The sequence below is a fragment of the Dryas octopetala genome, chromosome 5 (genome assembly GCF_963921425.1).
Source record: "Dryas octopetala chromosome 5, drDryOcto1.1, whole genome shotgun sequence".
NCBI lineage: Eukaryota > Viridiplantae > Streptophyta > Magnoliopsida > Rosales > Rosaceae > Dryas > Dryas octopetala.
The window spans coordinates 9,987,102-10,050,967 of record NC_141370.1 but is presented as its reverse complement, the minus strand read 5'-3'; the positions used below and the strand labels follow the sequence as shown (position 1 = coordinate 10,050,967).

Below are 63,866 nucleotides of genomic sequence, written 5' to 3'. Positions count from 1 at the left end.
CGCTCGTTAGAAAACCCTTACTAAAATTGCTGGTTTAGCACCTATAATGATCACCTGCAAATATGCCCACAATCTATTCGGCGAAATGTCTGAATGATTTGAGCTTCTGAGATAAAATTTCTGAATCCGTCATTGAATATGTTTTATGAATTGACACAAAAATCAAAGTTGAAAGACTATTTAGAAAATATTCTCAACTATAAATGAAACTTAACTATAATTAAAGACCTGATTAAAAAATTGATACAACCGAGGACATAAATAATTGAACAAAAGCTCAAATTATAAAAAAACCAAATTGATTGTTTAAAACAAATGGCAAATTGACCTAACTGAAGGGTGAAGAAGCAAAGCTAGAGAGCTTCTACCGAAAAAAGAAGCGAGAGAGCAACTCATAAAGTCATAATTTATGTATATAAAATTGAGGTGTAAGAATATGAATATCTTTAGATTTATCTTTATTGGGATGGTGGTCATTATCTAGGTGATTGATAATGAAGACATTAACCTAGGCTAGGGTACTGGTGCTGATGAGCCTGCTGCCCATACTGGTGTGACCTGTAGTAGAGTTACTGTACGTAATGCCGTAGTGCTTTTTACGGAGTGAACAGTGATTTCGATGATGTTGACTGTTCTACTGCCTCTACTTACCTGCCCAAAATGTCCCTTCCTTTTACCCTCCCTTCCACAATCATCGATCCACTAAATTTATTTCGATCTCCTTTATTTATTTTCTTAGTTGTTTACTTATTGTTAATTTCTTGGGTGCTTCGCAGCTCATAAATGGCTTTTAAGTACTGTATATGAAAAATCTTGAGGCATGGACCGCATTGGTAGATGAATGTGTGTTGTACACTTGTACGTACTAATACTGCTGTAACTGCTCTTCATGGACTAGTCTACTTCAGTGTCATCCCCAGGGCTCAAGCAGTTCCACACAAAAGGAAACCATAAATACTGAGTATAATAACTCTTGCAAACCAAAAATCTTCATTTATTACTATTAGGAGCTTTGCTGCTGTTTGTCATGAGTTATGACATCACCTACCTTTTTCTACTTTTTCCTATGGTGTATTTAAAGGAGGAGGAGGTGAATAGATTAAGGGACAATTTGATATTGTTCGGAAAAAAAATAGCTGTGAAGTAAAGTAATTAAGTGTTTGATAACTATATTTTCAAAAGTTATGTTGAATGCAAAAAACAGTATCAAACTATTTAGTAAATGTTAATATAAAAATATTGTCTGTATATAATTATTAGAATAGACATAATGTTGAAAGTGCATTTAACTTATTTGTTTGATAAAAATAAAATGTTTTTTTTACTTGTTTTTGAAATTTGTTACTACAAATTTTTATTAGTATTAATTTTTAAAAAACAACATTATTAAATAAGTATACCTATTATTTTTGTAGGTATATTATAATTTTAATTGTATAAATAAAATATCATAATTAATTATCACAATATAAAATATAACTAACAAGTGACATATTTTTTAATTTAAAATAAACAAATAAAGATTATAGAAAACAATGAGGGTATTATGAGTAAAATAAAATATTCATTGTTGCTGTAAGTCACTGCAGTTTTTAAAAGCACCTAAAAACTTGCTTTCTGGTTTTGCTGTGGAGAGTTGAGAATTGTGGGGAAAAACAGTTTTTTATTTTTTTACCAAAAACCAAAACTGCTATAGGTGATTGAGAATTGTCATCCACAACAACTTTTGGGTCCTCCACCGCAATTTCAAACGAGACCTAAGATTACCGGTCCATCACACCCCTATAGACTTGTTAGGCTTTGCAAATAACCAATCACTTAACTAATGTCATATTTAGTTATAGATTCATGCTTTTAGGCCCAACTTGGCATATGATATTATAGAAATGGTCCATGCTAAATCTACTGCCCTCAGCTGCTGAGTTAACCATCTCATTTCAAGAATTTTAATTTTATCCTTCGGTAGATAATCACCGAATAATCATTCTATAGATATTTGCTAAACTTTGATAAATAATACGGTAGTTACATGTTAAACATTTGTGAAAGTTTCGATAGATAACTACTGAATAAATGTTGGTGATTTCATTTTTATTTTGCAAGAGAGGATAAAATAAATAAAAAGTTAAACAAAATATATTAGAGTGGTGAACTCAGCATTTGAAGGTGGTGGATATAAAATGGGGTCTATAGAAATTGCAAGACTTGGAACTATACATAGAAGACACCACCAAACAATGAAATGAATTGAATAATAGTCACCTGCACTTATGCTGCAATTATAAAGGATTAGTCAATAATAAATTGATCCTCACCGTTGATCAAAATTTGTCTCTCATAGGAGTAACTTTCTTCTCTAACGTATCTTCATAAATTGAACTCCTCCACCTTCATAAATTGAAACGACAAATGAAAAATAATTGCAATCAAATTCAAATACTAACAAATTTGGAACAACTACTCATTGAATAATGTGGCATTACGTACACAAGTTAATATTTTATCTGTTAAAAAGAAATGATGTTTAAAGTAGATCTAAGTTTGAATAAACATTGCTACATTATTCGGTAAATATAATTTAGTAAACAAATTTAGTAGTGTAATAGTACTCATTGTGTGGTACTACGTACCCAACCTAAACCCTACCCACGATCCAGGGTCGGAGCTAGATTTTGGAGGCCCAACCGAAGTGAGCTATAAAAGTGTGAGATCCTTAACCCTCTATGTATATTCATTTCAATTTTTTTAATAGATCATTTTAAGTTGGGCTATTATATTTTCTTGATTGAATCTTAATTTTTAATTTTTTTACGTTAACTAAATCTAACGCAATATACAAATTTTGGGGGGCCTCCATGCTCAGATCAGGCCATGCATGATTGAAATTTGAAGGAGAATGAAAAATATAAACCAAAAGAAAAAGAAGAATGAAAATGGTGGAGAGGTGTGGGCCAAGGACAAGGGCCCAAGGTTTCATCATCATTATTATTGAGTATAAGAGAAGTACAAGTGTACAACAGCGGCAAATTTGAATTGTATTGGGCGGGTATTTTCAGCCCAATATATTAATCTATGTTTTCGTGTTGTCTTATTTTTTATTTTTTTGTTATATCATAAATTCAATAATTATGTTTAGTCTTTATTTCTTTTTCAGTTATTCAGTTTTTCTCTATATATTTTTCAATAAATTACTCTAAATTCTATTTTATAGCCCTTAATCAAAGTATTAAATTTTAAAATTTGGCTTTTTTATGGTTTCGAAATCGAAATACATATTTAACAATTTTTCGTGAAGAGTTCACCGAAATCTTTGAACTTTTCAAAATTTCGGCAAAATTTTCCTATTTTTTATTTTCTCTAACTTCAGAAATTAAAAAAAATAGCTCGAGGCTCCAAATAATTCACCGAAAATTTTTACAGACTTGTATTGATGAGTACTAATTTTGTATGACCTAAAAAATAGTTAAATTGCTTTCAAAAAAATTATGAAAAATCCTACTCTCATAATTTAATTATGAAAAAAATAATAATCATAAAATTCTTGAATTTTTATTTTCTAAAATTCATTTCCACACAACTAAGCTCTAGAACCACAACCAAAGGTTTAAGTTAGTTAAAATAAACTTAAGGAAATTTCTAATTCCTTTAAACAAACTTTAAAACAAGTTTGAAAAATTTAAGTAACAAAATTACCATAGGCCAAAAATTTGGGTTGTTACACTCTGTGAAGACAAAGCTTGGCTGGGTGAGAGGCACAAAAAAAAAAAGAATGAAAGATAAAAAATAAAAAAAACTGAAGAGAAAGGCACGAGGGAAAAAAGTAAGGAAAGAAAAAAAAAAAAAAAAAGGAGGGGAGTTTGGGGCCTTTGGGAAATTGGAAAGAAAAAAAAAGTTTGGGATTTTGTTTAGTTATTTTAAATCTTAAACTCTAATACATTTTTAATGGCAAAAAAAAAAAAAACTCTAATACATTTTTATATAAAAAAATAATTAAAAATATCCTAAATGGCCTAAAACTTAATATCCGAAATAATATAGAGTATATAAGGTTTAATGTATAGATTATAGAGTATAAAAAGTATTAGGGTATATAGAGTATTATAATTTATATTTTAGTGTATAATTAAATTATACAGTATACAAAATATATTAATTTTATTTAACAGTATTTGTTCAAGCGCGCATTATATTCACTTTATATCACATAAAACCTACTATATAACTTGGTTTATTCAATATTTTTTTATCAATTCAGTAGATAATATGTTAAATAAACATGTGGTAAAATTTCATTAAAAATTCTCGTATTTTGATAACAATTTCTGTCGTTTCCGTATAATTATTCTCGAAATTTTAAAAATTTGAAATTTCGTCGAAATCCGAAATTTAATTCTTTGCCCTTAATGATAAATAAATTCACCTAAAAAGTTGGAATGATAAATATGTCTACTTTATATAAATAAAGCCCACGTTATGTTATGTTCTATATTTTTGGCGCCGAGCGCTCAGTGAGTTTATTTTATTTTATTTTTTTGAATAAAAAAAATTGTCATTGTCACACAGTGACAATTTATAGTATTTTTGCAATTTAAATAACTATTGTCGCACAATTTTAGTGATTGCCACTGTCTAACAGTGTCAATTTCAAAAACCCACAGTGGTATTTTGCCGAGCGCTCGGTTTATTAAAGTAGACTGGCCATTCACTGTGTTTTTGCAGGTGGGCCGGCTGATCAGGGTAGGCCTCACCAAAAAGCCCAAGGCCCGAAGCCCACCTGAAGCCCGCCCGGCCCATTGGGTCCGAAGCCCGATCTAGCCCGAAATTTGAGCTACATGAGGCCTCACAGAACTAGCTTCAACTCTCAACCAACTACGCTGACTAGTTTATTTGTCTAATTTGTGAATCATAACATATTTAATATGTTTTTTGTTTGTTTACTCAAATAAATTAGGTTTTATATAATTAATATAATGTATTAATAATTTAATATATAAGAAATCTCAAGTTTTGTATTAAATATTTAAATGGATTATTTGGAGTTTGAATTGTTTTAAAAGTATTATTTGGGGTTTGGTTTGGGGTTTAGAGTTAAAAAAAAAACCTTATATTTTTATGGTTATTGCTAATGCATAACTTGACCTTATATTTGTCAAGTAAAATATTTATTTGTTTATGAAGCCAAAATTTTTAAATTTGGTGAAAGTTACACAAAATTATTTTCTGAAAAATAAAACCACATATTATTTTTTTGTTTTTTAAGAAAAAAAAAGAGGAAAGAATAAAAACATTGATTTAAGTAATTGTCAAAATATATGCTGGAGAGACTATGTTTAAAGACGCATATAATAATTCTAAATTATTAAAATGCCCACGCTTAAAAATTAGTACATTGTACCTATTAAATAGTGATACAACAATAAAATAAAAAGATCTGAATTTCTCTAAATCAATTTGTGCCCGCCACATAAGCAATTATTCCAATTAACTTTATTTCTCCTAAACTCTTATTTATCACTACTCTTTAATTTTTCTCAGCAGTTTTTTTTTCCACTCTAATAATAGTTAAATTACATGCATCACGTGTACATAATATTTTCAATGTACATGAAATGAAAACAAAATTCAAAACATAGTATTGTGATGCAGAATGGTTGATAGAGAAATTTATGCAACAACTTGATCGTTGCAAATCTAAGAAATTCAGAAAATGATTTCTACTAGTCGGAGGGTTTGGCTCTGAAGCGACACTATTGGATATTGTTTCGAAGGGAATCGCGAAACGAGTCAAACTCATTGCATTGCTATGACCTATGGGCTTTTTCGGCATTTTGAGGTCGTTTAGAGCCTCAAATCTACGTTTTAAACTTTCAGACATTTTATTTAATTTTGTTTATATTTTATTTGGGTTTATAATTACCTGTGAGCCTTAATTATAAGGTTGTTTGCGCCATAGGGTTTCTTAAGCGTACTTAAGCAATTTTACAATTGCTAAACGATTTATTATTCAAAATTTTATCAACTTAATTATTGAGGTTTGTTCTCAATTTCCTGGTACATTCCAGTGTTATTGTTCTTTTTTACGCTTGTAAACCTTGGTCGATTGTACTGCGTCATATTGTTAGCGAGTATAAAAGTTGTAAATATTGCAAAAAAAAATTTGTGGTAAAATATTAGCTAGTGTATGTTTTGGCAAATCTTATAAATTGGTATGAGTATGTGATTTATGGCTGCTAAAAAAGCTTTTAAATTAGTAAAATCACTTTTAGTAGCGTTTAATATAAGTAAATGAAAGTATTTATGCGTTATAAAAATGTTTTTAAGTAAAGTATTTGACATGTGCTTTTTCGTAAAGCATTTTCAAATGCTTTTTTCTTGAAGTACGTAAATTTTTTCAAGAATTATATGTGCTTATAAACAGAAGTGTTTTTAGTAAAAATGCTACTGAACATAAACTCTTATAAATAGTGTCAAATTGTCCCTAATTTTTATATTTGGTATGCTCACTTTTGCTAACATGTTACTTTATAATGAGTTTCAAAACATTATAATGGGAATCACCCCATGAATGAGCATAACAATGCCATTCTTTGAAAACTCATTCCGCCAAACAAAACACAAATACGAAGTGTTGAACAATCCACACGCACGCTCACGTGGCCTGCCTTATCTACAAATCAAAGACAGACATGACAACCCAACTGAGAGCGAGGCGTGAGGTAATATCGAGCGCAAAATATTTGTGACCCAAAAAGCCGAAAAGTGTCCCAAAGTAAAAACGACACCGTGTACAACCCAACCCAAAGCTCTCCGTACAGACACACATTTATATATCATTATATATTTATATCCTAAAGGAAGAGGGAAAAAAAGTAATGCAAAGGAAAAAATGGCTGGAATTAGACGATGATCTCTATTCTCTAGGTCCACAGAACCAGAGCCACGGAGAGAGGCGTTTTGGCTTCCTTTGGGGGTTTGAAATTCGGATTCGAATCGCTCGCAGCTAGGGTTTTGGGGGACGACGACAATGGGGGAGCAGAGGAACAACAACAACAACAACAGATGGAACTGGGAGGTCAGTGGCTTCGAGCCAAGAAAGCTGTCGTCTTCGTCCTCGACGAGCTTGGTGGACCACGACGATTTCAAGCCTGGTGCGCCGTTAGTTCGGAGGTACTCGATCTCGGCGTCCTCGGCTTTGGCTCACTCTGAGCTCTCCAACAACCACTCTGTTGTGGTGGCCTCTAAACTCCAGCGACTCGAGGACAAAGTTAAGGTAACGCCTTTTTGGATTTTGGTTTGGTAATTAGGGTCCGAAGCTCTGAGTCATGGAGTTTTGAGCTGGTTAGTGGTGGTCTCGGTGGTTAGCGGCAATGCATTTTGAAATTTTAATGAAATGGATGGTGATAATTTGAAAATATAAAGCTTTCGGCATAATGTGAGAGATTGTTTTAGTTACGAGAAGTGGTTCAATCTCTTCTTCAGCTTTTTTAAAGTTTCTTTTTTTCTGTTCTTATGTGAAGATTATATTGGGTTTAGGAGGTTTGTTACATTTCTTTGTGTTTTTTTGTTCTGGACAGCTTGCTAGAGAAGATTACTTGGAGTTGAGACAAGAAGCAAGTGAATTGCACGAGTATTCGAATGCCAAACTCCAGCGAGTTACACGTTATCTTGGCGTTCTTGCTGAGAAAACCCGAAAACTAGGTAAGGAGTTTGCTTATGCTGTTTGGTTGTGCGGTCTGCGTTAAGTGTTTGAGGGATTTGTTGGAGTCATTGGTAATGTTGAGTTTTTCTTATTTTAATATATAGGAGTGGGTAGTATGGGACTGTTTTCTAAATTCAAGGTAAGTAATATTTTTGACATGGGTACAGGGATTGATATTCCATGCTACCCAAAAATAAAATTTCTTTATGATATATATATATACACACACACACACACACACACACAAACACACACTTTGAGACAATTTAATTCAAGGAAATCATGCATGTAAGGTTTGATATCCCCCACTCCATCTTTACTTTGTAAGGTTTTTAATGTTGGTGGGTTCTCTTGACGGAGTTGTCTGTATAACAATTTCAGATCAATTTGCCCTTGAAACTGAGGCTAGAATTTCTCCGTTGATAATTGAGAAGAGAAGGTTGTTCAATGACTTATTGACAGCCAAAGGTACTCATCTTCTGTGAGTTTTCTCCTTTTGGAACCCTCTCTCTCTCTGTCTCTCTCATAAACACACACACACACACACACACACACTCACACACAATACAAACGCATGCAGCTTCATGCACACATAAGCACATTTATTTTATTTGTCAATGTTGTTCATGTGAGTCTCAATTGATCTTACAAAATTCAAACGTGGTAGACCTTTTTAACTAGCCTTTTGATTCCAGGAAACATAAAGGTATTTTGCCGTACAAGACCGTTATTTGAGGATGAAGGTTCCTCGATTGTTGAATATCCTGATGATTACACTATTCGTGTCAATACTGGTGATGATGCCTTGTCCAACCCCAAGAAGGATTTTGAACTTGACAGAGTTTATGGACCTCACGTTGGACAAGGTGAACAGAGCTTTTCTTATTACATTGTTTTCACCTTCATATTGTGGTTGCACTTCATATGTAGTCTGATATAGTATCTTTGGCCCTTTTTTTTTCTCAGCTGAACTTTTCCGTGATGTTCAACCTTTGGTGCAATCAGCGTTGGATGGATATAATGTTTCCATATTTGCTTATGGACAAACCAACTCAGGAAAGACATACACTATGGTTGCTCTCTCTCTCTCTCTCTCTCTCTCTCTCACTCTATAAATATATAAATACATATATATTTGTAGTGTTTATTAGTATGTGTTTCCAATGCATATAGATTTGTACTTGCATGATGGACTACCGTTTGTCCAGCTAATTTTCACGGCCTTGTAACTTGATATGTTCTATTGTAAATTTGTACAATGAAATGATTAATATTCTAAATTATGTGTAGAGACTTGGAAAAGTGGTGTAGGACAGAAGCGTCAGGCTGCTGTTGGGTCGCTATAGCAGTACAAGACCGCACTAGAAAAAGGGTTTCAGCAATATACAACAGAAAAAGAGAGATAAAGCAGTAGGATCATAATTGGAACATCAATAGATGAGTTCTAAGGCAAAGAGCCCAAAGATAAACTCTATAATCTGATTTTCTGGGAAAAACTGCATAAAACTGCATATAAAGCCTCTTAAGATAGTATTTATACTAGGGTTACAGCAGCCCTAGCATTCTTTCCATAGATTTCTTAAATAACTATTTAATTCTATACCACTAAAATACTTAAAAATCCACATGACCGTCACATGACTACATATAAAAAAAAAAAAAGACTAGGAACATAACTATCATCAATCAAATTGAATAAAACATGAAAACCAAATAAAAAAAATAAGTAAACAACTCAAAACCCCAAACTAACTAGAACCCAAGACAAGTGGCCAGCGGGCACACTTAGTATTTGAAAGCCTTGTATTCCAGCATAAAAAAAAAAATTTAGAAGTGATTCTTCACCATCAGATTTGGAACTTAAAGTGTGGTGGAGTTTTTGCTGTTTATCTCGTTCTGTTTTAATGACCTTGAGAATTCTTCTCAGTGATTACAAAAAAAAATAAATGAAATTCAATGAACTAGAGCATGAATTTAAATTTGGTACAATTAGTGGTGTGCCTTTTACACATGTTTTATGCCTTTTCTGCTTGTCTTGAGTACATTAAGAGATTTAGTGGCACTACCTTTTTCCATTTGTTGTAAGTAGTTGCAATTTCATTACATACACTTCATGCGTCAGTTTCATGATATTGTCCTTCTTTAAACTTTCTCAGGAAGGATCTAGCCATGATCGTGGTTTATATGCTCGTTCTTTCGAGGAGCTATTTGATTTAGCTAACTGTGATTCAACTTCTACTTCTAGATTTAAATTCTCTGTTACCGCTTTTGAGCTCTACAATGAACAGGTTAAAACTTTTATAGTAAATATATCCTGCTTTCTGGTTTTTGTTTGTCTGAGCGTGGAATGATCATGATGGTTTGATGGGAATCCTTTCCATGTATTTTCAGATAAGAGATTTACTCTCAGAATCAGGAGATGCTCTACCAAAGATTCGCATGGGATCGTCAGAATCCTTTGTAGAACTTGTGCAGGAAAAAGTTGATAACCCACTGGAATTCTCTAAAGTATTAAAAGCTGCATTTCAGAGCCGGGGAAATAGTCCATCAAAGTTCACTGTCTCTCATTTGTACGTTCCAAATTCTGTAGCCTCAAAATTTTGTACAATGATGGCTTTTATTTAGAATGTGGTCATGTTTTTGGGTAGCATAAATTTAAGTGCTATGGTAAGCTCTACCTTTCTCTTAAAGAAGTCCCATCACATTACTGAATGAGAATACAATGCTTAAATTGTAAATTTATTTTTTTATTTGTCAAATAATGAGCTCAGATGAATCATAGTACGATTCCTTTACTAACATGTTTGATCTCATCACTTCTGAGTGATCACTTAATTCCCGGAAATGTGGTCTTCTATCACTTATACACCATTTTTTGAAAAAGGAATCTATTCGAGCCCATTAAAAGTTTTGCTCCTTGTGGTAGAAAAGATAGGTATGGAATATATTTAATGGCTAAGTAATTGAAATAAAATGATTGACATCAGTGATCTTTTGAATATTGACATAGTGGTATATTGTCGGGCATTTGACCAGACTTGGTTGAAGCTACAATCAAGTAGCCTAACCCTGACTAGATGGTTTCTTTGTACGTACTGGGTGTGCAAAAATTAGTAATGCAGTTATAGGAGGTAGTCTATGAAATAGAATGTCATACATATACTCAAAACTTGAGAAAATGCTACTGTTGTACTTTGCAGTTTTTATGGGTGAAAACAATTGAAGAGAGGGGTAGATAACAAATTAACTATACCCGGAACACGTTGCAAGTTAGGACAAGGAAGTTTGGTATATCTGGTCATTCATTTTTGAATGTATTGTTGTCTAAGTGTTACAACTACTCGTGTTTCAATTTATCTAAAGTGGATTTCTTGTTTTGCTGTTCTCAGGATCATCACAATACATATATATTACAACAATTTGATTACTGGAGAAAACTCATACAGCAAGCTTTCTCTAGTTGACTTGGCTGGAAGTGAAGGATTAATTGCTGAAGATGATAGCAGTGAGCGTGTGACGGACTTGCTGCATGTCATGAAATCACTTTCAGCGTATGTTAAGATAGCCAATCTCATTTTTCTCATATTAACAAGTTTTGGCATCTAGCTTTTCAGGCTGCTTATAATTCAAAGAATGGTTAACATTCATTTGGAAAATTTAGGGGCTTTCATTCTGCATGATCTTGATACTATAATTTTTGGTATTTCAAGTCTCTTTTAGCAATGTGGTCACGATACCAAAAAGATAGATCATGTTGATGATAATAATAATAATAATAGTAGTAATGATAATAATAAAAATAATAATGAGTTTACTTCAATCGCAAGAATAAATCAGTTTCTTCTTGACACATGCTGAAAGTTTTTGCATCGTAGCTGTGTATGTCAATCTGTATTAATTTTGTATATATTGTAGCAGAAAGAACATCAGCATGTGTGGATCTTGTGTCTTCTAAATTCATTCCTGTCATCCTGTACTCAGATATTACTGCATTTGATGTTGTGCATGTAGGTTGGGAGATGTGTTGTCTTCATTGACTTCAAAAAAGGATGCTATTCCTTATGAAAATTCAATGCTTACAAAAGTACTTGCAGATTCACTAGGTATTCAGTTCTCCTTATTGTTGGTACTGATCTTGGTCATATAATTCTAAGATGAAGGGAAAATTAATAATTAAAAATTATGTATAATGCTTTATTATTGGTTTCTATTTGCATCTGTTGGTGTCTGGTGTGATGGGTAATTAAGTCAGATTGACGGTGGTGTCCATTACCCTATGGCCCTCTGTATGATTGACCAGCATTATCATTTGGGAATGTGCAGAGTTGTTTTACATTAATTTCTTTTCATCAGTCTGATTGACAAAAATCTTTGATTTCTCATTAAAACAAACCTTCTATAGGTGGAAGCTCAAAAACTCTGATGATTGTTAATGTCTGTCCAAATGCTTCGAATTTGTCGGATACATTATCATCTCTCAAATTCACTTCTAGAGCTCGAAATTCTGTTCTAAGCCTTGGGAATCGAGATACGATTAAGAAATGGAGAGATGTTGTAAGTCTCTCTCTCTCTCTCTCTCTCTGAAGTTTTTGCTGCCCTGAGCACGTTGAAGGCTTAATTTGTTGCACAGTTTTTTAGTGGAGTTATGAGAGGTGTGAGAGAACACGTGGCCGTTGATTTGATTACTAAATGGTATCTTTAATTATTAGAATGCTGCTTGGGGGGAATTCTTCAAACTGTAAAGAAAACCGGAAAGTGGGTGATATCGGAAAGAAAAAGGAAATAAAAATTAATATACTAACAGTACCAAAAAAAAAAGCTCAATATTAATTTAAGCCTGGATAAGATAAACTTTATGATTTCACAAAAGAGTCACTTCTGTACTCCATGACTATCTACTTTGCACGTTTGTGCTGGTAATGCAATGATATAAAAAAAATTATGAATTGTTCATTTCTTCTGAATTTTAATTTGTGATGGCTATGTAGGCAAATGATGCACGTAAGGAGTTGTATGAGAAGGAAAAAGAAAATCAAGATCTGAAACAAGAGGTTTTGGGACTCAAACATGCTCTCAAGGATGCAAATGATCAGTGTGTACTACTCTTCAATGAAGTCCAAAAGGCCTGGAAAGTTTCGTATACATTACAGTCAGATTTAAAGGTTTTGTAACTTCCTAAATTTGGTATAGTTTTCAGATTGACTTACTTGTTACTGGAAGTCTGAAAAATTTCTTCTCACATCAGTTGTTTGAATATTAGCCAATTTTAGTTTGTTTTCTTTTCTAGCTGAAACTGTTAATTATTAGGTTTGGATTTACACTCCAATAGTTTAATTTCTTCAGAGTTAACTATAGTTTAATGATTTTCAGTTTTTTTTTTTATAAATTTCCCCTTATGAACTATATGACTAGCTTTCTGGAGTGACCTTGAATTTATCTATCTATTTAATTATTTATTATATGTTTGAATGGTATTTAGGTAATTTCCATAAGTGGAGTTTATAACACTATTAGGTGCTTGTTAGTTTACATTCCAATTTTCTCTAGTTTGTCAAACAATGTTTGACATTTTGCACTTTATTAACGGGGATGCTTTTGTATTTTGTCTGTATTCAAAATTAGTTTTTGGTGCTGTCCTTTCTGATGTGTGATTCAACATTGATAATGTAGATTCTTCTAGTAAGCATGTTGCTAAACTGGTTTAATATTCTCGTTTGATGCAGTCAGAGAATATTATGCTTGCAGATAAGCAAAAGATAGAAAGGGAACAAAACGCGCAGCTTAGAAATCAAGTTGCTCAACTGTTACAGTTGGAGCAAGACCAAAAAGTTGAGATTGAACAACGTGATTTTACAATTCAGGCCTTGCAGGTTGGTATTGTGTCTGCTTAATGTTCTAATTTATATGTATTAGAATTCAATACTTTCCTTTGAAAGATTTTAGGAACTACTGTAGCATAACTGTTGAAGTAATAGGCTGTGTTATATTCATATTATTTGTGTAATCTATGCTACATGGACTTGGGAGGGGTGTCTGATGTGGGCATGTGTTAATTCATCTTCTTCATGAAGAAATTGGATGAGGAACTCATAGAGGTCAACTTATACCCTGTAAAACAGGAATGACAAGAAAGATGAGCTACTTGATTGGCATATTTGGCAATCTCATAAAAATTAAGAATCCAAGAATCCTTGTGACGTTGTAGCATTAAGTGTGACAGATTGGATATAGATGAATTCCATTTGGTGGAAGATTGAAACAAATTTTATTATTAAGGCTCATGGTTCACCACTGTAAATGTATCACCTTAAAAACATTCACAGGGCCACTTCTGCCAGTGGTGCTCAAGAGTTGCCTTCGAAGTACGGTTTAAAATTACAAACAGATTTTCATTACTTTCAAGTCATGATTTCTAGGTTTGGAATGTTTGGAATAGCGGTGTCACATAACATCAGTGACATAAGGGCTTTCTTTTTTTCATTGCTTGGTTCATCATGGTACCAGAAAAACGAAAATTGATATTTGAGTTTAGGTTTGATGTTTAAATATTGAGAAGGATGAGAAGAATTCTGACACTATTTCCCATAAGAATGGTTTATAGCGACCAATACACGGATAGAACACTTATCTTATCAATTGGTGCTCCTAAACATTTTTTGAAACACTGCAAAATTTGAACAATTCTGTGGAACTAATTCTCAGAGGAAGAGCTCTTAGCACCACTCTTTATATGAGCAATTGAGCTTGTCATCAGGTTCTGCTTCCTATACAGATCTCCAACATCTAGATTTAAACCTACCATTTGTTTGTAAGTTTTCTTGATAGGAACTTTGGAAGCATTTGGTTTTCATTATAATGTGATTCAGATGTTTGAAGCTTTGATGGTAATTAGAACCTTGAATGGCGAGTACCGGTTACCAAATGCATTGTTGACAGTCAAAATTTCAGTGTTTGACCATTTGACCTAGAAGTCTGAGCAGGAATAGAAAATGATCCAATCATTTCCCTGCTCTCCTCTTTTTGGATCATTTGAATTTTTGTTCAATTCTTGGATCATTTCCCTCCTCTCCTCTTCTCACATTTTATCTCTTGTTTTTGGTCTTGTAGAAACAATGGAATGGAAAATAAGGTTGTAGAAGTCAGTATGTGAGGCACTGTTGCTTATTTGGGTCAGAAATTGGTCTTTTGTTGCACTGTTATTGTTCGACATTGTTTTCCATAGTTAACTCAGCCCATGATATTATTTGAATATAGATGTTTCTTGATTGTTGTTTAATGTGGGTTCTACATTAAAGTAATAATGGCACTTTTTCATTGTCAAGTGGATTGAGCCTGTTTCCAGGTTTCATTTATATTGCGTTTTTCAACAGAGTTGAATTATGATGGACTATTATATGAAAGTTTTATGTTTTTGTTTTCTTGATCAAGAATTTTTACTTTTCAAGATCACCACCAATATAGTATTCTCTAAGTTTAACCTGTCTGATTCAGGCTAAAATTAAAAGCATTGAATCCCAATTCAGTGAGGCCCTCCATCCCAGTGAAGATTGGTCAACATCAGGCTCAGAACCAGGGTCTGGGATTCTATCAACTTCCAAGGCAGTTGGGGATGACATGGATCCTCCGCCTGTAACTAAGAAATTGGAAGAAGAGCTTAAGAAACGTGATGCATTAATAGAGGTGTGCTGGAATATATTTTTACTTTATATATTTTTTGTTGATCCTATCTGTAGTTGAATCAATATTCATTTTACATCCAAACAAAAGGTTCAAGAGCGTGTGTGTAGACTTGAACCCTTCAATCGAGTAAATCCTAGCATTTACAATGTGATAATGACAATATAATACATCTGTAAAACAAAATCTATAGACCCAATATGACCTTGCTAGCAAACTGCTAGTTGCATGAAAGGTGCCGCATGAATAGTATGGTCAACAGTGCCTAATACAGACTTTTTCATTTTGTTGAGTAAAAATATAAGTGAAGACAATTAGACTGCAAAAAATACTATAAAGTAAACTAATAAAATACCAAAGGCCCGATTCTGTACTGGCCTCCTTTGAACTTAACCTCTGTTACTCTTCTTGGATTTTGCTGTAAATAAAATTGACTCAGGAAAAAATAAAAACCAAGGGCACATTCCTTGGGATCAAAAAGTTGTGTTATGAATAGGCTCTTTTCCAAGGGTTAGTATCTTTACCAAGTTATGGTTTCTGTATGCCTGCATCAAAATATGATCTATTTTAAATCTACTTTCAGTTCTCCATTCATATGCTCCTTTATATATTTTTTGGTTATGAAAGGATGACTAATGCTCTCTCTCTCTCTCTCTCTCTCTCTCTCTCTCTCTCCCTCTCTCTCTCTCTCTCTCTCTCTCTCTCTCCAGAGGTTGCATGAAGAAAATGAAAAGTTGTTTGAGAGATTGACGGAGAAAGCATCTTTGGCTGGATCACCGCAGGTAAGTTCTGTTTCCCTCACATTAGATTTGTGTGCGTGTTGTCATGGTGTAGAAGTATCTTTTTGCAGGTCATTGATTTTCATTCTATTTTAAGTATCTGCTACATTGTTCTGTTTTTTCTTTTTCCATTTGTCTGTTGCATCTTATGTGCTTATTGTTACATTCATAGCTTTTCTTGATTCTTTAATTCCTGGAAGCCTGAGGAGCGCAGGTGTTAGATGTGGTTTTGGGTGTTTATTTTTATAAAAGCACTTGAAGATTCTGGGCTGAGAGTTTTTTCAGTTAGCATTCTGACTCTGTGGTAGCTGTTTCATTTGATCATATAATACTGATTGCGCTGTTTCGAGATGCCATTTGGATTGCCTGTAATAGTCTAGGAGACATTCCAAAATTCTATGAAAATTTTTTAGTTTGCAGAGGTCTGCTGTCCTGTTAAGGCCATAGTCTGATAATCAGCTGCTCCCTTATCTTTGATGTCATGTGATCATATAAATTATTTCACAATCTTTTTCTTATTTGTGAGATTTACTTCTGTTGTTTGTCTAGGGTATCGCTCCATATTTCTAATATATATATAATTTTTTTTTTTCAGATATCAAGTCCATTATCCAAAGGGTCGCTAAATGTTCAGTCTCGGGACCTTGTGAGGTAAGACGTTTGGCATTGTCTTATGGTTAATGTAATTTTTTGTCTTGACTTGTTTCTTTTCAACAATTCTTATTTGCTAAACAAAAAATTGCTTATTATACTTTCTTCTTCATCAATTTAAAATAGGAATGCTAGTAGAGGGAATTCGATGGATGTTGTTCCTTCACCACTGGTACTGGCCGCAGATAAGACTGAGGGTACAGTTGCTGTGGTGAAATCAGGTTCTGAGAAAGTTAAAACGACCCCTGCAGGAGAATATCTTACTTCTGCCTTGAATGACTTTGATCCTGAACAACATGACAGCCTTGCTGCCATTTCAGATGGAGCAAATAAGCTTTTGATGCTGGTATGCTGGATTATTGGGCTTATCTTTTCATTTTTGTTTGGAACCATACTGTCATATTATGATTTAAGTGCTGATCATTATGGATATGATGCCATCATACATTTCTTAGTTTAAACTGAGCATTGAATGTCCCCTTTCAACATTTCATCCTTCATTGTCTGGGGAAAAAGTATTACTAACAATGTTCTTTATTTTAAAACTTTTTTTTTTAGCTCATGGTGAGCTTTACATAAAGAAGCTTCTTAAATAATTGATTAAGAATTCATCTTGATTAAGAAGCTCATTGTGTTTCTATTTTGTTGTCTTAATTTGTGCTCTCTCTCTCTCTCTCTCTTTCTCTCTGTCTCTCTCTGTCTCTCAGGTCCTTATCTATAAATAATCTAAGATTTGATTTATTAACCTAGTCTTATAACATTAAAACACTTGGATAAGTCTAAATTATTTTGAACACTTCAGGATTTTTATCTTTCTAAAAAAAAAGTTTGAATAAATCACTGAATACTCTGGAAAGCTTAGATACAAGTAAGAAGCTGTTTAGCCGGTTATCAGCTTCTCAGGCGCTCCTTGAACATTCTTCCACTTGGCTTAAAAGATAAACAATCACCAGCAAGGGTTTGGTGGAATAATCAGGCCCATGGTTTGCTTCCATGTGGTCTGGGGTTCAAATCCCCTCAAAGTACCTACCTAGCTATTTGCTAGAGTTACCTGCCTCCTAAAGATTGTAGGGTTCGACAGGAGGCCCCAGTTTTGAACCCGCCGCGACAGGGGATTTCTGGGTATCAAAAAAAAAAAAAAAAATCTATTCTTGGACAACTTACTAGGTCGTTTGGCCTGTTTTTGACTCCTGGAAAATTAATGGCCCATTTGATAACGATTTTGTTTTCTGGTTGGTGATCTTATGCTGCAACTTTGGCTGCTAAGATGTGATGATTTGTCTTGAATGTCAAATGTGCTACTATAATTTATTTGTTGTTTGGCTTAGAACGTTTTATCTTTCTAATGTATATAGGTGAATGTAAATGGTTTCTCAATAACAGGAACTTGTACACATCCATATCCCCAGTTAATTTTTTCTTACTAAAAAAGATTGGAAATTCCGAGAGTAACTGTCTATTTATCAAATTACAGGTTCTGGCTGCTGTAATTAAAGCTGGGGCTTCTAGGGAGCATGAAATACTTGCTGAAATAAGAGATGCTGTTTTCTCTTTTATTCGTAAAATGGAACCGCAGAGGGTAATGGACACCATGCTTGTCTCCCGTGTTAGAATTTTGTATATTAGATCTTTGCTTGCAAGATCACCGGAGTTGCAGTCCATCAAGGTAATGAAGCGATAGAGACATGGCCTTTTTTTTTGTATGCTGCCCACCGGGGTTGATAAAATATGTTGTCAAATGCATATTATTTTTTGTGCTTGTCATCTTTTGTTTATAGGTTTCTCCCGTTGAGAATTTTCTAGAGAAGGCTAATACTGGACGTAGTAGAAGTTCCAGCCGGGGTAGCAGCCCTGGAAGATCTCCTGTGTGCTATGCTGATGAGCACATCCAAGGCTTCAAAGTGAATCTAAAGCCAGAGAAGAAGTCCAAGTTTTCATCAGTTGTATCGAAGATACGCGGACTTGATCAGGTAACTGCTATTATTATGCTCTTGCTCTCTCTCTCTCTCTCTCTCTCTCTCTCTCTCTGTGGATATAAACATGAAAAAATGATAGATAAGAGAATCCCAAACACACATGCAGAATTCAGACCACAGAATGAAAAAAGCTGGATATATTTCCCCCATTTTTTGTATTTTAATAGAGAAGATTGGCAGTCGGCGTATCCTCTTCACTTTACATGTGAAACTGTCTTCTTGTTGTCCTGTTATCTGGTCCTTCTTCACTACCCATATACACCTTACTCGAACATTTTGAACTTTTTTATGCTAGAATTTTCTTTTGTTGCAAATGGTTTATATGGTGTGGCACTAAGCAGTCAAATGTGCAGGATACTCCACGGCAGCAGGTAACTGCTGGAAAGCTTAGGGAAATGAATGAGGAAGCTAAAAGTTTTGCGATTGGAAACAAAGCTCTTGCTGCTCTCTTTGTTCATACACCAGCTGGTGAACTGCAGCGTCAACTTAGATCTTGGCTTGCAGAAAATTTTGACTTTCTCTCTGTTACTGGAGATGATGCATCAGGAGGGACAACTGGTCAGTTGGAGCTTCTTTCAACTGCAATCATGGATGGTTGGATGGCTGGGCTTGGTGCTGCTGTGCCTCCTAATACAGATGCTCTTGGACAACTTCTATTCAAGTATTCGAAGCGGGTCTATAGTTCTCAATTGCAGCACTTGAAGGTATGTCTGGATCTTGGGTTAGTATCTTACCCTAGAGAAGCTATTCTAGATGAGCACGCTATAGTTGGCTTAATATTTCTTTCGCCTCTTCAAAATGCCCGAGGTCTCAATCACTTTGATAATATGCTCCTGGGCAATGTCCACCTTTGTTTGCTCCCTACTGTTTTAATGGTGGTCCATATCTTGGTGGTTTCATTTTCTTTTTTTGTCCTAATCTCTGTTGTATGTGTCCATTAACATTCTTGTGTTTACTTGTTGAATTTGGTATAATGACGCATGATTTTTCTTCAATTAGGAGATGTCATATAATTTTTTGTGATTATATATTTCAGACTGTACCCCACTTGTTCTGTGCTGCGGTGCACTATCATTGAATTTTGGATGTTTTTTGAGTTTCTTTCCTATTCCAGGATATTGCTGGTACATTGGCATCAGAAGGGGCGGAAGATGCAGCACAAGTTGCAAAATTACGATCAGCTCTAGAGTCCGTTGATCACAAAAGGAGAAAGGTAATCAACTTTTTATCAATATTTGTGCATATCTTAAAATAAACTATATATATATATATATCATGCACTTGATGAATGCAAATTTGTGTGTTCAACGAAAATGAATAAGACAGAAAAGTTTGGAGGTATACAAGTTTAGCCAGAATATTTATTCCTTTCCTCTAATTTTCAAAAATTGGCAACTCACAGTGCCTATTTATGTTTGGGTCAAAAATTGAACATTCCTTTTTCCCTTTTCACCTCTTGTTTAATGACAGCTCAAATTTATATTTCTAACGGATCAACAGTAGAATATCTCTTGTGCTTGTAGGCCGACTGAGGTTTTCCATGCCCAGCTTGTTATCTAGGTCTAAGTTCTCTATTGATCAAATAAATAAACAAACAAAAAAAAGATTTATAAGAGTTTGCCTATGTTTGACGAATCATTTGATAAGCCTTCCACTGAAATTCTTTTCTTCTTCTTCTTATTGCCATTTCCTGTGGTGACAAACAAGTTGGCTGAAATTAACCTCATTTATATTCTATTTTAGTAGTCTTGAACAAGTTTTTACTTATTGACCAAAAAAAAAAGAACAAGTTTTTACTTGGATACTATGCTGGTTTCGTGGTTTCATCAGATTTTGCAACAAATAAGAAGTGATGCAGCCTTACTGACACTGGAAGATGGTGGTCCACCTATTCAGAATCCTTCTACTGCTACTGAGGATGCACGATTGGCATCTCTCATTTCCCTTGATGGCATATTGAAGCAAGTCAAGGTTTACCTCTTTGCATTTTTAGTGTGTTAATGATTGGGTTGTTGTAAATTAAGAAACAAGACCTTGTAAATATATCTTTTTTTTAAACAGGATACAGTGAGGCAAACCTCTGTAAACACCTTGAGCAAGAGTAAGAAGAAACTAATGCTAGCATCTCTAGATGAACTTGCTGAACGGATGCCTTCCCTTCTTGACATTGATCATCCATGTGCACAAAGGCAAATTGCAGATGCTCGTCGTTTGATTCAGGTGTGTGTGATATATATATATATATATAATACATACTATATATGTTCTTTCTTTTCCTTTTTTCCTGACAAATGATTATTGTGAAATGATGTGTAACTGTGTACTAGGACATGCTCCATGCTTGGTTAGAACTGAAGTTACATTTTGATGTAAACTTTCTTTGTAACCCTTATTTTTGTTTTGTTTTTTTTTTTCTCGGATGTGGTTTTCCCATATGGATGCTTATTATGATCTTTATGGACCTGGTCTATGTATTCAATAAGCAATAACTTTTAAGTAACTGTAATTACTGGAACGATTAATTGAAATGAACTAATTCGGTTGTATTTCAATGACCTAAAGTTGATATAGGCTGGGAAAACAAATAACCTATATCTAGTTGCTTGAAGAAAGAGAATGGCTTCATGCCAAATGCATGTAGAATGATTATTCCTCTGTGACTTGTATATCTGTTCTAAAAATATTGGAGTCGAAAAATAAGCTTTCAACTGATACATAAAATTGTACTTTTAAGATTGCCTTGGGTGCGATTAGCCTTTGTCTGACTGTGCAGTTTATTGCTATTCAATGCTTCATCTTTCTTCTTCTGTACGTTGCTTGCAGTCTGTCCCTGAAGAAGATGATCAACTTCAAGAGCAATCTCATGCACGCAAACCATCTACAGATATGGGAGTTGGTACTGAAACTGATGTGGCGCAATGGAATGTCCTGCAGTTCAATACAGGCTCAACAACCCCATTTATCATCAAGTGTGGGGCAAATTCGAATTCAGAACTAGTCATTAAAGCAGATGCCAGGATTCAAGAACCCAAAGGTGGTGAGATTGTGAGGGTCGTCCCAAGACCGTCTGTTCTGGAAAATATGAGCTTGGAGGAGATGAAACATATATTCTCCCAACTCCCTGAGGCTCTAAGCTTGCTTGCCTTGGCAAGGACTGCAGAAGGAACACGAGCTCGGTATTCTAGGCTGTATAGGACTTTAGCCATGAAAGTTCCCTCACTGAGGGATTTAGTTGGTGAACTTGAAAAGGGGGGAGTCCTAAAAGACGTGAGGTCATGAAATGCGTAAGTTTGTTAGGACTCAATTGTTGGGCTCGCTTTTCTGATGTATGCGATTATTTTCATTTTGGGTTGTGCCCAAACAAATTGGTATTGTAATTTGTAATCTGTTGTAACTGTGTTAGTGCACGTTGTCTACACGTTTTCATGCATGCTCTGGGCATCACTGACATTCACCGATCTTTCATTCTTTATTTTTTGTAATTTTCATTATGGTTGATATAATCAGCACTCATATTTATAGCAATCTCTGTGTATTTTCATCATGGTTCTTAAGCGAGTTCAAGTTCAAGTTCAATAATGAAGTCTGGTTCATTAACAGTAACACAATAAAAACGAAGTGGGAAAAATTCGCGAAACGATCCACTATCAACATCATCGTTTTAAAATTTCGTTGTTATTTGTGTCTCTGTACACTTGGGGTTTTTTTTTCAAATTCAAGGCAGTCAAAATTCTAGTTCTATGAGGAATATCCAAATTGTGTTAAAACAATTTGTGAGTACAAACAAAATGTAAAGTGTCAAGCAAAAGCTAGAGCACAACAATTTCACTTCTTTTTTATTTTTTCTGTATTTTTCGCTAAAAATCTGTGTTGGTAGTTTGGTACATATAGATCGACCATTGTAGTGAAGGACAGAAGGAGCAATGGACCTTCAGAAATGAGTCCATAATGTAAAACAAGGAGAGAGGATGAAACACCACCTCCACCACCTCCATTATCACTTTACAAAATATTAGATTTACGTCACCTTGACTATTTTGAGCACATGTACTGCATATGAAAATTTGAGCAAAAAATAAAAAGCACATGAAGATTAAAACACTGTTGAAAAACGTGAAGATTATAACATTGTAAATTTTGTATGAATAGTGGTATAAGAATTAGTACTGACCCTGCGACATTCGAACTGTGTGCAAGTAAGCATCAGTTTTGTGACTTTTTGACATATTGCTCATTTGAGGAAAAAAAAAAAGAAGAAGAGGAAGAAAATGTACTTGGATTATCTCAACTGCTTTTGTTTTGTTGCAAAGAATATTTACATTGCATTTTAGTAGTGGAACTGTTGCCTTTAAGATATTGGAGGAAACTATATAATGGTGCTATTCCACTCATCCAATTTATTATCTTCCCCACTTTAAGAAAAAAACTTAATTATAATTTTACTCTTTAATAAAATTACTAAAAATGATAATTAGAAATTAAGAAATAAAAGGTGGGAAATGTAGGATTGCTGTGGTCCCCACTTGAAAACCTGTACAGTTGTGAAGCACTGCACTACTAACAATTTATTATGAAATCCACATTAATAAAAATGAGTCTTAGACAATTATTCAATTATGTAGTAAATCCACAATAAAAATGAGTCTTAGACATTTATTCCTAAAACATTTGTTTCATCTTCATTTCTTCTTTCACATTCAAATGCATCGAAATCATTAGTGTCAGTAGTTTTGTCGAAGCCAACAACCATCATGGTTCATGAATTTTTTGAGCACACATGCTCGACGTTCATTGATTTCTTCTTCATCAATGCTTTTGGTATTTCTGTGTCACGTGCTAGTTCTTCAGTGTATATGATGGTGAATACTTCACATTCATATTTGCAAAAAATAATTTTTATTTAATTTATTTTCAATCTATGAAATGTTGTAAAACTGATGATTATCATAAAAGCAAATAGATGAACATAAAAGCAAATAGATGAACAAGATCAATCAAGAGAAATCACTAAAATAATTTACTACGAGGTGGGATACTTAGAAGTTATCTCTTGTTGTGCGCATTTCATGTCCATATTTGTGTTGTATTCACAAGTGCTTCTCAAAATGAATTCTAGTGTGCTTCTCTGTCCTTTTGTCAGTGGTAGCATATATTCATGTTTTTCATTCAAGGATCTTGGTTCACGTGGGTTGGACAAGGAGAGATTGTTCCTCTTTTCATTATCTTGTGAGCTACTCCTTTTACCTTTTTCATCCACCATTCTATTATCATTGTCTATATGTCGATGAGTATTTGTTAGCATGGTTTTTTTTCTGTATATGCAACAATAAATAAATAAAATACATTTTGATTTGTTGTTACTTACCAGTATATGGGCATTTTCATAGTGCTTGTCCATTATTTCTTCTGTTGGTCTCATTGAATTGTAAATTTGTAATGTGTCCACGATTCTGACTTTATGTCAAATACCAGCAATGTGTAGTGATTCTAATCGTGCATTGGTATGAATATCTTTTGAACGCTTCCAAAGTTTGTTCAGTAGTGGGTTATATATGAATATATGAATTTTTTCGCTCTGCCCTTGTCTTTTGAACCTCATAAGCCTTGCTCTGCGTAGAATTTGCATCAATCAAAAAGGTTCGAGAAATATTTGAGCAGTAGTTGTTGTACCGTGATCCAACAGTACATATAATTACACTGGTAGAGTCATAAAAAAGGTTCTCATCGTTGCTTGAAGCACTTGGTCTCAGATCAAATTCTCCTCCACTCTGAAAAATTGGAGGATAACTGTTGATGCACTACAAGAATATTGTCAATAGATATCACCCATTTTATATCAGATTTGAATATGACTGATATTATAAAACTTATAATATCAGATAATTTTTTAGCTGATTTCTAAACTCTATTAGATATCACATGGTTTTTTTCAACTGATATATAATATTTTCATTTTTCTAAGAACTTATAAAGACATCAGTATAAATTGTTAACCGATATCTTAAAACAATACTTATAATTTTTTATCCTAACACTGATATGTAATGTATTTTTTCTGACTTAAATTTTTTTGTCCTACTCCCAAGTCCCAACACTTAGACATATACAGATATACTAAAAATTAAAAACCTAGGTCTAGCCCCAATTTGGCCAAACTCCCAGACCCTTCACTCTCGATCTACCTCACCCAAAAAGGCAAAAACCTAAAACAGAAACACTCACGCTCTTGCGCTGCCCTCTCTCTGTCTCCCTCAGTCGCCTCTCTCGTCGTCGACTCTCAGCCTCCATCGATTACTAAAATCAACCCAGACCCTCACTCTCGATCTACCTCATCCAAAAATCACACTCTCTCAGACTCTCACTCTCTCTTCTCTCAGAAAGCCAGAAACCCAGAGGTCCACCGTCATCTCGCCCCTCTGTCTCGCCGTCATCTCGCCCTCCTCAGTCCAGAGGTCCACCTTCGCCGCCGCTTCGCTGCTTTGAACCCGTCGACTTGGTTGGGACTTCTTCACCGTCGCTTCGCAACTCAGCATCTGTCCGGCCGTCGCCGTTGCATCGCACCCTAGCCTCTCTCCACCCCAGCCTTTTTGGTGTTCTATATGTGTTTGGGTTGATTTTGCAGGTTAATTGATTTTATGCTATTTTTCTCTTTCAATAATTGGTTGATTTGGTGTTCTATATGTGTTTGGGTTGATTTATTTGCAGATTATAATCTGCAACGATTATGAAGATGGCCATCAGACAATGACTCCACCCATCTCCAATCCAAAGATATCCTAAGCAAGGTACTTTGCCCATTGATAATCTCTTACACTCGCTCATTTTCAGTGATTTGAATATGAATTGCAGCCTTTGTTGGGTTTCATTGTTTTGTCTTCTGTGTTAGCTGTGTAGCTCGGTAACTGTTTGATATAACTCCTGAATACTTGGGTTTCTTATTACTCTAAACTAAATGACTGAAAATGTTAGTTCTTTTGGCTCTCAGACTCCTCAAAATGTATGAAAAAAAGTGGATTTGAAAGCTTACCTTATGATTTGTGTACAGAGAGTTAATTCAGCGAGACCATATTGCACCAACTATAGTACTACTAGTATGTGGGTGTGCAGTATGGTCTGTATACTATAGTACTACTAGTATACAGGTTTCATACTCTCAAGTTGTGATTTCATTACAATGTTTTGGGGATTTGAATCAACTATGGCTTTATTCTGTCGAAACTTATTTAGAATTTCAATAGGAGATTGCATCTTTGCAAAATATTAATCAATTTCTTATATTCAAGGAAAATATGCTACTCCTCAGTCCAGAGGTCCACCGTCGCTGCCACCTCGCCGCTTTGAACCTGTCGACTTGGTTGCGACTTCTTTGTAGTCGCATCGCACCCCGGCATCTCTCTGGCCGTCGCAGTTGCTTCGCACCCCAGCCTCTCTCCACTCCAGGTCTCTGGCCGTCGCCGTTGTTTAAGCATTAATTTATTTTTCTCTTATCTGGGTATGTTCTTTATTTTTTTTTTTTTTTTGGGCTTTGAATTTTTTTTTATTGTTCTGAGATGGGTACCTGTTAAATTATTGATTTTGGGTGATTTGAATTATGAAAATGGGATGGAATTTGGTGTAGATGAATGCATGGAGGGACAGGAGTGCGGCTTGGCCCGTGGCCAACCCTGTTGTGACTTGTGCTTCAGTTACTGATGCTGGTTTCCCAAGTAATTTTGTTGCTGATCCCTTCCTCTACTGAAGAGATAGACATCCTGACCCTTTTTATCCTTTTTTTTTCTTTAATTACTTAGTAAGGAAGGGATCATGTATTTTTAATTCCTTCTGCAAACAAAAATATGTTTAACCACAGTTTGTTATTAATATTAAGTTCATACTTTTTCTTATTTGTAGGAAGTTTCTGGTGCTCCAAAGTTGCTGAAATTTTCATGGACTATTTGTAAATAGGAGTGTTCTTGGCTCTCTTAGCCACTCTCTTCATTTCAAGGATTAGAATTAACTGCCAGGAGTCTTGGAGTTGCCATATCTTGAACAAGGATAGCTTGGGAATTTTGTTGTTGATAAAGCAATGGTAAAGTGACCATTCTTTTTGTATCATGCTTTTTGCGTTGTGTCAGGGAATTGTCCTTTCTCAATGTTGTGGCTTTACCTTTTGATTTGTTAAGTCAATCTTGTGTTAGATGATTTCTCTCCATTGTCATTTGCTTATTTTTTTAAAAATTTAAATTAGATAACCGAATTGCCTATTGGGTACTAATATTTTGAAAAGGAAAAAAGAAAAGAGATGCAATGAATCTAGAATATCTATGAAAAGAATATAAACCTTGAGAGTGCTTTTAAAAGTTATAAAATAAGTTAATTATTACAATTTCTTTGGTTTGTATGATCATAAAGGAGACTGCTTCATGACGATTGCATAGGCTTTGAATGAAATGGTATGTGTTCTCCCCTTCAGGATAGTCATATCATATAGGAATTGAAAGATTGCAGGAACATTACTTCTAAATTGATTAGGTATTTTTCCAAATCATATGCCACGCCTTATGCATTATGGATGCTTTATTTGATTAGTTACCACAACAAACTGCTAGAGAAATTTTTTTTGTTGCCATCTCTCTCTCTCTCTCTCTCTCCCTCCCTCCCTCCCTCCCTCTCTTGCCTTTTAAATATTGACAAATTAAAAATAAATTTGATGGTTCCAAAGGAGGAAATTCTTGTTGTATGGGTGTTGTTATTATGTATTAACAAAGGTCGGCATATTGTAGCTATCAGCAAAGGTTTTCTAAGAAATTTATTTGTTCAAATTAATTTTCCTATATGCATTGAAGTATGCACTAATGTTGTATATGTCCTACTGTTCCAAAACTATTTGAGCAGGGAAACACTGTTGTTTGCTTGCTCTATGCTGCATGCTCGGATCTGCTCAATAATAAGGAAATTTGGCAAGAACATAGAGGAATTGAAAAAAGTAAGTTCAGCTGCATTATGTCACATTATTTCTGATCTACTTGGTTAGTCCTACTGTATATTGTACATATATTAGGCCTATATACCCACATGCATGTGCTTACATGAGTTCAATATGCTTATATTATTTATACATATGTATTCTTAATACTGTTGACCCAAAACTTCTATCCCACTATATGTGTACATATGTATTCTGAATACTGCAATTGAATTGTATGCTTTCTTGTGCTATTTTGTAACTGTTGTGCACTCTTTTTCAGAAACCATTCTCAACTTTGTGCCGGAAATACGTATTTCTTGTGCTGTGTTAGTACGTACAGGTTCAAGACTAGTGCTAGTTCCCACAAAGTGGACAAAGTGGGATCTTAGAAATAATGTTTTGGAGATTCAATTTGAAGCCGTTTACTCTCGGTAGTTTTGAGGACTGGAGTACATTTCATCCAGTTTTGAAATGTACTTAAGGCAGTTTTGGTGTTTGAAGTGTATTTATGCCGAGTAAGTGTATTTATCCACTTATAGTGTGGTCTCTTTGTAAGGATAAGCAATTTTCTTAAAAGTACACACAAATTTGATGTTTGATGTTTGTGATTAAATTTAAGAATATATGTTTCATTGATATTTTCAGTGGTCCAATATGAAGACCAAGCGAAGCAGATACGCACAAGATCAAATAGATGAGGTGTGGTGGAATGGGGAGATTTTCTGAACAATTATCTTTAGACCGACGAGTTAATTGGTAGGTGGCGTACGTTTTGCCTTTTTTGTGGATAGAAGAAAATTGTCGTGCATGCTCATTTTTTTCAAAGCATGGAAGAAGATTGAAGATTTGGTGCTTTTAATTAGATCATACATGCTGCCATGAATATTTTGTAAAGGATGGAAGAATTGAAGTTAGAACTAGCTAGCTAGATATAGTGCTGATTTACAGATTAATTAGGCTAGGTGCTGCCATGCTATTTTGTACATGTAGGCAGCGTTTGATACATTAATTACAACTTGTTTTGGTTTTGTAAAGGTCTTAACAAGCAGGTTTAGGCAATATTGCCTTAGTTATTAGGCTGGTGGTATGTTTAGACCTCTACAAAACAAAAAATATATGGTTATCTTGGTATATACTTGTAGGCAACTTTGAATATTGTTATTGGTGATTATTGAAATATATGGAATGAGAATGAAAGATTTTATGGCTGCACAAATTTCTGGCCAAATTTTATAGCAAGCTGTATTCCAATTATCTTTTGTGAAACCGACATACTAAACAATATCAGTTTTGGACTAAAAATTTATATTTTATAACGTTTTGATATTAGATTCTTTCTCTGACTTGATATATAAACAATGTTTAGATATCAGGGTATGTTTCATACCTGATATTGATATCAAGTATATATATCAGATTCTACCATAGACCTGATATTGATACCATAGTTTTATATCGTATTCTACCTCAAACCTGATATTGATATCGGGTTATATGTCAATATTAGTATCCAATACGATATCTATTGACCAATCCTGTTGGTACTTGGATTTTATAGAAATCAGAAATAATATCAAATTGGATATCCATTTTGTATTTAGGATATCAGGTTGAAAAAGAAAAATGATATAATAAACAATGTTTACATATCAGTTTAAAACTGATATCTAAAATACCATACATTAGATATCACGACGCGCTATATCAGACGGCTACCCAAATAGATATCAGTCCACGACTGATATCTATCGACATTTTTCTTGTAGTGATGCAAGTTTCCGTAAGAGAGATGCAACAACTTAGAGGTGGTGACTTGGCTGATCCGAAGCCTTGCTGGATGATGATGTGAGATTTTCCTGTAAGAGAAACAAGATCAAAGGAGATGGACCGGTGTGGTACCAGCCAAACACGCTCCGATGATAAAGTCAGTGATGGTATCTGATGGTAGGTGAGGAAGAACAAAGGATGAACTTGGGAGAATAGGAAGAACAAGGTAAATGCTCTGGGTTTATTCTCAGCAAGTTGGGTATGCTCTTAGGTGAGTGAGAATTTTTGTAAGTATTTGTCTGGTGAGGAGTTGATAGATAGATCCATGGTTTTGCACATATGAGTTGGTATATATAGGCAAAGGAGATTGTGATGAGTAAGTTACCTGCATGTGACTGGCTGGTTGAGGAAGATCCACGCGTTCGGTCGTGAACAGTGGCATGCACAGCTACCCACCTCCTTTGTATTCAATGCTGCATTGAATGCAAGCATGGAAGATCCAGGTGAACTGCCTCAGAAGTCATGAATGCAGGCTGGATTGTCTTCTTTGTCAGAAGACCTTTGTCAGGTGCATTTAAGAGTGGCGATTCGTCCCAGCGCGATTTTCCTGGGAATGGCGGCGGAGAACCGAGCCGATCCGAATACATGAAGCCCATGTGTGATCGGATCGGGCAAGGAGATCCCGACCGAGCCGACCCATTTAGACAGGGGTCCCTCCGAGTCATAACTGGCTGGCGTTAGGACTCGAAACGAGATTCCTTCCGAGCCGAGCCGAGCCGAACCGGGATGACCGTGGAAAGATGAACACTCAAACCCTTGAACGATCGGTTCGGCTCGAACCGGGCATGGAGGTCTCGGCACAGAGACCTGATTTGAGCTGGTAGGGGAAGTGCTGAGCAGTGATGATGTGGAGGTCAAAGTCTGACTACTGAGAAGTCAAACATTGAAGTCAGGTCTGACCAGCCACGTGTCCGGCCCTGATTGGCTGTTGGATCGGTGTGGGTTTATCCACAAACAATAACAAATATCAACATTCTCTGCCTTCAATATGGCCTTTTCCATACCATCCATCAATGAAGAATGGGAAACTTTCTTTTCCTCATCAATGACCTTTTCAGCTTAGGTACCACAAAACTCCTCATGACTGACAAAGTCAAGAATGCAGCTTTCTTAACATTTGTAAGCTCCAAGGAGTCTTTGACAGAAAACAAGTCTGAGAAACCATTTGTCACATCACTTAACTCAAAATTAGCATTATTCAACTTTTCCATCCAAGTCTCCAAAAGCTTTCCTTCAGGAGCCTCTCTTGCTATGTGTCCAACAACATGAGCAGCATGACCCATGGAACCCGATTGGGCATTCACAGCTTGAAATATGCTATCCATTAGCCCAGTTCCATCATGGCTCTTGAGCTTCACTTGCATCACAACTTCAACACCAACAGCCTCTTTTGCAGGCTTTTTCACATCATCAACTACACAAAATATGGATCTGCTTCTTTGTGAAAACCATGATGGTTTCTGGGAACTCATAACCAACTAACCAGATATTCAGTGCTGAGGATTTCAGGTACCGAAGATCCTCAGAAGTTGGAGTAGCTATAGCAAGCGCATCAGAGTCATCCCATAGATTGCTATTGTATTCGTTCCAATGCGAATATAACAAATCAATTGAATCAATTGAATCGGTTTTTAACGAATAAAAATAGACCAAATCAATTGAATCGGTTTTTAAGTGTTTGCTTTGAACGCTTGACACTAGAGTTTGAATACTCATCATGTAAGTGTTAATCAACTGCACACTATAAGTAATTAATCTATAACTACACTCACACATCTAAATTACCCATAAAGGCCATAATAATAAAAAAAACACCACTATAAATGTAATTCCTAATTTTTTTTGGGTATTTTTAAAAATTTATCAAGGTCCTCTGAATAGTATATTTACAAATAATTAATAATTTTTTATGATTTTGACACAATTTTGAAAGCCAAATTTGATACAATCACGAAATTATTTATTTTGAATGGAAATCCAAATGAAAATCACTGTAACACAAATACCAAAGTTTACATTTTCTAAATCCAAATAAACACAGTTAATTTGTTAATAACCATTTAATGCAGTGAATAACACATTTTTTTTTTGTTAAAAAAAAAGTCATAAATTCAAATATCATAAATGATAGTTAATAAATAAAAAAAATGAAAACACCCAACTCAAATTCGTTTTTTTTTTTTTAAAAGATAACTGGTATTAAGAATTTAGGCTGCCCTCAACACCAAAAATACACACCATAAGCTTTGATATCATTTTGAAGTTTGATGGGCCTAACTCACCCTTTAAAAACGTAGCAAAAATTGGTTTAAAATTTTAAATAGCTCACTCTTTGCAAAATGAAGAGAGTAGTGAGCTTTAGTCTAATAATGATATTTACAAAAAAAAAAAAAACAAAAAAAAAAAAAAAACAGAAAAAACCAATGTAACAACGATACGAGAGTGCATAGCTTCAACGTTCAGTCGGGTTGGATCCAAATTTGAGGATTCGGTGGATTCTCATTGCTGTTTCTGAAATTTCTTCTTGCATAATCTTCGGAGTTCCAACACAGAGAGAGAGTAGTAGGGTTTGTAAAGATGTCTTGGTTAACGTGCACGAAGCTGACGCTATTCGCCATAGCTGGAGTTGCGATTCAAATGGTTGGCCTCTCCATCTTCGTCTTCGGCTTCTTCCCTGTCAAACCAGCCCTTCCCGGCCACAGGTAGCTTCAAAATGGCTCCTTAAAAGCAAAGAAAGCACAAATTTTTAGTTTTATATGCTCTGAGTTTCTGAACTTGTCTGGGTATAACGTGATTTTGTGGTTCGCTTTACTGTCAATGCCAGTGGTCCGGAGAGTTTTCGAGCGCCGACCTGCAATTCGATTCAAAATGAGAGCGAGAGGGATTTGCCTCCGCATCAGCTCAGGTCACTGTATAAGGTAACATCTTTGTTTCATGCTGCTTCTGGTTTGGAAACTTTGAATTTTTCACTTAGAAATTTAGTTTTGTGACATTTTACGGTCTTGCTCTTCATATATGCACACTTGCTCTTGTGGGTTTTGGTTCTGTGTAATGCAAGTTTACTGTTTTGCTTCGGAATTGTTGATATATGTGGCAAACAATGGGGTTCAGGGCCATCCGTTTCCAGTTAATATGTTTGTGCTTTAAATATTGAATTTTTCTGATTTTTGGGGTTTTCCAATGCATACTTACGTACATACATACATACATACATACATACATACATACATACATACATACATAATCCATTTCTCTATTGGAATTGTAGGAATTATCTGGAGTACCGCCTACATTTGACCGGCTAATATTAATGGTATGCTTAATTTCTGTCTGTAAACAATATCTGTCAAGATTTGTGTGTGTAATAAATATGTGTTGGTCAATAAAGATGTTATCTAGAGGATAAGATTTGGTTTGTCCTTTACAATCGTGCCAGTTTAGGTTATTGATGGTCTTCCAGCAGAATTTGTGCTTGGCAAGGATGGTGAGCCTCCGAGCAAGGAATTAATGGAAGCTATGCCATATACTCAGTCATTGCTTGCAAATGGAATGGCAATTGGGTACCATGCAAAGGCTTCACCTCCAACCGTTACAATGCCTCGCTTGAAGGTGGTCTCCATCACAAAATTTTGAATATGCAAACAAACATTCTTGTAGAAGTCTGCTTTCTCCTCACCCCCTTGTATAGGATTGCAGGCTATGGTTTCTGGGGCAATTGGGGGATTCCTGGACGTGGCTTTGAATTTTAATACACAAGCAATGTTAGAAGACAATCTTCTTGGTGAGTTGACACTATCATTTTTATTAAAATTCATTAACCATATCAAATTTTTTTGAGACTGTCCAGAATTGCAATTTACTTGTTCACTTCTTTGCCTCACAGACCAATTTTTCAAGATTGGTTGGAAAATGGTGATGCTTGGTGATGAAACATGGCTTAAGTTGTTTCCGGGATTATTTACGAGGCATGATGGAGTCAGCAGTTTCTTCGTAAGTCTTTTTTACATCACCAGCATGTAACATGAAGCTTGCGTGCGATGATTAAACTTGTACGTCTTCAATTTTGAAGTGTTTGAATGTTAAAAGAGTGAATGTTGGTCTAACATCTCCTGTTTATGTGGGCTTGGCTATGTTACCATGATCTGTTTAGGTTTATGCCATTGTGGTTGGTCAGTTTTCATGCAATTTTTCATTTTTCAGATTGATTAGTAATCTTATGTTTGATATTACGGTATGCTCGTAGAAGTAAAATTGGTTATTATGTATCTGGGTTTGTTATGAAGGTTGTATTATATGCTGACTTGCAATGTGTACTTTTATTTTCTTGCTACAGGTTAAAGATACTGTAACAGTGGATCAAAATGTTTCTCGACATCTGAGTCATGAACTTAGCAGAGATGACTGGGATTTTCTGGTTAGTCTCAATTACTAGATTTATATACCTTATTAGCAACGCTGCTAGTGGTAATTGATGTCAAGCATATTTGTACTCTTACTTTGTCAATTTCTTAAGTAGCCCAGCATTTTAATAGTTTTACTTTCAAATCTGCTTTCACAAGGTAGTTCTGAGTGTGTCTAATTTTCATATTTGAAGTAGTAGTTTTGTTATTATGATGAAATCCTACTTTGAATACGACTTTTTAGATCAAATCTTCAAAAAAGTTTACTCTTTGGAAAAGTGAAAGTTTCCAGGTAATGTAAATATGTATTATGTTGTTTTAAATGAAGTAAAAATTTGAGATCTTGAATGATGAATATGGTTTTTTCTTGGAGGCATTGCTCTATCCACTTTAACTGAAACTACATTTCAGATTCTTCATTATCTGGGCTTAGATCATGTTGGACATATTGGTGGGCGCAATAGGTGATCCTTTTTCCTAATTGCAGTTTAAATCTCATTCGATTGATTCAATGATCTTATTTCTTGTGGATCACTTGGGAATTTGTTTGCTTATTTCAGTGCCTTGATGGCCCCAAAACTTACAGAGATGGATGAGGTGGTCCAGATGATTCATATGAGTATACTGAATCAAAAGAATGATCAAGGACAGACACTCTTGGTTTGTTATTCCTCTTTTCTAATTCTTCTTATTGACCGTAGATTCGTAATCAAGTCTCACTACTTCACATTTGATCTTGGAATTTTCAAGTAGGGAGCAATAACTGACCAGAATTTTACCTACCTGGGTTTGAAAAATGCCTAGAAACAGATGTTAAAAAAAAAAAAAGCGCAGAAGGGTATCTAAAACATGCTGGCCTAAAGCCGTAGGGGGTCTTGAGTTGAGGCATAAGTGTGCAATGGAAGAATTGTTTTCTTGAAAGGCCTTTAAGCAATGAAGAATGGCATTTTTATCTTAACAATACTTTGTCCTTTTGGATAACATTTTGTGGCACTGGTAGTATCATGCAAAGCAACTGTTAATGTGTGGAATTTTAAACATAAATACCTGATGTGCTCACTGGACCACTGATTTGGACTTCCAGTGTGTAGTTAACATTCCATGTCAGCTTCACCACTCTCCTCTTTAAATTATGTGGATCTAAACGGGTATATCCTTATGATTATTGTTGCTTTTAACACTTTGCGGTTTATAAGGTGTTTTATTTATTTAATTTCTGTTCTATTAGTACTTTTGTAGTCATCCAAGAACTTGAAATAATCATCATAACTGTCTCTATTATGATTTTCTTATCTAGGTCGTAGTAAGTGACCATGGCATGACTGAGAGTGGTAATCATGGAGGGTCCTCATACGAAGAAACTGACTCCTTAGCTCTATTTATTGGCCTGAAAAATGACGTCTCTGATTATTTTTCGTCCACCCAGAACATCGTTTATCAGGTAATTATAGAATTGTATGGTTATAATGTTCCATGATTATTGGAAATGAACTGGGCTTCCTAGATTTCATTAAAAGGCACAGAAACAAATTTTATCCTGTTGGACTAGAGAATTTTTCCTGAAGTAGAAACTGATGCATTTCTGTCTCTCAAAAATAAATTATTTAACCATATGAGCTTAGAGATAGTCATAGTTTTCTCTTCTTGTAGGTGATTTCAAATTTTTTTAGTTAATGTCTTCATCTCTCACCTGCAATTTTAATTTCTTCTTTCTCATCTGCAATTCTTGTGGTCCAGGTTGACATTGCACCAACATTAGCCCTTCTATTAGGTGTTCCAATTCCAAAAAACAATGTTGGTGTCCTAATTTTAGAGAGTTTTGGGCATTTGACTGGTTAGCTCTCTTTCTCTCTCTCTCTCTCTCTCTCTCTCTCTCTCTCTCTCTCTATATATATATATATATATATATATACAGTATATATATATGTGTTGCGTGTGTGTGTGTATTATGCGCCTATGACTATGTATCTTTATATTTATCCATCATATATGTGTCGTGTGTGCGTGTGTATATTATGTGTCTAGGATAATGTAGTCTTAGCATGAATTTACCAATAGAAAGAATACCAAAGATTTCACAGTAGGATAATGTAGTGAAATGTGTCTTGGTTATCAAAAAACTTTACACTAGGATAATGTAGTAGTTTTAAGTTTAGCTATTAATGGAACTTGATTAATGTTTAAGAATTTATACATGACATGTTAAAATGTAACCTTTTTGGTTTATGTAGTATCATTTGTAAATTTTAATATCTAGTTGCTTTTAAAGGTATGAATTTTGGTAAGTAGATAAATCATTAATTCTCACACTCAAATGTGGAAGACTGCTATGATATCCCTTAGCGTTAGGTCTTGTCAAGATCAACTGCCAGAATGCTCATGTACTACTGAATTTGTGTGACTTATGATGCTGTTTCCTTGTCTTGATGAGTAAAGATGACCAACAGCTGAAGGCACTGGAGTTGAATTCCCGGCAATTACTTAGATTATTGCAAGCACAAATGCCTGGTATGTCATGTCGAAATTACCCACGTGATGGCTCAAGTGATGATCAAGAGTCCAGAATAGCTAAGTGCAATGGGAGCATAGAAAAGATGTTCTGTTGCTTATATATGAATGCTGCACTTCTCCAAAAGTCCTGGACATCTAAGGAAGTCTCCAGGTGGATTCATAACACCACCTGTTATTGTAATGAAGACACAAGATTCTGTAAGGAACATCTCTGATGCCAGTTTTTCTTTGTAAATTATGTAAATAGGTCCAATAGTAGGGAAGACCACACCAGCATTGTTGCAGCATACTATGAGTTTCTGAGAACTGCAAGTGAGTGGTTATCACGCAGAACAACTGATGTATGTATATCCTTTTCTCCCTTGTAAAGATGAAGAGAGATGGTGGTTCTGATAGATAGAATTTTTAATTGTTTCAATCTGTAAATCTTGGTTTCTTTATCATTACTTTTTTAACAGACAACTCTTTACTTTCTAGAAACCTGTCGGCCTACTTACTCTTGGAATTGCTGCAATGGTCCTATCTTGTCTGATATTGATAAGCCTTCTATTTCATATGTGCAAAGAAGTCTACATTAGAGATAAGCAATGCCTTTTTGACTTAGAGAAAACCACTCCAGCCTGGCATTTAGATGAGACTTTTGTACTAGGTGTTGTATTGATGCTCATCGTAACTATGGCATCAAGTTCTATGGTAGAGGAAGAGCAATATATTTGGCATTTTGTGGCTTCCACATTGAATTTGTTATTTTTACGTAAAGCAATACAATGTCCTATGGGGGGAAGAGCACAAAGTTCGCGTATTTTTTCCAAGGAACGAATAAAAATAAGTGGCTTTCGAATGAGTTCCATCTCTGTGCTTCTTATTTCTGGAAGGATATTGAGAGGCTGGCACCAAGGAGGTGTGAATTGGACTAATCTTCCTGACATTTCTAAGTGGCTTGAGCAGGCTGGGACTGGTAATGTAAAATCAATTCAGCTAGTGTCATGCCTTCTAGTGATGACCTTAAGCTTATATGTGCTCTTTTTATATGGATCAAACAGAAAATTTGTTTTGTTGATTGGATTTAGCTTTGTTATGGCTGGGTTGTTGGTTTTGCAACATGTCATTACACATCAGAATGGCATGTTTACGTCATCCAGTTACAGTGCTACAACATTGGTACAAATAATTTATGCATTTCTGGGCATTTCTACATTTGGGACTGTTATGGCCTTCCCGTGGTTTGTACATTTTTCAATATCTGAGATGTGTTCGAATCATGAGATGTACGGGTCAATTTCTTCTCACAGTGAAGTTCAAAATAAGTTGCTGCTGGTGAAATTAAGAGATTCTTTATATGTAATTGGCTGGGCATACATATCCTGCTGGTGTCTTCTGCAGCTTTTGCTCCAGCAAACAATGAACTCAATGCCTATACTATTTCTACTTCTGCAAGTTTTTGCCAGCATGTTATATTTTTCTTATAGCAGCCTGCATCATAAGCCGTGGGTTGAGGTAAGTTTTAATATCATCTTGTTTTGAGTAAATAGTGGTTTCATTCTTGTGTGTGTTGAAGTCAAGTTAATTACTGATGCTGGGAGGCTGGTCCAGTCAATGAAGGCAATTAGGCTGTACAGTTCTTAAAGTGAAAATTAAGAAGTTGTAAACAGTAAAGGAGAGCATGCTTAAGGAGTAAGATGTTTACTCCTTAAGCCTGATTTATTTCAGGTACTAATATTGCATTTTGTGTTTGTTCTTTTAGGTTGCTGCATTTTACTTTTTGGGGATGGCAGGCCATTTTGCCCTAGGGAACAGCAATTCTCTAGCTACTATTGATGTTGCCGGAGCTTTTATTGTACATCCTCTTTACCCTGTCATAGTTTATATAAAAATAAATTAATTTCTTATTCTAACTTTGTTTACTCATTTCTAGGGCATCTCCAGTCACTCAACAGTACTTTCTGGCATTTTAATGTTCATTATCACCTATGCTTCCCCAATGTTATTTATCCTTAGCATGGTGATGTACATCTCTGTGAAGGACACAAGCTATCTCGCATCTCCCTTCAATGCAGATTCCACACAACTCCTTAAAGTGACGCTTGGCTTTCCTTGTCTGGTTCCACTGGGCTTGAACTCCATTCTGTTGACAGCGTACACCATCATTTTGCTGCTAATGAGGAACCATCTTTTTGTTTGGAGCGTCTTTTCTCCAAAGTAAGTCTCACTGAGATAAGGGATTGCGTTAGTTGATGTCTTGACTTTTTTTTGTCTTTTGTGCTTTGTGTTAGCAAGGAGTCTTAAGTGATTACTTTTTTATACTTCTTGTGAACTCCTTGGAAAGATGTAGGACATATTTTTTATGATACCAATTATGTAGGACAGCGTGAGAAATCGAAAAATAATGGAGAGTTGGAAAAGAGAGAAAGAATGGTAGAGATTGAAGAAGAGAAGAAACAGAGAGAAGAAAATCTGGGTAAACTCAAATCAGTATTTTTAATCAATATTCCAGAAGTAAGAAACTCAATTATTATAAGACCTATTTCTATATGCATAATAATTGAACTTGAATAATCAAAACCCCAAAGTATTATAGATAAACAATTACTCTAAATCCTACTTCTAATAGACAAATTGAATAAGATAAAACTGATTTCTAAGCTTGTGTTTACACCTAAATTAAATATTATTTTTCTTCTTATATTTGTAGTCAAAACACCTTTCGATAGCTAAATGGACTCCACAGCTCATATTTACTTCACTAATTTTGGAACTTGGATCTCATGGTGTACATCTTTTCTCCAGGTACATTTATGTTTGTGCTACAACTATATGCGTCTACACTGGGGTCTCTGTAGTAGCTACAACTGTGATATACACATACTTGGTGCTGGGGTTGAGGAAAAAGATGCAATGTGAGCTTCTTAATCATCAGCAATGATACAAGATAGAGCTTGGCTGCCGCGCAATGCTATTTTCATTCTTGTAAACTAACACACACAGATCATTCATTCTTTTCTATAGAAGATTTTGTATTTTTTTTTGTGTGGAAGAATATATTTGTAGAAATATTGTATGAAAACAAAACAACAGAAAATCATGCTGATGGAAGTGTTGCTTTTTGTACAATTTTGTGCTGGAATAACGATTTTCATTCCTGTCATCTGTGTGCACACCAAGTACCAAAACCGGCATACTTTCTTTCTGTAACTTCTCCCCCCCTCTTTGGGATGGAGCACTAAATTCTTGCAGATTTGTTAGAGAAATAAACAGGAGAGGAGGCTTGGTCCTTTGATTGTATCATCTATCTTTTTCTTTGGGAAAATCGTCATTATCTTTTAATTGCATCATTTACCAAAATTAAGGGTGATGATCATTAGTGATTCATTATGTTTTAATAGGCTTTTATCTTTTGCCAAGTGAATAAAGGGGTATTTTATGTTCAATTAATTTAAAATGGAAAAACATGCACACACTGTACATGTGCAATATTCTATAAGTTATGCAGTCAAATTGGAGAAGATTGAGAAACAAAGTATAGTGAAGAGGAACAAAAGTTGGAGTTTATAGTAACCGTTTAGGTAGTGGAAAGATTTTTTTTTTTTTTACCGTTCCTAATACATAGAAGAATAGATGTTCTACTTTCTACCACATATTTAGGGGTGAGCATCAGGCGGGTTGACCAACCCGCCAACCGGATAGGCGTATCAAGGGTTGGCTTCGTTAGAGGTTGAGAGAGAGAGAGAGAGGTGCGACTGAAAATGAGGATTTGAAGCTGTGAGAGTCTGAGAACATTGAGAGGAAGATGGTGGCTTATATTTGCTAGAGTAAAGTAAATGAAACCATATAAATATATTATATGTCACTAAATGAACAAGCAGCGAAGTTAGTTTAGGTGGGGTAGCGAAGTTAGTTTCACCTTGGTGGTTAGTAGTTCGACACTTATTGTGGCTATACTTCTTTCTTTTTTTAATTGAATAAGATAATCGGGCCGATCGGTTTAGACTCGGTTGGTGGAGGCCCAAAATCGATATTGGCCCAATAAACAACGAGCTGGCGGGCTGGGGGACTCGGGCTCACCTGTGTTGATGTGGCACCGACCCAACCCGACCCGACAAGTTGGTCCAGGCAGGTTGGTCAATTTTCTCAGGTCTATGCCCAGTCCTACCACATAATAGGGGTACGATCAAACAATGGTGACGATAGAAGCTCAGTTGCAAGGAGAAATTATTTGGTGTTCACGTAACACCATCTATTCTAATAAAATGTTGACATGTGTAACCTAATTGCCTAGGTATGTTAAATGACTATCACAGTTATCTCTTTTGACGTCGTCTACACGGTTAGACAGAAGAGATAATGGTAATAGTCATTTAACTTACCTAGACAATTAGGATATACGTGTCAACATTTTATTGGAATCATAACACAAGCTGTCAAAATGAGCTGGTGTTACGGGAACACCAAATAATTTCTTGATTGGAAGATGGTACAACAGAGGTTAAAATAGGAAATGACCAACGGTATGAGATAAAATTAAAGAACCTCAATGACAAATGATAAAATAGAGGCAAGATGTTAACATTTAGCTAGATGACACTTTTAGCTTTTTTTTTTTTTCTTTGATCTGGACATTTTTAGTTCTTATGGTTTAAAAACCTACAATCATACTAAATTACAATCAAGCATAAATTACTAACTTTGTTAATGTAAGGGAAGGAATGATGACATGGCCATCCTAAATTCCTAATTTTTCTAAGCACAAATATTTCCAAATAAATGTTTATGGCAATTTGGTGGTTTGGAGTATAAGTGTCAAATGGGTTGGGTCAGCACAAATACAATACGATTAAATGAGCACGGTATGACACGATCATGAAATAAGTCGAGCTAACACAAGTACGACACAAGTAAATGAACCAGACTGGGTTGAAGTTTTAAGTCCCATCAGGAACGACAATGACCAAGCATGACACGAGCATGAGCACAAAATGAACTTGAACTAAGCAAAACTCGTTTTACATTGTTTTATTCTTTTTAAAAATAAAATTCAATTTTTAAAGCAAAAATATGTTAAAATTTAATTATAAACAAAAGAAAAAATAACATAATATTATAATCTTAAAAAGTAGACTTGTAGGATGACTTGTTTAAGGCAAGACACTAACATGATACGAGCATGAAGGAGCTGTGGGCCATGCTAGGCCTAGGTCCTTAATATTTGGGCCAACACAATTATAAATGAGCTTGCACGAAATATGAATGGACTCAACTTAAATAGGCCAATTCGGTATGACACGACCCATTTGACACCTCTAGTTTGGAGGTTCTAAAGACAAATGAGGTTGGTGGTTTGGAGATTCTAAAGACAAATGAAAGGGCAAAAATGCCTCTATTCATCACAAGTACATGATAGTCACGTCATCATTTTGTCTATTTCATTAATATAATTAGGGATTTGTCTATTTTGTCAATTTTGGGTTTTTATTTCCTTTTTGGAATCCAATTAGAACCCCCAAATGTTACAAATCCCAAATTTTGGACATGTTGCTCCAAAGGGAGGTTCTATTTTGGAGTACCAAATTGGAAATCACATTTTTAAAATATTCTTAATTAATTTTTTATTTTCCAATTAACTTTTAAAAAGTATTATGCAACTGTAAAATTTTTCTAAAAGCTTGCTTAATTTTATTGTGCAATGATCAAAAAGTTTAAAAGCTCACCAAATTTTGATGTGCAACGGTCTTCAATTTTCTAAAAATTGAACCATTGCATTTTCCAACTTGGATCGTACCATTATCTGACGTTGCACGTGGATAGGTTGCTTCGATTTCTAAACTAGAAGCAAGTGTTCTATTTCTATTTCTTGTTCCATATTTGTACCAAAACTAGAAATTTCCATTTTGGAACCTTCCCATTTCTCTCATTAGAGATTATTTTTGTGTCTTGGATTCCAAAATGGAAATATAGCCCTAAAAATAGAACTCGGAGATGCTCAATACGAACTATATGAAAATAATTTTAAAATTTTAAATTGCATTGAACAAAATTGAAAATCACATGAACAGTCAACATATTTTAAAAGCTCATTGAATTATATTGTGCAATGGTCAAAATATTTAAAAGCTCACCAAATTTTACTTTACAACGGTAAAATTTTTTTAAAAGCTCACCAAATTTTATTGTGCAATGGTCTTTAATTTTTTTAAAATTGAACCGTTGCGTTTTGCCGGCTTGAATCATACCATTATTTGAAATTTCAGGTTGCCTCGATTTTTGAATTTGAAGCAAGTGTTCTATTTATATTTTTTGTTCCATGTTTAGGGAAAATGGAAATTCCCATTTTGGAACCCCTCCATTTTTCTCCATTGGAGATTATTTTTCTGACATGGGTTCCAAAATGGAATTAGAATCCTTAAACTAGAATGGAGATGCTCAATATGAACCATATGATTATAATTTTAAAATTTTAAATTACATGAACGAAATTGAAAGTATTTATTTGGGCTAAAATTTTGAGTGAAGTCCAAAAGGACCAAAAGGTCCAAAACCTTCCCACACAAGTTTTTCTTCACTGCCACGACAGCAGTGCACAGTCAATGCACCACAAACGCCTGCTGTGCTGATACTTAAGACTTTCTCCTACCACTGCCACACTGCGCCACTGTGCACCGAGGCAGGAGAAGATTGCATCCCAAGCAACAGCCCTAAATGACCAAAATACCCTCACAATTCTATCGCAACCATCCATCTTCCAAAGCACACCAGTAATTCCCACGAAACCTCATGCCCCTTTTCGTCCACAAAAATCCTCCTTTAAAACCCATTCTCTCATCCATCTCGCACTACACTCTCCTCTTCTCGGTTCCTTTCTTTCCCAGAAAAGGAGAAACCTTTGATAACAAAAATGGATCATGCAAGCAGCAGCAGCGGGTTGCCCGAATCCGAAAGGCTTCTCGGACTTTCCGCCCAACTTCTCGGCCTCCGAAATTTCTCTTCTTGCCGCAAACTCGCTCTCAAAGCTCGAGAGTACGACCCGTACAACTCCCGCTCCGACCAAATCCTCGCCGTTGCCGACACCCTTCTCGCCACCGAGCACCGCAACCCAACTGACTGGTACTCCATTCTCCAAATAGCACGACCCGACTCCGGAAACAGCCTACTCATTCGGGCCCAGTTCGAGAAGCTCGCGGCCCTCTTGAACCCCAACGAGAACAGGTTTGCTTTCGCTCCGGAGGCCTTCGAGCTCGTCCAGAGAGCCTGGTCCGTACTATCGGACCCGGAGAAGAATACCCATTTCGGGAATGATTTCAAGAATGGACAAGAATCGCCGGAGCAGAGAGAGCAGGGGAAAGAAACTGTGGGAAATGAGAAAAATGGTAATGGGGGAGAGACATTCTGGACAGTGTGTTCGTACTGCTATTGCATGTACGAGTACAAGAAGGTGTATGAGGATTGCTGCTTGAAATGCCAGAATTGCAGGAAAGCGTTCCATGGGGTTGCAATAAATGTGCCATCACCGGATATTATAGTACCAGGGAAGGAGCAGTACTATATCTCTTTTGGGTATTTTCCTATGGAGTATATGGACCCAGAGAAGAAGGACATGGGGGCCCATGACAAGAAAGACAAGGTTGTTGTGGAGATCTCTGATGATACTGATGATGATGATGATGATGATGGGTTTAATGCAAAGAGCGGTAATGGGGGTTTGGAGGGAATATATGAAGGGGTGGTGAAGAGTGGGGGTGAGGGGGCTGTGGGGGTGACTGGAAGAGCAGGGTTGAGGAGTGAAGGGAAGACGGCAAGGAAGAGGTTGAAGGCTCTGGCGAGGCGGAAGAAGAGCACAAAATTGAAATCCCCGGCTAGGGATACAAAGAAGATAATGGGAAATGGGATAAGTAGGAGGGTTGAGCTGGTGGATGATGGGAGAGTGGAAGAAAAGGACACGAGTGTTGACAATGGAGATGGAATTGTTGAGGGAGGTTGTGGAAGTGGGAGTGGAATGGGTGGAGGGCTGCAGTTTTTTGAAGGAGAAGATGATATCTTTGTTTGTATTGGGGATAGTCCGTGATGAAAGGAATGGAAATGTAAAGGCTTTTGAGGGTGTTGATTGGAAGTTACAGAATTGTCTATATGGTTTGAATTTTGAATGGTTTAGCAAGTAGGAGCAGGGGTTTTGAGTAATTCCCTGCCTCGCAGTTGAAAGGAGGCTGCTTTTTGTGGTGTAGTCATCGAACAAGGTGCTTTGATCTCATAGTAGAAATTAGATATATAGTGCAGTAGTTAAAAGTAATAGCTAACGAACTTTTATCCTATGAATTTGAAAAGTAGAGCAGAGGTTCTGATATATCTTTTGATACAGTGCTAGTGGTTGACCATTGAGTACATGCCTGATAGTAAATGATAGTTGCTTTCTTACTTAGTTTCAGCCCTCTTGATTGAACAATGCTTTATGTGAATGAGCAGAGGTTCTGATATATCTTTTGATATAGTGCTAGTGGTTGACCATTGAGTACTTGCCTGATAGTAAATGATAGGTTGCTTTCTTACATTGTTTCTGCCCTCTTGATTGAACAATGCTTTATGTGAACGGTAATTAAGAATTTTATATGCTGTTCTGCTTGGGACTAATTTTGAAGTATTGCTTGACTCAGTGAGTTATTCAACTCTTATTTTTTTTCATTTGATCTGTCAGGGGCTTGTTAATTTGTTTTATACCAATGTTATTATGAGTTGACAACTAACCCTTGCTTATTGTGCCTTTCCTTCTGGGTTGGAAGACATCAAACAAATGAAGTGGCAATTGTTCACTTTTTTGTCACATTCTTGAAAAAAACCTTCTTATCATACCTCTCACCTGTCACAAAGAGACGAAGGACATAGCCATTTTGGAGAACATAATGGTAAGAGATACATGCAATAAAAAATGAATGGAGTTTTAACAAGAGTTTCTATCCCTTTTCTTGTTGATTAAAAACCTTAAATGCCCATTCTTAAATTGCTATTGAGCTAGTAAGTCTTATCAGTTAATAATACATTCTCTTATTGCATGCCTTCTCTGTCAGATTTTATATCATACTTGATTTGCTTAAAGGTGCAGTCTAGGCCACAGTCATCCTTATGAGTGTATTGTAGTTTAGGATATTTTGCATATATTCTTATGAGTGGCTCTTATTCTTCCTCTCTTTATCATTTTGCATATAATTATAAACCAACTTGTTTTTAAGGGTACCTTATGATTTCTAATAAAACCTTTAGGCCCTTGCCCTTGGTGATGGTGAGCTGAAACACCTAAAGCTGATGGGCAATGGTGAAGGTCAGTAGGGGAAAGATAAAGATAGCTGTTGGTCGAACTTGAACCATTGCAGAAATGTTGTAACTTGTAATAAACGTACTCCATATAGGTGATGTTATATTGGGGAAAAATCATGTGGAAAAATGCTTGTCATTCAGGTAGATAAACAAGTTATTGAATGTTTTGAACAATTAGAGAAAGCAAGTTAAGCAACTCTCAGGGCATAAATGAATGTTCTGATGCTTTTGCATTGTATTGCAGTGTATTAAAACACTGTATCTACATTTTAGTTGTTGCCTGTTTGCATAACTGAGTATGAGATGGTGTTGTCAAAGGAAAACATTAACTATGGAGTTAACAATGTCAGGTTTATGAAAGCCATGGCTGCTGCCTCGTGTCTTCATGCCCACTGTTAATGCCCATCATTTGTGTATGAGAACTGTTATATCAAGCACCGATGCCATGCATATTATGGACAGTTCTACCTTTTTGCCTGCATTGATGTGCTGACCAACACAAATTTATGTTGAGATCTTAGGGACCGAAAAAAGAATGTCATGGCTAATCCTGGAAATGAAGGCCAGTATGATAAGTTTTTCATTCTTGTTTGGATGTATCTAATGCAATTGGCCAATAAAGATCTCCAAGATGAATTATAAGGCTAGCATATAATATGGAGATGAGTTATACAGCTATCATATAATTTGTAATTTATGTATCTTCATTAATTTAAACTAATAACTGACAGAGGATGCTGTCATACTACTAAAGTGACGCCCTTACACCATACAATTGGAATGTGGAAAACGATGGATAATATTGGCTTGGGAGGGACATGCCAGAGTTATTGTTATGGGCAAAGGGTGAGTGCAATGATTTCACAAATACCAGTCTACCACTTTGTTAAAAAGTTGTCAATGATTTAACAGGTCGAGCAGTGTAGGACAGATTTTAATTAATAATTTGATGTTACAGTTTTAAAATTTAATTTTGCCCTTTGTATAAACTTAAAGTAAATTAAAAAATTAAAATGATTGCGGGAATGAGGAATAAGGCTATCCACATTAGTGAGAGTGAGAGTGCAAATTTGATATAAAAAATTTGATTAGTGGGCCGGAGATGTGAGAGTGAGAGTGAGGGTAAAATTTGAGAGTTTTGCAAAGCTCTAGACAGCTGCACTATTGTGCGTTAGTGTTGTTGGCCACATCCCCCCTCCCTGCGTGCGTGTGTGCAAACGACGGATGCTCTAGACTTGTTGATCGTTGCGTTTGGACAGTTTGGGTTTTTCGACCGTTACGCATTTAAAAAAAAAAAAAAAGGGCCCAGACGCATGACGCGATTTGGGCCTTTCTTTTAAAATAGTCGTTGGTGATCAACGAGTCTAATTAATTGATCGTTATACTAATATTAAAAAATACAAAAAAAAATCAAAAAAATTCTCAACGGCTATTTCATCATTTTTCCTATAAATTGAATATTTACACTTCATTTTTCACACATCTATCTATCATTTTCACTCACTCATATATATTTTGCATACTAACTTTGGTTGTATAAATATTTTGCATATTATGAAATACAATGAATTGTGTTGTGTTCACCATTTTTTTTGCATTTCAAACATTAAAAAAATATCAAACAACTTGAAATATAGAACACTTAATTTGGGTTATAAAATTATAAACCCAAATATATTAAATATTGACCTTATATTAAAGATCTATTTAAATAAAATAAAAATATAATTTTTATAAATTATAACTTAACCATCACTTAATTTAAATTAGGCTTAATTTAATTAGGTACAACAGTATTACTTTCAGTACCACTGCAACTTCAGCATATATGACTATCACTCTCAGATCACAAAATTACTTTTCAGACCATGTATTACTCTCACTCTTACTCTCATTGCTGTGAATAGACTAAGGGACTCAGGTGAGGTAAGTTTATGGGGATAGGGGAGGAGACTTTCTCTTTTCTAAGTTTTTTTTTTTTTTTTAATTTTATTTATGGGTAAAATTGGGACTTTTGTGAGGGAAAATTTTAGAGGGTACAATCAGCAATTTGGGGTACAAATACAATAAACAAAACAAAAACAACGCCCAAACTTAAAGAAAAATCCCAAATTTACATAGCAAAGCAAATCTAGAGCTAGAGTTGAGAAGGAACAACTATCATCTATGCTGTAGAGATTCAAGTGCAAATGGCAGCATGTGCATGCGCACCACCGGGCATTCAAAGACTGTTTTGGTATTGTAATTTAGTCTTGCCATAAAAGGAGAAGAACTTAACGGGGACATGACATCACATGCAAAAGAAAGACAGAGAGAGAAAGGGGAGAGTGAGAAAGATAAGAAAGAGAGAAATGACAAGTCTTTCTCTATGTCTCTCTCTTGCATGTGATGCCACATCCGTCTCCTATAACGGGGATAGGCAAGTTGTTCTCGCCATAAAGAGCCAAGCATAGACAGCTGCATGTGCACTATATATATATAGACTGTTTTAGTATTGTAATTTAGTTATTGATGAAAAACCTGATTGTTTGCAAATTATAATAATCTTAATATGCTCTAGACAATCAATTATGATCTCTTGATCATTATTCACCATGAAAATTTATGGTCATCAACCATTAAATCAAAATTATTATTACCCAAAGAAATCATCCTAAGGACCCAAATTGTTTCCACCATTTTAAGAATGCATACTATCATTTGCTCGGACACAAGTAGGGGTGGGCACGGTCCAGTACAGTCCAGTGCTCACCCCAAACTGTAAATTGGACTGTATAATTAATCCAGTCCAGTCCAGTACTATAGAACTGATTTTTTGGCTTAGAACTGGACCGAACTGAACTGGAACAGTTCCAGTTCAGTCCAGTTTACTGTTTCAGACTGGGCTCACTATTTGGGCCAAAAAAATTTTAAAACATGTTTTTTTTTAACATAGCCTTTGATGGCTGGCCTCCTGCTTGTAAAATATCCAGCCTTTGATGGCTGGCCTCCTGCTTGTAAACTTACTAAATCATTATAGATCAACAAATCATTACTGCTTGTTAAACTAACTTACTATAACTAACTTACTAATTTATCCAACTATCCAACTATCTAACTTACTAATTTATCCAAGTGCTGCAAGTGCAAGTAATTAAAAATTAAAAACCAACCAAAGCTAAAAAAATACAAACCAAATACAAATTACAAACCAACCTAGACTGTAATTCAGTTATTCCAGAGATTGGTGGTGTTTTTCAATAATTTAGGCTTTTTCCACAAACATGCAAATTGAGCAAAATATAGTATACTATAAGACAAGTCTGGATCCTCAGGTATTCACAATACATAGCTTACAAGGCACTACTAATAAATAGCAAACAAACCTTCACGAAAGCAAAAAAATTCTCTTCAATGCGAACAACAACTGCCATTCGTTTCAAGTAGGAAGCAAAGTGGTGTCTCTGAACAATCAGCACAGCATGACCAGAACCCCTGGATTTGTAGATTTGGTGAGAAGCACAATAAACACAACATAGAAAGCACTATAACTCATATGAAAGATAGATGAAAGCTCAGCAATTTCTTCCTCAGAAAAGAAGAATGACTAGTGAAAATAATTGAACATTAGAAACAGAATTGTAAGGAAGATGTAAACGTGTCAGTGCATTTATCTGGATGCTGATGGTGATGGTGAAGGTGAAGAGGCAGAGGCAGTGGAGGAGAGGTTACTAGAGGTGCCATGTGATTGGGGGTCCATCTCTCCTAACAATTTAACATACATATTCACAATCAAAATTATCAAACCCAACAAAATTATCAGTAAATCAGTAAGTTTCCCAGCAAGTTTCAACTTTCCCAACAAATTTCAATTTTCCCAACAAATTTCAATTTTCCCAAACAACAAGTAAATCACAATTATCAAACCCAAAATCAAGTAAATCAGTAAATTACAATGATCAAATCCAAAATCTAGTAAATCAGAAAATCAAACCTGAAATCCCCAAATCAAACCCTAAACCTAACCCAAAGTCAAACCCTAAATCTAACCCAAAATGTAACCCGAGATACTAGATATGAGAGATGAGAAATGAGTGATGAGAGAACTTACCCACGGGGCGACGGCGACGGACTGGTCGCGACGGACTGGTCGCGAGAGGAAGATCGCCACGGCCTGATCGCGAGAGGAAGATCTCCACGGCGACGGCGACGGCGAAGGGAAGAGAAGACCGCAACGGCGTGACTGCGTGAGGAAGACCGCGACGGCGAGAGGAAGATCGCGACTGCGGTCTGCGTGATTGCGGGCTGCGGCGTGAGGTCTGCGGGCTGCGGGCTGCGGCGTGAGGTTTGCGGGCTGCGGGCTGCTGTCTGAAGTCTGAGTCGCCGAGTCGGCGTGAGGGCTGAGGGTGCGGGCTCGGGCTGCGGCGTGAGGGCTGAGGGTTTCAGATTTGAGACTTGTTGAAACTTTGACTCATTGACTGTTTGTTTCAGACTTGTTTAATGTTTAGTATTTTAGTAATACTGAATAAGTGAATAGTGATTAGTGTTTAATGTTTGTCTGTATTTTGTTTGTTTAGTATTTTGTTTGTTTAATGTTTGTGTGTTTAGTGTTTACTTGTTTAATGTTTGTCTGTATGAGTTTTGTAATTAAATTAGGGTTTTAATTTTTAAAACACTTAAGTCACTTAAACACTTGTAATTAAATTGGGGTTTTAATTTTCATTGGGGTTTCAATTGTGGTTATATAGTTATACTTATATAGTTAATTAGTTATATATGTTATATATGTATAGAGTAATTAATATAATTTAGGGTATATGATTATAGTTGACTATGAGTCTAATTGGGGTTTCATTGAGGTTTCAAATTTTCAATTGGGTTTATATACTTATATAATTATATATGTTATATACTTAATATACTTATTACTTATATATAATATATGTATAGAGTAATTAACTAATTAATATAGTTTAGGGTATATAGTTATAATTTTATTAAGGTATAGGGTTATAGTTGACTATGAGTCTAATTGGGGTTTCAATTGGGGTTTCATTGGGGTTTCAAATTTTCAATTGGGTTTATATACTTATATAATTATATATGTTATATACTTATATACTTATTACTTATATATAATATATGTATAGAGTAATTAACTAATTAATATAGTTTAGGGTATATAGTTATAATTTTATTAAGGTATAGGGTTATAGTTGACTATGAGTCTAATTGGGGTTTCAATTGGGTTTATATACTTATATACTTATTACTTATATATAATATATGTATAGAGTAATTAACTAATTAATATAGTTTAGGGTATATGGTTATAATTGTATTAGAGTATAGGGTTATAGTTGATTATGAGTCTAATTGGGGTTTCAATTGGGTATATATACTTATATGTTATATACTTATATACTTATATACTTATTAGATTATAGGATTTCTTTTAAACTTTAAACCCTAAACCCTAATACATAATTTCCTCTATTAGAAGTTTATAACTAATTAACTATATACTATAAGTCTATATCCTATAACTATAATAATTTTAGTATATACTATATAGGGTTTAGTATATAGATTATAGAGTATAAAAAATATATTAATTTTATTATAAAAGGTATAACTAAAATTATATACTAAAACATTATTATATATATAGAATAATATGTCATATGGTTATATAAAATATATTTTAGGGTCTAAAATATAGCTAGGTTAATATTAATTTTATTATCTAAAATGTGTAAAATGTGTGTAAAAATGTATGTAAAAATGTGTGTAAAAATGTATATAAAAATGTTTATAAAGTGTATAAAAATTGTATAAAAATTGTATAAAAATTAAATATATATAAAAATTAAAAATACATATTAATTAAACGGTCCAGTCCAGTCCAGTCCAGTTCTGGGAAGTGGAAAACCGGACCGGAACTGGATTGGACCGGTCCAGTCCAGTTTTGACCCGGTGTTGACCAGTTTTGGTCAAAACGGTTTTTTACGGTTTTTTTCCCCCCGGTTCGGTACGGTGCACCCGGTTTCCGGTTTAAACGCCCACCCCTAGACACAAGACAGATTGTGCTCGCCATTCTGTCTCACCCTAAATGGCCGGAATGGCTCTCTTAGTTACGCTGTGGCCCAACTTGAGTCCCTACATCCGCTCTTTCGGTTAATTGGCTTTACCAACAAAAAATTAGGGTCGTCCCCTTCATTCTCGTGCTTTTCAACTTTATAATTGGGAATCAACCCCCTTTATATGCTCCTCTTTCTTTCTATGCGCATTGCTTTATAGCGTGCATTTGTGCGCTATTGAGTAACATTCCTATAAGCTAGTAATCAAACTACCTCCCGAAGGTCCATCTTTAAGTAGCTTATTTGTACCCAACTACATGATGGAACTCCCCCCTTTAACCTTTAAGAGATAGGCAATCGTCACTCTCTAGCTCCATCCTTGCTTAGGAAAAAGATGTTTGGCCTATCTCGAAGATGGATCTGAGTAGACGCTTTCCCTTTTTCCGCATGCTTGTTTGAAGAACTGTAGAGGCTATATGAAGAAGACAACTTGATTTGGGGGAGGTACCCATCATAACGTATACTTCTTAATTTTTAGATGGTTTTTTTTAAATGAGGTGGTATGCCTAGAGTAAGAGGCTAGCAGATCGATCCTAGCAAGGAAGAATCCAAGTAGAGGATCCACTTCCGGTTTTGTTTGTACATGTCCAATGGGTACCAAATTGGAGGTTTCCAAGCAAAAAACAAACTCTAATGGCGAAAATCCAGAGGTGACAAAATGGTAAAGTACCAAATATGGTACAACAAATCAAAATGGCCTAGGGTATCATTTGAGTTTTCTCGGGGCATATTCATTGCTCTTCCACTCATCAATGCCTTCATATCGAGTTAGACTAAAGTTTTTAGCTCATTAGACATGACACCACACTGGCCAAACACGACACAAGCATGAGTACGAAATAGGTTCGAGCTAGGCACAACCTATTATCATTATTATTTTTTTCTTTTTAAGGAAATTTTCTACCAAAAAATTAATATTTAATTATAAGTAAGAAAAAATTATATAAAATAAATTTTAACCTAAAAAAAAAAAAAACCAACTAGCTTTTAATTTAGTAGTATTTCTCTCCCCACTGTTAAGGAGAGATCCCAAGTTGGATTCCCCCTTCCCATGATAAAAAATAAGGGCTCGTGGACTTAGCCTGTTTAAGGCATGGCACAAACATGCACAACACGAGCACAAATGAGTTGCAGACCATTGGATGGCTTGGCCTAGCTAGGTCTTAGATATGCGAGCCTACATGAGCATTATAAGATTATTAAATAAGCTAACACGAGCACAACATGAAGCACAAATGGAGCTAACTTAAATGGGCTAGGCTAGAACGACACGGGCCTCTCGACACCTCTAAAATATAAATATATATATATATATATGAGGCCTATTCCATTGAGGTATATCTCATCTTAAACATAATAAAGTATGACTTGTGGGACCCACTCCACATTGTAATTTGATGATTGAAGCCGTTTATTTTCTAAGTTATACAAGGATCATCCTTGCAAAAAATTTAACAAATTGAAAATCGTTTAACCATTTGATTAAAGGTCATCATTTCAAGTGTTTAAGGAATGACATTATGACAATATTCATCTATTTATTCTATCACAATTAGATGTCTTAGTGATTTCTGATTTACCTAATTTTTTGTAAGGATGATTCACGTATAGAGACTTAGAAATTAAACAGCTTCGATTATCAAATTACAATGTGGAGTGTGTTTCACAAGTCATACCTCATTATATTTAAGATGAGGTATACTCAACGGAAGGGGATATATAGTAAACCCATATTTAGATTGCAAGATCAGCAGATCAGCAGAGAATCGTATCCTATTCCTAAGTAATTACCCTGAATAGTAAATGTCATTCATTAGGTTGGATGTGCCACATTTAGATGCAAATATATTTTCATCATAGCATTAATTTGCTTCAATTAATGGGCAATATTATACAGTTTTCAGATACAGTTAATCTCATATTTGAAAGCTCTCATTACAGAACATTTCCTATATAAAAGACAAATTTGTCTTTCCCTCCATTGCTTTTATGCTATTCTTTCATGGTTTTCTACAAATAAAAGGTAGCATATATCCCTATTGTACCCAAAAGAAAAAAGGTAGCATCCCTCTTTGTGTGCAAATCTCTGTATGAGCCTTTTTTTTTTTTTTTCCAATTTATTCTGTTCTATTTACTTTCTGTTTAAGATTGGATTTTGTAACGTTTTTCAAATTACATCATCTTCTGGTGGTACAATGTTTTAGGCAGGTAATTGTGGCTAGCCAGAGCAAGATATGCAGCCCATCCAAAGTTATTATCGGAAGCAAATTGGCTTTCCCCAAGGCCAAGGAGTAAACCCAATTATGAACACCATCTACTGCAAAAACTTGTTTAAGCCAAAATCAAAGGCAGAATCCAAACTACTTGCCGCCAAGAAACACAGTGACTCAGAGAAAAGACGAAGGATGCGAATCAATGGTCAATATGCCACTCTTCGTACCATCCTCCCAAACTTAATCAAAGTAATTTTACTTAACATGCAGTTGAACACATAAATTATAGGTTCACTTCCCACAAAAGGGAAATTTTTCCTGCCAGGCCAGATTGTGAATCAGACGTACTCTTAATTGATTAGGTGGAATCATATTTGAATTTATAATCTGACAACAGAACATGTAAGATATTTCGCAAGAGTGATTTCTCTTACGTACGTGAAATATTTTGTGAAATACAGATGGACAAGGCTTCTGTGCTTTCAGAGACAGTCCGTCGGGTAAGGGAGCTGAAGAAGGCAGTAGCAGAGGTTGAAGCAGCATGTCGTGGTGGTGAAAGAGACGAGTGCATTTTACCCGGTGGGGTTGACAAGTTGAGTTTGGAACAATGTGAAGGACAGAAACAAGGGCTTGTGAAGGCTACATTGAGCTGTGAGGATAGGCCGGGGCTAATATCGGACATGACAAGGGCACTCAAGTCTGTGAAAGGGAGGGTGTTGAGGGCTGAGATGGTGACAGTGGGTGGGAGGACTAAGAATGTGCTTTGGGTGCAAGGCTTGGGTGGTGGAAATGAAGGGTTTGGGATGCTAAAGAGGGCATTGAAGGTGGTCATTGGTAGGCCCATTGTGCCAGGGATTGGTACCAAGCTATGTCTTCCTCACTGATTTTTATTTCAGGAGAGGGCCTTTGTAAGACTTAATTAGTTCTAAGCTAACCTAAATTAGGACAACATGTTGTGTTTCATACTTGACCAATAAAATTACATCTTTTATTTCCATATTCAGCAATCATGAGCGTAAATTATTTTGCTTGCACAATGCCATCTAATGTAAATTATGTAATGTCACTGAGTACATTATCAAGGCCATCTAATGCCCAAATTGATGATTAATTAATTATATCCTACGTGACACATAATGACATGCAGCTCAACTGCTCAGGCCATCAAATGGACTTTCTTAGCTATGTCCAAGTCTCCAACAACATAACCTTGATGTGGGACCCACGATATTTTTGGAGCTCTTTGGTTAGTTAATTTAATAGCCTATTGTCCTATAGATGAGTAGACGCTGGCGTGAGTTTGAGCCATTCTTTGAGTTTAGTTTGGTTTTGAATTTTGAACCAATTAAGTTAGGGAGGTGAGCTAACTTGTGCTTTTCCTGTTTTCCACCTTTCCTGCAACCACAACTCATCAAACTCGATCATGTACATGTTTCCAAAGTCCAAGCCCTCATAGTCTTCCCAAGTATTTTCTCTATAAAAACCCAATGGAGGCTGTCTGCTTCTTCAGAAAAGAAACAACATTTCAAGATCGAGATTTGCCAAAGCAGTACCTCCTTAAACTCAACCATGGCTTTTCTTAAGCTTTTCTTCACTCTGTCCTTGGTGGTGGTGTTGTCACTCTCAGGCACACATATGAGCCAAGCAGCTCGCCACCTTTTGGACACACCAGCAGCTGCTCCACCCCCAGCATTGACAGTGCCTACAATTCCATCTCTGCCAAAGTCCACATTGCCTCCATTGCCCTCACTACCAACACTGCCCAAGGCCACGTTGCCGCCGCTGCCCTCTATTCCCTTGCCTACACTTCCAAATTCCCCAACTCAGCCAAAGCCCACATTGCCACAATTGCCTCCACTCCCAACCACACAAACTCTGCCACCATTAATCCCATCTTTGCCAAAATCAGCATTGCCCACAACTCTACCTCCATTGCCAGCCAACCCACTCCCCACATTGCCAACAACAATACCTTCAATTCCCACTACTATTCCATCAACAATCCCAACCATTCCATCCCTCTCCCCATCCCCATCAAATTGATGGAACGTACGTACTACTTGAGATGTGTTGATCACTGTCATGTCATGAATTTGCTTACTACAACCATCTAATTTCTAGCTTGGATGTGCTGGATGGCTCGTATGTTTGATGGTGCATGGCTTATTATATTTAGTCTATGTATACTTGTGTGATTGCGTCTTAGAGAGCTTGTGAGGATATTATTTTCATGATTCGATCTGTTATGTTTAGGGTTTCACATATGTACTCGATATCTATTGTAGCAGTTTGTTATTGTATTCTTGTTATTGGTATATTATGAATTGATAAATTTTTTTTTTATAGCAATATATTAAATAGAAAATTATGATTAAATACCAAATGTCAATATTTTTTAATAAAGCAGTAAGACACTAATTTTTTTTAGTTTAGGTACTAACCTAGAGTAAAACATTTTGGATTAGGTCACAAATCAGTTTGTTATACAGTTGTGACTGTTGAACAGTTACAGTTGTAATTGTCGAACAGTCACAGTTGTGACTATTTAAAATTTATAAAAAATCTAAATTTTTAAGGGTTTCATACTTTTGATTTAAGTTTGGGAGATGAAATCCTATAATCCAAAGACTAAATATTAAAGTTTAAGCCTTGCAAATATTAAAAAAACAACAAATCAAATAGGTACCTAAACTGAAATTTAGTACCTAAAGTGAAATGACATAAATATTTTAGTAGTTAAAATGAAAAAACATTATAATTTAATACTTAAAGTTAATGTACCTTATATTAAAAGCCCTTGAGTTGTTCAACAACAAATAGGGATATTAATGCCCTATAATTAGCATGGTACGTAATATCCAAACAATATAGTATCTGTCTATCTGACAAATATTAATGCTGCACACAAACATCATGCAGTTCCATGAGCCAGGATTAGGAACAAATTAACTGTTGGCAAATTGATAAACACGCTGTGGTGTGCTAATAAGTAATAACTCTGCCTCATTGTCTTATCTGATGTTAACGTGTATCTACTGCTCTATAGCTATATTGTTTTGGTTAACTTAGAATTGTATAGCCTTTTGTTGAGCGAAAAATCATCATGACACGTGGCAATTTTCTATTTGCAATAAAGGAAACCCAGTCCTATAAAATAAATTCACAATTAATTAGAAGTTTAAAATAAATAATTAAGAATGATCATTATTTTTTATATTTATTATAGAAATAATAACGGAAATTAATTGGACGATTTAATGAGGAGAAAAACATGGGAGATAACTCCTCACATTATCACCAAAGTCAACAGGTCAATACATTTATGGGAGAAAATATCATGATTTCCACTATTAATTTCACGATTTCTGAAAGGTAAGAGTAACAGACAAAATCCGAAAATTAATGGGAAAATTCTCTATAAAACCCATGGAAATCGTCGATAACAGGTATGTGAAAAATTCATTATTTACCAATTTGAGAATTTCCTTTCTCTGACTATAGCATCGGAGAATTTTTTTCAGGAAATTCCCCCCTCCCCTTAGTGAGGAATTAAAGCTTCAACAAGACAACAAGGAAAATTCAATCACTCAATCAGTTCCACATCAGATGCTGATCATGCAATAATCTTTATTATTGTTGACCTAATTTCTCTTTGAGAAATTTCGGATTCAACACCTTCTTATCTTCTAGAGTCCTTGTAACAATAGAATAGAACAACTACACTCTGTATATATATTCAACGACTACAGTGAATAAAATTAATCTATTCAATTTTGAGGGACACCTTGTGTTTTAAAAATGATTAATTAAAAATACTGAAATATAATGTCGAACTTTGTTATATATATTGTGACTGTTTGTTGAAAGGGTTCCAATATAAAGGCCAAAGCCAAACCAAAGACTTTGTTATAATCTTGTTTTCGTTTTTTATGAATGGATGAAATTAAGCCCCAATACATCATTAAGATGGTTTATTTCAGAATGTTTCTCTTAACACTCAATACCAAAATGTGAAGGAGCCCAAATATTTGAGGCGATCTACTAGATGGTGGTCTGCCAAGATTGTCTGGTTTCGTTTACTATTTCTTTGCTTCCTTCTAAAATTGTAAATTAGCTTTATAGTTAGTATATTATCGTATTCCAACAAAATCCAAAAACTCAAGATAAAGAAAAAACCCCAAAACAAATTAATAACCACAAACAAGATGGTTTGTGTCTGGTATTTTGATTTCTATTTTTCTAGAGATTATTGAAGAAAGTACATTGGATATATGAAATGCAAAATAGAGTTTCCACTTTTATAAAATCTCGAGTTTGAATTTGGTGGGCATACATGTGGAAGAGAATTTCATAAAACAGCAAGTTTGAGCAGTTGCTAGGGAATGAAATCCACCGAAATCTTTGGAGGAGGCATGGAAAAATGGAGTTTAGTATGTATACCTCACACCTCAAAGTCTACAAAATTCCACTATTTAATAAAATCCTTGAAAGTCAATGACGTTTTGCATGCTACTAGAATTTTGTAAACTTGTTAAAAGTCTTGACTGAATATTACAAGATTTTCATAAACTTTTAAAAATTTTAATTGAATACTACGAGAAATTATTATGTATAACCGATACACTGCCACGTGATATAGCCAACCTATGTGTTATAATATGAGTGGCTGTTATTAATATTATACCTTACAAATATAAACATGTTGTTCAACAATACCCTTACACATTGGATTGGTTACACTATGTGGCGGTATATCGGTTATACCCAATAATTTTTCTAATTGTACATAACTTTTATAGACTTTTAATTAAAAGTCTAGATTGAATACTCATAGACTTTCTAATTCCACGAAAGTCTTTTACATTCTATATTGAATACACCCCATTAGTTCATTATAACCTAGTGTTAATTTTCAAGGTCATCTGATGCCCAAAATGATGATTATATCCTACACATGCTCAAGCCATAAAATGAACTTTCTTCTCTCTGTCCAAGTGTCCAACCACAAAGCCTTGATGTGGGTCCCATGATATCCTTGGATAATTACCATATATGACAACCTAGGTAATTAATTCCCTTTAAGTGTATTGTATTACTTTTTTTTTGGTGAAGAGTAGTGTATACAATTTATGATTTCATTAGGACCATATATTGAAGTTACCATATATTGAAGTTATTTTGATCATTATGACCATATATTTTGCGATTTCATTGTAATTTATTGTAATTAATTTTTAATTTAACTTTAAATATATTCTTAACTCTATAAAATGCATTTATTAGGGAGTTTCATTGCAATTTAATTATGCTTTAATATCCATATATATAGGTTATTTTAGCTATCTACTTCTTATTTCTGACTATATATACTGCAGACTATTGCAACAATTTCAACAAAAGAAGTGGAGAAGTGAATTAATTCTCAGGAAAAAAGATGACTAAGGTTACATTCGCATCTTTTGTCCTTATGTTGATGCTTTTATTCAGTGCAGGTACGTTTGTTTCAATGATCTTGAATCATATTATCGTTGTCTAAGCCTTTTCAATTTTCTATAGTCTAACATATTCCATGTGCATGCAAACTATTAGGGTTGTTCCAGTAGTAGAATACCCATGCATCTACGCTTCTTCTTTCTATGGGTCAAGTTTTTATTGATTTTTATTTATTTCATATGTTCATGTGACTTAATGGTTTTTTTAACTTTTCCACTATAAGAATCTATTATTTGAAGTTCCTACGTACGGTCTAACATTCATGTGCATCCACGCATTTAGCTAGGCTTTGTTTAAGTACTAGCAAACCCATACACTTTCTTTCTTTTGTCAGTGTTATTATGATTTTTATTATGTAATTAAGTCCATTTGCACTGTTTTTTGTCCAAAGAATATATCTCGTAATGTTATGAGTGTGATTATACGATAATGACCATTAATTTTGAAAAACTAATACTTAATTTGTTTTCAATTCCAGTTTGCAAAATGGCGATTGCTCAAGAAATTGATTCTAGGTGTTGTAATAATCATCGGGAACTTGGAAATTGTGTGCCTGGTGTGGATGACGACCCGGACAAGAATGGTAAATGTTGGGAATATTGCATAGTTGAATGTGAAAAAGGAGGATTCTGCAAGAAAGTAGGCAATGCTCATCAATGTCATTGCTATTGTTGATCTTTGTATTGACTATATTCCATAATAATAATAAATAATAAATATAAATAAGTATGACTGTATGAGTCATGATTTTTATTTTAAATTGGCTTTCATAATTTTTGGCAAGAGTGAGTTGAGAATTTCTTGATGAACAAGAATATTAATTTATTTGTTTTTAGTGCAACAACGGGCTAAAGATTCACACAACAAAAAAAAATTAAAACACTAGCTAAAGTGAGTTTTGGGCCTCTTGGCCCAAGTAAACATGAAATAAAATCCAATAAATCTAATTATATAGAGAGCAGTTTGCTCACCCTGAGTCAAAAGGGTGAGCAAAACTGCTCTCTTTTGCGTAAGACTTGCCTTTAAGCCGTTCCTTTTTTGGTTTTGACTATGGAATCAATTAAGTTAGGGAGGTGAGCTAACTAGTTCTTTTTCGTACTTCCTGCTACTACAACCCATCAAACTCATGTAGATGCTTCCAAGTCCTCGTAGTCTTCCTACATATTTTCTCTATAAAATCCCAATTGAGAGTGTCTGGTTCTTCAGAAAAACAAACATCATTTCAAGAGAGATTTGCCAAAGCACCTCCCTTAAACTCAACCATGGCCTTTCCCAAGCTTTTCTTCATTCTGTCTTTGGTGGCGGTGTTGTCATTCTCAACCGCCCATATGAGCCTCGCAGCTCGCCACCTTCTGGACACACCAGCAGCTCCACCCACAGCATTGACAGTGCCTACAATTCCATCTCTGCCAAAGTCCACATTACCTCCATTGCCCTCACTACCAACACTGCCCAAGGCCACCTTGCCACCCCTGCCCTCAACCCCCTTGCCCACTCTTCCAACTGCCCCAATTCTTCCAAAACCCACATTGCCGCCATTGCCCTCTACCCAATTGCCTACACTACCAAAGACACCAACTCTGCCACCATTCCCAACCTCTCAAATCCCATCTTTCCCAAAATCAGGATTGCCCACAACACTACCTCCATTGCCAGCCAACCCACTCCCCACATTGCCAACAACAAGCCCTTCATTCCCCACTAATATTCCATCAACAATTCCAACCATTCCATTCCTCTCCCCACCCCCATCAAATTGATCGAACCACTTGAGATATATATATATATATATATATATATCACTCTCATGTCATGATTCTGCTTACTACAACTATCTAATTTCTTGGATGTACTGGATGCCTCTTATGTTTGATGGTGGCTTATTATATATAGTGTATGTATGGATGTTATCTTCATCATTCTGTTATTTTTTGGATTTCACATATGTCCTCAATATCTATTGTAGCCATTTGTTATTGTATTCCTGTTATTGTTGTATTATGAATTGAAACTTATTTTTCGATCACAAGACCATACGTCAGATGTATAAACTGAATACTTGAATAGAAGTGAACCAATACATAAAATTCTCATAATGAGTGTTGTCCAAGAAACAAATATCCCCTTTAGCCTGGTAATATCCAAACGATATAGTATCTGTCTATCTGACAAATATTGCTGCACACAAACATCATTCTTTTTAAGCCAACCATTCACTCACTATATATGAACAGAAATAACCAAGTACTAATTTTTCGATCACAAGACTGTTGGTGTTGAGTTTTCAAATTAACAACCAGACATGAAAAAAGGACATGTTGTTAACTCACAATACGCACACTCTCAATTACCGGAAGAAGTGAAGATTGTTATTTCTGAATTAATTTGACTTAACAAGAACTGAACACTATGGTCCTCCACTTAAGGATAAACAAAGAGATAAAAGATAAAATTAGGATAAAAACTGACAGAATTGAAATAAAAATTAACATTTTGACATGGTCCCATTATTCTAATGCATTTGATTTGTTATTTTCAACATACACATCAGCGAACTACTTGCAATTTATGAGGGGGCGGTGTGAAGGAAACTCAATGAGATATGTGAACCATGAGTAAGAAAAGTGCCACAACTCTAACAACTATATTGAGATCGAGACTGAAAAAGTGAGAAGATTGAGAAGCCCTATGTGCTATCAAATATTTTACCAATTGGATTTTTGAAGCATCTTAGATTGCACAATCAAATATTGTAAGCAATAAAATTTGGTCATTATCTAATGTTAGTTTCTCCCAATATCTTGCAAAATTTTGAAGCATTTATAGTTATATATGTAAAAATATCTCTAGTTATTTAATATGTGTTCAAAAGTTAGTACTTTAAGTTATTTTATTCTAATTTTCATCCTAAAGATGTGTTAACAGTACATTCCATTTTTATGGTCATATATATAAGTGTGACAACAATATGATATAGTTGATTCAAACTGCCCATTTTTTAATTTTCAATTTAAGGATCTTTCAAATTAAAAACGGTTGAAATTATAAAATCTCACATCAAAAATTCAAGCCTTGCACTATAATATATAGTATCATGGGCCTTCCCAATTAGTTTTAGGTTGTATACTCAAATTTTACCATGATATCAAAGTGTTGTAGGGTTTCTTACTATAACCTTGTATTCTCTCTGTCTTTTTTATTATTTTAATACAATGTTATTATTTTCTTTAAAAAAAAAAAAAAAGGTGGCCAATATATCAATTAGGCCCAATTTATTTGTCTCATATGCATGTTTCATGTCACTTAATATAATTGATTCCGTGTTGGACTCAAATTTTGCCGCATGTCGGTTATTAATACCTCAGAATAGTATTTCCACAAAATACTTAAATGATAATAATGATATGGTTAAACAATTTTCTATTTGCCTAATTTTTGGAGGGGTGATTATGAAAAAAAGAAATGTGCATATTATTGGACCGCACAGCAAAGGTGGGCCTCAACAATATGCTGTCCACTTTTCCCTTAAAAATTAAAATGTTGACATCCTCTTTACAGATTACAGAATGACTATTAATTAGCTAGGACACCAAAGTTATGGAAGTACTTGGCTTGAGGCAGTGACATAAGTCCTTAATTTACTCAAACCTTACAACAATTTTCCTGATTTCGTGTAATTTCTCTTGATCCAGTAAGGAAAGATGTCTCTTCTAAGTATCCATTCTTTATATGCAATACATTTAATAAATCAATGGACTAATTAATTGTCCTAAAGAAATGAAATATCAGAGCTGGTGAATAAATCAATGGACCAAGTACCAACTCCGAACAAAAAAAAAAAAAAAAATCAATGGACTAAATTGTCTCACAAAAAACGAATTATATATCAGATTACAGAACATATTGATTTCACAGTTAACAAAATACCTCTACATTCAGGAATTTTCTACAATGCTGCTGGCAGTATATATGGTTATAGACACCTTTATCAAGTTTTTTTTTTCCCTAAAACTAATTATCCTTAATTTTAAGCAAGAAAAAATTGGGGAAAAATTACGTTGGATTAAACTGAATTGAAAAATCTTCAAAGCTATGACATAGGACTGAATTAAATACTTCCTTAGCCATGTCAACATATCAGAACCAGATCGATCGATGTGGGCGCTATTATATATCTTTGTTTCTCTTAATTAATTTGGTTAGTTCGATAGCATATTGGGCCTATTGGCATAAAGATGATGACTTAGATGAGCTGTGGCTTGCGTGAGTTTAAGCCA

At 35.1% G+C, this 63,866-nt stretch overlaps 5 protein-coding genes across 7 annotated transcripts; all 5 read left to right on the top strand.

The window, feature by feature from the left end:
* Positions 1-6,859: 6,859 nt before the first annotated feature.
* LOC147284140 (kinesin-like protein KIN-14B) lies at positions 6,860-22,326 on the top strand. Its single transcript, XM_086243024.1, has 23 exons — positions 6,860-7,270; positions 7,575-7,698; positions 8,081-8,167; positions 8,395-8,565; positions 8,666-8,772; positions 9,856-9,987; positions 10,091-10,269; positions 11,089-11,250; positions 11,711-11,802; positions 12,102-12,253; positions 12,688-12,861; positions 13,423-13,569; positions 15,191-15,379; positions 16,087-16,158; positions 16,751-16,806; positions 16,933-17,152; positions 18,281-18,472; positions 18,585-18,776; positions 19,136-19,486; positions 19,897-19,995; positions 20,613-20,753; positions 20,844-21,002; positions 21,606-22,326. The coding sequence occupies exons 1-23, from the start codon at positions 7,025-7,027 to the stop codon at positions 22,059-22,061; spliced, it is 3,900 nt and encodes a 1,299-aa protein (XP_086099150.1). The 5' UTR covers positions 6,860-7,024; the 3' UTR covers positions 22,062-22,326.
* Positions 22,327-31,975: 9,649 nt separating this feature from the next.
* LOC147284139 (Alkaline-phosphatase-like family protein) lies at positions 31,976-39,709 on the top strand. 3 transcript variants are annotated; one of them, XM_086243716.1, is made up of 17 exons: positions 31,976-32,258; positions 32,381-32,474; positions 32,825-32,869; positions 32,998-33,165; positions 33,253-33,337; positions 33,440-33,546; positions 33,890-33,970; positions 34,368-34,420; positions 34,517-34,616; positions 35,254-35,397; positions 35,694-35,790; positions 36,393-36,618; positions 36,715-36,808; positions 36,945-37,964; positions 38,212-38,304; positions 38,383-38,666; positions 39,255-39,709. In XM_086243716.1, exons 1-17 carry the CDS (start codon positions 32,134-32,136, stop codon positions 39,388-39,390), a joined length of 2,952 nt encoding a protein of 983 aa, XP_086099842.1. In that variant the 5' UTR covers positions 31,976-32,133; the 3' UTR covers positions 39,391-39,709. The 3 variants fall into 3 exon arrangements, with proteins under 3 accessions (XP_086099842.1, XP_086099845.1, XP_086099843.1); XM_086243719.1 differs by lacking the exon at positions 39,255-39,709 and having other exon boundaries at positions 38,394-38,608; XM_086243717.1 differs by lacking the exon at positions 31,976-32,258 and having other exon boundaries at positions 32,386-32,474; positions 32,993-33,165.
* A 3,612-nt stretch (positions 39,710-43,321) lies between these two features.
* LOC147284138 (uncharacterized) lies at positions 43,322-44,523 on the top strand. Its single transcript, XM_086245425.1, has one exon. The coding sequence runs from the start codon at positions 43,357-43,359 to the stop codon at positions 44,521-44,523; it is 1,167 nt and encodes a 388-aa protein (XP_086101551.1). The 5' UTR covers positions 43,322-43,356.
* Positions 44,524-54,117: 9,594 nt separating this feature from the next.
* On the top strand, positions 54,118-54,980 carry LOC147284137 (transcription factor bHLH131-like protein). The gene is made up of 2 exons (XM_086245656.1): positions 54,118-54,345; positions 54,558-54,980. The coding sequence occupies exons 1-2, from the start codon at positions 54,118-54,120 to the stop codon at positions 54,978-54,980; spliced, it is 651 nt and encodes a 216-aa protein (XP_086101782.1).
* A 5,871-nt stretch (positions 54,981-60,851) lies between these two features.
* Positions 60,852-61,349, top strand: LOC147284136 (uncharacterized). The gene has a single exon (XM_086245426.1). The coding sequence runs from the start codon at positions 60,852-60,854 to the stop codon at positions 61,347-61,349; it is 498 nt and encodes a 165-aa protein (XP_086101552.1).
* Positions 61,350-63,866: the final 2,517 nt, after the last annotated feature.

What these genes read in the sequence shown, in the direction of transcription:
- LOC147284140 (XM_086243024.1), top strand. Translation starts at nt 7,025, where the DNA reads ATGGGGGAGCAGAGGAACAACAACAACAACAACAGATGGAACTGGGAG. An exon ending in TGACTTATTGACAGCCAAAG is followed by an intron (nt 8,168 to 8,394) that starts GTACTCATCTTC and finishes TTTTGATTCCAG; the next exon opens with GAAACATAAAGGTATTTTGC. An exon ending in CATTACAGTCAGATTTAAAG is followed by an intron (nt 12,862 to 13,422) that starts GTTTTGTAACTT and finishes CGTTTGATGCAG; the next exon opens with TCAGAGAATATTATGCTTGC.
- LOC147284139 (XM_086243716.1), top strand. Translation starts at nt 32,134, where the DNA reads ATGTCTTGGTTAACGTGCACGAAGCTGACGCTATTCGCCATAGCTGGA. An exon ending in AGCTCAGGTCACTGTATAAG is followed by an intron (nt 32,475 to 32,824) that starts GTAACATCTTTG and finishes TTGGAATTGTAG; the next exon opens with GAATTATCTGGAGTACCGCC. An exon ending in ACATCTAAGGAAGTCTCCAG is followed by an intron (nt 36,619 to 36,714) that starts GTGGATTCATAA and finishes TTATGTAAATAG; the next exon opens with GTCCAATAGTAGGGAAGACC.
- LOC147284138 (XM_086245425.1), top strand. Translation starts at nt 43,357, where the DNA reads ATGGATCATGCAAGCAGCAGCAGCGGGTTGCCCGAATCCGAAAGGCTT.
- LOC147284137 (XM_086245656.1), top strand. Translation starts at nt 54,118, where the DNA reads ATGCAGCCCATCCAAAGTTATTATCGGAAGCAAATTGGCTTTCCCCAA. An exon ending in TCCTCCCAAACTTAATCAAA is followed by an intron (nt 54,346 to 54,557) that starts GTAATTTTACTT and finishes TGTGAAATACAG; the next exon opens with ATGGACAAGGCTTCTGTGCT.
- LOC147284136 (XM_086245426.1), top strand. Translation starts at nt 60,852, where the DNA reads ATGGCCTTTCCCAAGCTTTTCTTCATTCTGTCTTTGGTGGCGGTGTTG.